Consider the following 72,089-nt stretch of genomic DNA (forward strand, 5'->3'; position numbering starts at 1 on the left):
AGACCAGAGATGGAGCCCCAGGGAGCCTGGGCACAACTCAAGGTGAGTCCAGAATAGTGAGACGGTGGGATTTGTTTTTGCTTTGAATAAGTAAAATTTGATTTTCCTCTCTATCAAACATACACCGGACATCTAAAGATTACAGAGATTATTGATTCTATAGATTCTCATCACATAATTACTCATATTTCACATTTTTCTTAATACCTCAATTGACTATTTACTTCTGTAATGATACATATTCTTACAGAGGAATGTTGCCTGGTACACTTTAAATTATTTAGTTTTTATTTTGTTCATCAACCCAACTCTTTAGAAACACATTTTAGAAACACCTCCGTTGTACCTCCATTGTACCCATGTTGCTCATTGTAATGAACTTGACTCTATTCTACAGGTGCATTTTATGGGTGATAAACCATAGTATAACCAAACTTTACAGTAAACCTTTTATTAGAATAGACTTTTAGTAATAAACCATAGCCATGCACAGTCTGCAACCCACCTTCTAGCCTGCTCATCACTGGTCAGTTCCTGACCTCAGGACAACTGCTAACTGGATATTATTTGAATGACAGAGATTGTCAACACAATGTTGACATGGCAGAGGCGGTATGAGTATATCACAACAACGCTGCTGGAGTTTTCCCGTACTTTGATATTAGTAGTGGGATTGGTGGTCTTTCACCCAAACATTTCCAGACAGCAGCAGTCCTGTGACCATAAACTGACCACTGTGATTGCCAATAGATGAACTGTAGTCTCTAAATGGACACCTAAAATTTACTTACAATAAATACACATTCCTGAAAAGGTGGGTGTAGGATTTTAAAGCTGTGGGTTGAGATTCTGGAATCCATGCAGAGATACTCATAAAGCTCAGTGGTATTTCAGTGTGCAACACAAGGACCTGAAGTGCTTTATGTCTCCATTTCCTGGATTGATAAAAAAAAAAAAATTCAATAGAAAATTAAGAAAAGAATTATGAACAGTCTAATCGTAATCTATTTTCTATTAAATTAACTACAGCAACAATTAAATATATATTTCCATTGTCAGTATATACTGTTAACAGTCCAGATGAACAAAACAAAATGAAGTGCTGCAAAAGCCTGCTCAGATGCTATATATGTATGACATTAGCAGTTAGATGGTCAAGGCTAGATGTATGATTGACAATAGCAGTTAGATGGTCAAGGCTAGGTGTATAGTTAATACTAACACTAATAGCATTTCTTCAGTTTGCAATACACCTAGACTAATACAGACAAATAAATGATTTTATAATGTAAATGTTTCATTACAACAATTATTTACTATAATAGATGACAACTTATTTTACGCTGTAGATGTTTCTCTAGAGCAGTTCTTCATTACAATACACGACAAATAATTTTAGGTAAATATAAAGCAAATAAATTTGCTTTTCCCAGCTCTGTGCTCACCCAGTAATGAAGGGCACTATTAATACTGAGGCTAAAGGGGCGTATATGCAAGAGCACACCAGTGAATCACCCCATGAAAACATTCCTTTGGCTGTATGGCCCTTTGTTTTGTTCAACTGTGATGTAGTTTGGAGTTCCCATGAGGTCAGTTCCACTTGTCCATGCTCTCCATCAGGTGTGCTCAAATTAGAAAATGCACTGAGCGCAGGCACCCACAGCCTCCTGCTGTGACACATGCATCATGCTGTGCAGCTCTGGATCCAAGAGAAACTTGACTGAGATCATGAACAGACCTCACAGAGGCACTGTAGTGGCACTGGAGACCAAACTTACCAAGGGAAGGTGTGATCGAAGAGCCATGCAATGCTAGAGGGCGATGAACACTGAGGGATGAGTTTTGCTTACCTGACTGAGCTATGCTGGTATTATCTCCTTAAAGCCTGTGATTCCATTCAAGGCTTTCATGTTAAATGGGAGTAGGAGAACAGGTGCACAAACTTAAACATGTTCACTTGAACATGTTTGTAGCAGTCTGCAAAATCAGATGTTAAGTTCTGATGCGCTCATCTCTCCTCTCTCCTCTACTTGTCTGCTTTCTCCCCTCTCTCTCTCTCTGCTCTCTCCCCTCTCCAATCTCTCTCTTTTCTCCCCTCGCTCTGCTCTCTGTCTTCTCCCCTCTCTTCCCTGTCTCTCCTGTCTTCCCCTTCACTCCTCTTTCCTCTCGCTGCTTTCTCCACTCTCTCCCCTGTGTCTCCTCTCTCTCCGATCTCTCTGTTCTCTCTCTGCTCTCTCTCCTCTCTCTCCGATCTCTCTGTTCTCTCTCTGCTCTCTCTCCTCTCTCTCCGATCTCTCTGTTCTCTCTCTGCTCTCTCTCCTCTCTCTCCGATCTCTCTGTTCTCACCCTCTCTCTCCTCTCTTCCCTCTCTCTCCTCTCTCTCCTCTCTTCCCTCTCTCTCCTCTCTCTCCGATCTCTCTGTTCTCACCCTCTCTCTCCTCTCTTCCCTCTCTCTGCTCTCTCTCCTCTCTTCCCTCTCTCTCCTCTCTCTCCGATCTCTCTGTTCTCACCCTCTCTCTGCTCTCTCTCCTCTCTTCCCTCTCTCTCCTCTCTCTCCGATCTCTCTGTTCTCACCCTCTCTCTCCTCTCTTTGCTCTCTCCCCTGTCTCTGCTCTCTCTTCTCTCCCCTCTCTTCCCCTCGCTTTCTCTCCTCTTTGCTGGTGGCAACCCTCCATTCTCAAATCACAGCCTCGGAGCTGGTGGGCTGGAATCCCACTCCCGCTGTATGAAAACCTGCTTCTGTGGGCCCTCCCTATGCTTGGGAGAAAGGATCTGCCGAGGATAAACCAGAGCTGCTTAACTGGATTCCTGTCTGGGTATGGCCCAGTGTGGAGAAGCTGGTGTAGTTTAATTGTGCTCTTTCATTATACACAATCAAAAGTGGAGTTTGCGTGTGTGTGTGTGTACATGTATGCATGTAAAGGTTATTGCTTTTTCCTCAATAAGGGCACTGTCTTACATTCTGGTAGCTTCCATATAGACAAACAAGCAAACCTAAACAGTGTGTAGGTTACACTCTAAGTATGTGAAATCTGATTTTTTCACTGTTCGCAAGGCTCAGCATGTACACAGAGTTACAAGAGAAAATAATTAGGTGTAGATCCTTTATTGTCTCTCTCTCTCTCTCTCTGTGTATATGTGTGTGTGTGTGTGTGTGTGTGTGTGTGTGTGTGTGTGTGTGTGTTATTCTACTTTATTTTAAATTCAATCAGTCAGTGGTGGCAGCAAATACACAGAATATTTAATAATAAATAAATGTTTATTCCATCTAATTATATATGATGTTCACTAAAATCAGCATAACTTTATTTTAGGGTGACGTTACCCATTTACTAATTCACAGGCTCATTGTATGAGCTATTGCTTGTTTTACATCTGAAGATATTTTATGTAGAATGTCGTCACAATACAGCATAATTATGAGACACAATCAGGAGTCCAGAGTGGGTTGTTTTTGACTGAGAGACTGAGAAATATGGTGAAAATGTGACAGATAAAATGCTGCTAGCAAGACATTTCACCCCTCCATGTGCTTCCATTAGTGCTCCAAAAATTAACTGGGGCCCGTAATTATACACAGCGTTTTTCCGATCTAATTCTTTATTTAACCTCTTACCTAACACACATCTTTTTGTGTTATTATATGGGTGCAAAAAGGATATCTTTTTTTCTAAAGTTTTGGTTAAACATGTTTTGTGAAACAATTATAAAATAATTGTCAATATGTTGCTTTACATCCAAGGCTTGGTGTGAGTATGCTAGTTATGAAAGCAGTTTCATCTGAATCACACTTAAATTCACTTAATATTGCTTTGCATTTGTTTAATTAATTAGAGTGGTGTTTTAAACATTAATGGATAAGTGAAGGTAGGCTGTTTTGTGTAAAGACAACTTCATATTTCTCTTGTACAGGAAAGCCAATATGAAAGCCAAACTTACAAACCCACTGCTTGTATTCACATTGAATATGACACTTTGGAGCCTATTCTGAGTGATCAAGCACAAAACCCTGTTGTTTCTATAGAAAGGCTAGCAGTACTGTATACATTTTTATAAGTTTGGACGAGCAAAATTGGTCAAGTGTTTTACATCTACGGCTGCTGACAAGAGAAATATTAATTAATATGATGGTTGACTGTGTGACGTGTGCTTATGAAATAATATGAAAGGGGACTGTTTTTCCATATGTGACACATACTATAAAGTACAAAGAGAGGATGTGAAGTTATTACAAGCAGTATGCTTGTTCCCTTGCTGAGTGAATAATACATATCCTCAAAGAGGTCTAAGCAATGTCAGAAGGACTGATACATGTGAATTGTTTATTGGACTGACTGTCACTATTCAGCTTCAGTGACATGAATCTCTTTATCCATTCAGCTTCAGTAACATGGGCCTTTTTTTACCCATTCTGCATCACTGGCTTCATCTGTCTTATTTCCTTTGTTTTTACTAATGTGAATAGGGTGTGGCTAAAAAAAAATAAAATAAATTTATAATTCTTGAGCGCACTTTTCCCCTGTCATGGCAGTATGTTACTTTCTAGACTTAAATCCTTTTTACTCAGAGATGTTTGGTCAACAGCAAAAAAATGCTTTGCAGTGCAGTTCTTATATTTGCTATTTGCACCTAAGACCTTTTTAAAGAAAAGACATACTACCCCAATCTTTTACAATTTTCAACTATGCAAAACACAGTTGTAACCACCCAGCCTGAGGCTGCCAACAGAAACCATTAGCCTGAAATTCTTGTAGATGGCCTTGTTTTTGCTAGGCAGGGGTTGACAGTGTAGTAGCATCTCATTACCATGGTAATATAGGGTTTGAAGTAATTACCCTGTGCAGATGAATAGGCGATGTATCGAAGCAGACTTTGCTGTGGCCTTTCCATGACAAGGTGGAACACTTGCCTTATATTCCTTTTGTGATCAGCAGCTAACTGGCTAAGAACACCTTAATGTGCGGGTTAGTGTAAATCCTGTTATTTAAGAGCAAGAGATCCATTCTTTCAATCTAGTCAATTATCCCTCTTCATGTGTCCCTGTTGAAGAGTGATGAGTGAGGTCTCTGGTTAACTCTACTCCTCTGCCATTTAGGAGCTTGTTTTTTTTAAGTATCATGGAGAGAAACAGAGCCAGTACTGCTAGAAACGTTGTTTACACTTCTCTCTTTTTTTCAGGCTGATGTTTTAATTTATAGCTGTCATAGTTAGATTCGAAAGAGGCAGACAGAAACTTAGACAATTTGTCTTCTCTTTTATGCGAGTGAGAGTAAAATACATGTAAGGGCTGACACTAACATGAAAGATCTATGAGACCACGATAGATTAATTGCAAGATATATGACATTGCTATGACACTAATCAAAATCCCTGGATTGTTAATTACACTGGAATAGTTCATGTAATGTTACAGTTATTTAATTCCTTATATTAATTCCTTATATTATATGCTTTCAGCATAACAATTTTAGTTAATAGCTGCCCTTTTATTGTTTTCAGAAATTCAGGACATCTTGAAAAACAAGTAGTCTAAGTAATGTAAGAAACTGATAAAGGGGTTTTAAGAAAATACATAAACAGCATTAAGAACCTCTTTTCTTCTCTGTTGACAAAGCACAATAGATTACTAGTAAGACGGCATCAAGATGATGTGGAGTTTCAGTGCTGGCCTCCTCCATCATCCATGTGTGTAGGATTATGTTTTGCTAACATCATTCAGTCAGATGCTAATAATATCGTAGCCCCCTACAGAGTACACTGCAGCTACTAATACTAATACCTTTAGAGAAAAAGCACATCAAATTGCCTCAAAACACATAGAATTGTGCAGGGAGAGAGAACCTTATTACATGTCATTTGTGCCTGAAAGTTTCTTACATGGATAACCCCAATTTGTCTGGACTGACCTTCTCTCCATACTGCTATGTTTTAGTACACACACACACACACACACACACACACACACACACACACACACACACACACACACACACACACACACACTCATATACACACCCCCCACAGACACACATACATACACACTCTCTCTCTTTCTGTGCATAGCCACACAATTGAACTATCCTGAGAATGTGTTGACGGCTTTAATGATGTCCCATTTTGGAGTCCTTCACATCCATTAGTGCCAATTACCTTACCTGAGTTTGCATTAGTGTTAATACCACATTCTTGCAGACAGGAATAATGAAAATAATATGACAGTTATGATCTGAAATGATGGATCAATTTTCATCATGCTGAAAAAAAGTCGGTGACTGGCATGTTTTACAAACCATCTTCTTTAGCTTCATATGATAAAGCCAGGTGTTTGAGGAGATGTATAAAGACACCATGTATGTATTATTCTACTTTAATCATTTTTACTTGAAATCATACATTATTTGAACCCTTATTTCCACTTGATTTTTATTACTAACTTTTTAAAACAAGATTTGTGAAATGGTAAAATTGTGAGAACATTCTTATCAAATGATAACGAATGCATAAGAGAATAAATTTCATAGCACAAATCTACATGGCTTCTTTTGATGACAAACGCAGTGAGAGTTTTCATGAACTTATATATATATATATATATATATATATATATATATATATATATATATATATATATATATATATATATATAAGACAGAGAGACATAGAACTGCAGTGTAGCACACAAGGTTTCCAGAGAAACAGGATGTTTTAGACAGAGGTCCTTAATCAGCAAAGTACAATGTGAAGCACTTTGCTTGCACAGCTGATGAAGGACCTCTGTTCTGTTTCTCTGGGAAACATTTTTTACTACCTTCTTACACTACATTTTTACTACAGTATACAGTACACTGCAGTTAAACAAGAATATATAAACAAGAATGTACCTTACAGTACACTGCAGTTACTTGCCTGGAGATGTATATATCATGACTAGTGGCAAGGGGAGCATTCCTTGACTCTCTCTATATATATATAATTATAATTATTTTTATTATTATTACTAGTTGTAGCACCTTTTTCAAACTCAGGGACATATATATATATATATATATATATATATATATATATATATATATATATATATATATATGAAAATGATGCCAAAATGACCATAAATTGTGTATTATTTATTAGACATAAAACTATAAATTATGGTCTTGCAAATACTGCTAAAGTATTTTCTTGCTGCAAGATCTGAGAAGAACCCTCTCACAGATATTCAATTAAGACTGTTGGACTAATAATAATAATATTTGAGGTACAAATGTAATTACACAGATTACCGTAAATGAATTTGCCTGCCTCATGCTGGTTCTTGAGAAGCGCAATTGTCCTTGGCTATGAAATCAACTTGTTTATTCTGAGCTAAGAGCATGTACTATTGCAGATTATTATTAACTAAAATGTATTGATTTATATTTTATATAAATATATAAAAGTTATATAATATCATATATATATATATATATATAAAATCAGAAGAGGGCCATAATGATAGTTGTGGTAATCCTGAGTGATAGCAACATCAAGATAAAGGAAAACAAAAAGTTCAAGAAATACCAAGGGCTGAAGGAAGAGCTAGAACAGATGTGGGAGGAGTGAAGGCAACTGTGGTTTCTCTGGTAATTGGAGCATCAGGGACTGTGACCCACAAACTGGGAAAATGGCTCCAACAGATCCCAGGAACAATATCTAAGATATCGGACCAAAAGAGTGCAGTCCTGGGACCAGCTAAGATACTACACAGAACTCTCAGGCTTCCAGACCTCTGGTAGAGGACCCGAGCTTGAAGGAAAAAGACCCAATGAGTCCATGCACCAAGCTCAACACCAGAGCTGCTGACCTGAAATTGAAGATCATGGCTAAAATGAACAAACTACCAAGACCAATGAAGATGTGAGTGCAGCACTACAGACAATCACTACTGTGACCATCATGTTACACAAAAAGCTTGAGAAATACCAAGGGCTGAGTGAAGAGCTGGAAAAGAGCTGGATTTTGGTCTGGAAGAGTGCAGCTAACATAATATTCACAGGTCTTGGTACAGGACCCGAGCTTGAAGGAATATATATATATATATATATATATATATATATATATATATATATATATATATATAAAACTTGTCCCCAATGCACTTTGCTTGCACAGCTGATGAAGGACCTCTGTCTGTTCTTCTTCTCTGGAAACTCTGTGTACTTTACTTTGTATTTTGAATCTCTCTCTCTCTCTCTCTCTCTCTCTCTCATTCTCTCTTTTCTTATTACTATAGTAAGTTTTTTTTAACTTAATATACTAAAGTACTTTAGCATTTTATTTTTTTTTTACTTTTTCTTGCAATTATATACATTCTCAATATTATCTAAAAGATATTTAGTACCAACACCTTTAGTATTAACACATTTCTAAAGTACAATTTAGAAAGTACAATTTAATGTACAATTTACTGCAGCAAACATGTTACATATATGCATGTTTCTCTTTTTTTTCCCTTATATTGTGACCTAAGGTCTGTCATCTTCACAGGTAATTGGTTGCTTAAAGTTGGGTAAAAGGGGTAAAAGAACAAGGTAAATGGGCAAAAGAACAATAATAATGCGTTACAAAAATGGCATGGATAATTTGATTTAGAATATTTCTTTAGATTAGAGATCCTGAATCACTCACACATGGCTACAATCCTATAGTGAGCTTGTTTCACAAATCTATGTAGCATAGTGCAAATTCTTGAACCTATATATTTTAATTAATGCTAAGGCACACCTAGTATTTTCATTTGGAAAATACTGTAAATTCATTACTGGATAATCCAATTAATGTACACAAATTAATTAAACTAAAGTTTTTAAATTATTATTTTTAAATAATTAAAAGGTACATGCATTGGATGTGTCAGATTAGTTAACTCTTTCATGTAGAAAAAAAAAAACACACTTAGCTATATAAATATGAATTAACAGTTATATTAAAATAATAATGACCAATAAGCACATGCACACACACACACACACACACACACACACACACACACACACACACACACACACACACACACACACACACACACACACACACACACACAGAGCTGGAGCAATCAAATAAAGCACATTTCACAGGCCTCAACTGCAACAAGATCTTTTTATGAGGAGATTAGCAAGCATGCAGGGTGACTGTTTCCTGAGAGACTACACCATTCCAAACGGTGGTCTTAAAATCACAAAAATTCAGGAGAATGTATTGAACATTTAATAACCTTGGTTTTTAAAAAAACATCAGTCAAAGATTTGGAATGCATGTGTCCTCCAGTGAGCTGGATAATTCCAATCTACATCAAGTGTTCAGGTGTCTACAGAACACAGAATCGCTAAACGCTGGCAGTAAACAAATTAACTGGCTGAGGTGGCAGAAGACCAGGCTCTTCACTGTGCCCCTGTACCCCTGGTGTGTCGAGCAGCACTGCTTCTCTGAGAGTCAGCCTACTGCACACAACAGCAGCAAGACACAGACACATTTATCTGCTTATTGTTGAGACTGATACTGAAATAGTTCTCCTGTATATTATCAAACATATTATATAACAGAAGTATACTAACTGACAGAAGTATTACTAATTGACATGTAACAAAAAAAACTTTAAAACATACACAGTTAATCCTAGATTAAATGACAATCTTACTTAGCCACAAAGTTAAAACCTATATACAGAAACACGCAGAGAACCCATTTAAATTGTGTGTGCTAACCTGCACGTATTTATGTGTGCTAACATGCACACGTGTGGTTGCTGTGCTCCCTGCTCTCCACCTGCTCGCAGCCACTCAGTGTGGATTCTGTCTCTCTGAAACACACCCACATCCATGTACTGCTCTTAGCTGCATCTCTGTCACAGATTCAGGTTATATATACTAGCCTGGGAGAAGATTCATGTAAGCATGTTTAATACTAATGGGAACCTACAGAAACATATCCCATGAAGGATGATTTTTTAAAACTGAAAATCACTGATATTTAACTTAATGGTGTGAAATTATTGTATCCTTCTTTTTATTATTTACATTTCATGATAACAACCAATTAGAGATCATAAATAATCATAATAAGTTTAATTATAAATAAGCCATTCTACTGTTTTCAAATAACTGATGCTTTATATTCTTTAGAGTCATCTTAACCTGAGGAAGTTGTACTATTAATATTTAATTCTGAATGCAACTAGTTTAAAAGTTTGCAATTATCACTTACCTACTTTAACAAACATCACACATTCAATTGCATCAGTCTCCTGTAGAATGGCCTTCTGGAGAATAGCTGACATTTGCCACAATGCTGCTGTCTTTGTGTACATGCATTTGGTACCCTCTGCAAGAGTCTTATCAGTCTTCATATGAATAGTGTATGCCATGCTGAAATGACAAAGATCAAAGGACAATAGAGTCACTTATTTTGTGCTGACCCTTCAACGTTTTGTCTTCTGTGAATAAAAAAAATATCCACTTCTGGAAATTTAAGGTAGATATGTCAGCACTTTCAAATTTTGTAGATCTATTTCCTTTATAGTCTATAAATTGAACAATATGCATTAATAAACTTTTTTTTTTTAAATGGATTTGCCAAAAAATACGTGCTGTTATGGCAGCATGACTAAATAATAAAGAAATAAATCTAGTCATTTAAATATTCAAACCATCTTTTTTCATTATTTTCTTCTTTTCTTTTTTATTCTATTCTTTTCTTAGTGTTGCGAGTTTTGGAAGTTCACCCGTGGGAAACGATAGAATCAGACTAACAGAGCTAGGCAAGAAAATGGCAAGTGTATATTCAAACCAGGAAAACAGGGAGGTTCTTCTGTGTTTGTCAACAAGAGCAAAACAAATATGACAAGGAGGGGTGGCTACCTCAGTCCACTGCGCAGCATTCAAAGGCAATCAAATTTGTTTCCAATTAAAGTGAAACATAAAAATGCAACTGCAACAAAAGGCACTTCCGCATAGAATCAATAAACGCTTTTTCTCCCCTCCCTACATAAATTTAGAAAAAGACAGATCTGAATCTTGCATGATGAAGACATTATGTGTCATAATAATTAGGAACACAGACAAAAGAACAACTAATCAGCATGCAAATGTATGCAGACTCCAGTGTTTCAGATGAGGCAGATTTGCTACCTTTTTTTCTTTTCTTTTTTTTCCACAATTCATCTTCATTGCTAATCATTTGAGGGCTGCCAAATGTTCACTGACACTAATGCGTTACAGGTCAAGAGAGGCAGGTCTTCACCTATTACCCCCAAAACAATGTGCTTCCATTCCGTCCCCACTTCAAGCTTCACTGCAATTACTGCCAGATGCAATCACGAGTCTTGAATAGAAGCAACTGGGGCTTGTTTGTGGCTTGGATTCATTAAAAAGGAGGGTGAAGAAAGGAATAAATTACTTAATTGTACCAGGGAAAAAAATGCCAGCCAAGAGATGGGCAGTATAGGGCTCAGTGTGTGAATAGGAGACTAGTGCACTCCTGGAATGGAATAGTAGGATAACTAAGTATGGCCCATACAGAAGATTTTGGGTGTCCTCCAAAACAGATGGCTCCACATACCATTCGCTCTTGCCTTTGTCAGATGGCTGGCCACTTTTGTTCATCTGGGCTTTGAAGCAAAGTTCACAAAGGGGACTTGTAAAGAAATGGAAGGGGGAAAAAAGATTTAGCTTTGTTTCTGTCTTTGGTTTTGATCCGTGGATATTTCTGTCTTTACCTATATTTCCAGAATGAAGAGTGCGAGAGGGAGAGAATGTTGAGGTCTGAAAGACTACTATAGCTAAGACAAATCTGAGCTGTAATTGGAGGGTTCAAGGCCCTGCCCACTTAGGAGAGAGTTGTCAGGGACATTCCACATCTTATCCATTCAGGATCTATGAGATCACGCCTTGCTCTAAAGCCTGCAGGTCAACCCCTTTAAGTGATACACTGTGGATGTTAATTTCACTGCCCAAGAAAATTGATCAATTCTGTACTTGTGTGCCATAATGCCAATTGCACTGGAAAAGTTATAATGATATTATTAAAATAACTTGGAATCCCAACATGTAACTGTCTAAAAATTGGATTAAATATTGGATTGGTCAGTACTGAAATAATTATGTTAGTAGTATATGTTTACTGCACCCCATCATAAAGATTAGAGTCTGGCAGTGACATTTTTGTGCTTTTAAAATGAAATGACCATGCGTAAAGAAAATAATCAGAAGAACCATGTAGTAAAAACTTTCAGTGTAGTACACATTTTCAAAGAAACGCGACATTTTGTGCATACATCCTTCATCCGCTTTGCGCACTGACATTTTTACTACAATCTTCAACTGCGGTTGTGAACGATGTAAAACAAATTTACAGGAAGGTAAAAAAGTATTTTCTTTACGAATCTAAATAGGAAGTTTAGGTAAAAAAAATAGTTGCTTAACTATTGGTGAAAAATGTCTTGGAATTGCACATGTCTTTAACTTGAATGCTGGGTGAGGGATAATCAATTCAACCTATTAAGATCTCTGTCTGAAAATGAAAGCGTATAAACAGCACTCAAAGCCCATAATGACAGGTGAGGATGTGAGAAAGCTCTTGGAAAGGGAATAATGGGTGTAACAACAGAGTACTCCACACAAGAAAGGAAATGAGGGGGTATTATAAAATCAGCAGAGCACAGCTCGCTAAGATAGGCGGCCCTGTGTACACAAAGTACCTGCATATGTGAAGTATGCATGCATCTACAGTACTTGTGTGCTCATTGTTAGCATTTTTTACTGTCCCCATCCTTTTATCATTTTCTCCACAACGTCTCCCTCCGCCTTTCCTCTCTCTCCCCTTAGAGCCACTTGTCTGCCACTCTTGGTAAACAGAAGAAAGCACTCAGATAAGCAAATGATGGGGATGGAGCAGAATGGTTGTGTCTTATGGGGAAGCTTTCAGATGGGTATGATGGGAAAGGGTGAATGGGGTCTGCCTTGGGATGTAGAGGTGGAAGGAAGCTGGGAGGAGGCCCATCATAGGAAAAGGGAAACAGGGAGGGGTTTGCTGTTGCAGGAGCTGAAGAAAAGAATGGTGTGAGGCTTGGGAAGATGCTTTTGGCTCCTGCTCCTCGAGGGTCACTCCTCCAGTGTATTTCATTCAGTGAATATGGAACACTCATTTACATATGTGTGCAGTGTCTCTCCCACCTTTAGTCCTTTGTGCTACAGTGATTTGTGAGGGTGTCTCTGCTTCGATCCAAGAACCTTTGGACATAAATGGGATGAAGATGAAGTTGTGCGTGCAACTTAAAGGTGCGGGGTGCTTAAAGATTCATTCTTGTCTGCACAAATCCAAGAAACAGTTTCTTTGTTGCTGTGGCAACAAATGGAGCACAAGAGATTCAACACAAAGGCACTGAGTGGACAGTCTGAAGTTGTGAGTACTTCAAATTGTCATGGTGCCCCAATGGATCAGTAACATTACAACAATTCTGTCAGAGTGAAAAACTGCTACTCTGTCAAGATAATGTGCATTATTGGATTTGTATTAATGAGATAAGGAACCAAGAGCAGAAAAATCTTGGGGCCTCTTCCACTTGATGACCACTGCAATAAATACAACAAACCAAGATCCAGAGACATATATACCTTTAATGCAGCTACAGTGTCCAGTTTTCTATATGCATACAATGCATAAATGGCACATAGGCATGGGTCAGTGCAAACACGATGGGTGGATCACACCTGACGCACAGACACTGCTTTGCCTTCCGAGACCAATTATTTCCTAGCTCTAAGTAATTTCTAAGCAAAGAGATGCTCTTGGTGCTGCATTTGTAAGGATGACAGTTTGTCTCTTTGATGGGCATGTGTTTGTGAATGAGGTTGAAGGGACACTAGAGGATTGGACAGACAGCTCCAGTAGGTCGTGGAGAAAATTCTTGAATCATGTAGTGGCTATTAGTACGACTGTCACTCTTTGTGCGGTTGTCATGGGAGGGTTGTTGACCCTCTGGTGCTGAGCCCAGGGCCTGTGAAGCCTCAGGCAGGGCCTTTAGGACATGGTCTCAGCATCAAGATGTTCAGTGCTGTTCTGTCAGCTCTAATATTCAACACATTACAAATGGGTCCAAAAAAGTAGTAGGCTGGCAAATAAAACAGACAATGGTATTGAAGAGTTATTTGTAAAATAATAATGCTTTTTTGTTACAAATGCAATGTGAAATTTTAGGTTGTAAACTTACAAACAGAATGATGGATTTATTGAAAGCTTTGAAATATTCTTATTTATACCATTGGCTATTTTATGTAGGCAACCAAAACATTTTCCTTCAGTTTCTTAGAATATTCAATGACAAAGTTGTAACTTTTTAATTTGGTAGTCCCTAATTATGACTTATAAGTGAGTTTAGTGACACTCAAGACTGGGCACTGCATATCAATGGACTTTATGGTCCCCTTATCTAAAAATGACATAGGAACTCAGTACTTATCTTAAAACTAAATAGGAGCTCTACACTTATCTTAAAATGATATAAGAACTCTACACTTATCTTAAAATGACAAATGAACTCTACACTTATCATGACATAGGAACTCTATATTTATCTTAAATAACATAAGAACTCTTCACTTATCTTAAGTCACATAGAAACTCTACACTTATCTTAAAATGACAAATGAACTCTACACTTATCATGACATAGGAACTCTATATTTATCTTAAATAACATAAGAACTCTTCACTTATCTTAAGTCACATAGAAACTCTACACTAATCTTAAATTACATGACATAGGAACTCTACTTGGCTTGAGAGGCTGCACGTCATACCTACTAAATTGGTCTTAGGTCTCCTGTGCTACTGGTTAATTAAAGAATATTTGCTTACATTCTGGATTTTAATAATTAGAAAACATTTTTGCTACTTTAAAAGAACTCACTATGCCTTTTCTGTCACAAGTGACAAGGACACCACTTTTTAATTTGAGCACGCCCCCCCCACCCCCTCCCATATTTGTCTTTTTCCCTACCCTAGAATTTCCACCAATTACAGTAGCTTTGCAATTTCCAGCTGAATGGAAGGAGAAACAAGAGACATGGCAAAGCGCTCCATCTTTAACTGGGGTTGCACTTATGATGGAAGGAGCTTTTGTGAAGGCCATCTTTTGAATGTGCAGAGTCGAGGTCATTCATTAATTCACTGCCTGGCATTTAATAAGTACATCACAAGAAACTGAAAGAATGCAAATAATAACATTTCATAATGCAGCTGCACAAAGGATGCAGAGTAACTTCATTAATTAAGCAAGCCCCCTTGTAAATATGGCACATAATTATACATTGCTGGCCCTTAATTATCATGCCTGTTGCAGATTTCATTGCATGTTAATGTAAATGACAACAAATGAAATGGCCATTAAGAGCGCCTAATGAAATTATTAAATCAACATAATGAGACCAATATATAATTATTATAACAATGAGGTAGTTCTTTCTTGGTCTGATGTACCAATAATTTACATCAAGCTACATGCCCCCTTTCTGCTACACAAAGAAACCTTGGGACAGATCCAGACTTGTAATCACACAATCTTTTGAAAACAAAACCTTGATGGGCCAGATGTAAACCTACAAGTGTACAATGAATGCAATTTTACATAATTAACTTACTTATTACGTACCTAAAAAAGTATATAAGTAAGAAAGTAAAAGTTTTTTTTTATGTTTATATACATTACTTGTTAAAACATGCCACTGTGAAAGACTTGGTTTGTGTTCATTGCCCTCAAAGTATCACTTTATTACCCCACAAAAACGCTAATGATCATTAACTTAGCATAATGGCATGGAGGAGAACCACTCAAAGTGTATCACGTGTTAAGACTCTTTGGTCGAGCGTGTCACCACAGCCATAAGGTCCTATCCGATGGCAGTCATTAACAGTCTGAGGCAACGTGATAGCCTGCGGCAGCCTCTGCAAGGTGAGGCCGAGATGAAGGTCGCTTGAAGCCCCCCCCCCCCCCCCCCCCCCTGCCAGCCACTAACATAAGCCAGCCCATGGCAGGAGGAGCAATGGAGAGTGGGGAGGGAGGGCTAACACAATACCGTACTACTAAGGCAGCCTGGTGAATTTCACTCAGAATATAGGATATGAATTAAACAGGTTCTATCTATTAAAGGTACGTTATTGCTTGTGCACATTTTTTTCCCCCCATAATGGTTGATATAAACTGAAATGTCTTGTGCTACATTTCACAAGTTTATCTGAAGTGAAATCATTTTATTATTCTGTAATATTACATATATGCACATTCCACCTATGCATTATTTTATTATAGTCACCAAATCCATTATAGGAGCCATGCTAATTTCTCCTAAGTGCTTATATACCAAATCAATACTAACAATCCAGGTGCTTACAAGAAGTGGATAAGATGTTGGATTCACTGACATGGAGTGGCCCTGTGTTCACTACACTACTTTGCCAAAGGGTACAATAGTGTTTATTGATTTTCTGCCTTACAGGTTGACCTCAAGTTGTTTACATGGGATTTACAACATGGAAAGGTAAACCTAGATATACTGATAATATTAATTATATTCTTCAGATTTTATTGAATATATTTCTTAGAGCATCTTCTTTTATTTAACACAACCACTTAAACTCTGTTGTGAGCACAGCATGGAAAACTTTTTAACACTTTTCTCTCCAACATGACCCTTATTGAAGCCATGGGCATATTAATGAACTGTAAAACATGGCTGCATAGCACACAAAAAAAGTTCTCTTTTTATGGGCATCTATTATATCTGTAACATGGCCTTTGTGTTTCATAATACCAGCTTTTTTTTCTGACAAGAAGGAATATGTCCCTTTTGCCATCTCGCCAGTGGAGATTACACGCATAATTGTTCTTTAGGCTGCACTCAGTGTCCTGGAATAAAACACACATATGTTTCAAAGTGTGAATGTTGACATTTGGATGGTGAGGAGCCACTCACGGTCATTGTTTAGTAACAATATTCAAGTGCACCCTCAGGTTTTTTCCCCCTCTTTTGTGGTGAACCATTTTCCACGAAGGCCATTCGACCACATAATGACACCTTCAATGCACTTTCTATCTCTAATAACTTTTTTTATGCACTTGAAGTCTCAGCTACACCTCTTTCGTGTCTGAGAGCATGATAATTTATAATGAGAAAATATGAGTGATGTTTGATTACAAGACCACTGCTGTACACAGTCTGGTATGTACAGTTACTGATTCAGATTTAATGTTGCCCATATGAATTTGACATGAAGTATGGTGTATGAAGTTCAACCATATGTGTGGGTTAGACATTTATGTTGCTGACTTAGTACTAATTCACTCTGCATCTATATAAGCATTTGATCATTTCTTACTTACATATAGTGAACACAGTAGGAACACATTGTCTATATTAGCATGTAGAAAGCATTCACATCTCATAATTACTATATGTTACTTCTATAAGCAGTGTTTCTTTCTGTCTTCTGTGAGAGGTGAATGAAGGGCATGAACACTTTCTCTAATGATCACACATTCACTGTGCTATTTTGCTAATAGCTGGGCAGAGTCCTCCCTGCTCTGCAGATCCAGGCGTGACTGGTGTTGAATCTATATGATGCATGTGGAACTTGCTGTCATCGTCTATAGATAATCAGAATAAAAAAAACCTGCTTGAGTTGATTTCTCCCATGTCTACATAATATAGGAGAATTTTTTTAAATAGTTTTAGATGTTCCTAAAACTGCATAGTGTACACACCACCGTATATCACCTACTGCGACATTGTTCTTCTAAAGTTGGCACAATAATGCAGTGAGGTTTGTAAATGGTGTTTCAGTGACTGGAGAGAAAGCAAAAAAGCTCTCTGTATTCATGTGTTGATTCTGAAAAGCTGTCAGGCAGCATCAACAGGAGGGGCGTTGAGGACAGAAGTGCAAATAGTCAGGCAACATGAACAATGGCAGCAATGAGGGCTCTTCAGAAATATGGCGAGAAAGAGTTGGCTGCACTGGCGAGCGTGAGTAGACAGATGTGCTCTAATGTGTTTTGGCTGTCGCTCAACACCACAGCAACACCCAGAGAGGAGCTCAAACAAAGATAAAGACGTGGTAATTCTTCTGCAAGCATCATTCAGAGACTCTAATAACTCCTGGCGCAAAAGAATGACTTGAGTACATAATGATGTTTTGGACACTGAAGCTCTACACAATATGGCATACTGTATGTGGGACTAGACTTGTATTGTGCTGTATATGCCTGTTGAAGGTTGGTGTATGTGCCCATATCTCAAAATCACATGCATATGTGTGTGTGAGCATCCATACTCGTGTGTATGCATTTGGTCAGATGTCCTTCTTTGTAACGTATTCAACAGACTTTAATCCAAATTCATACTCTCACACTTACAGGCATCTAGTCCCTAACTCTCAATTACAAAATAACAGAACTCTTTAGTTATCCTAAACAACAACTGCACTCACCCCACAAAAGAACACAATTATTACAATTACAGTGTCTTTCTCATTAGCTCCAGTGTATTCCATCCTGTGTAATTGATGTTGTAGGCTGACACATCAGACATGAATATCCTCCTCAGCCCTTCTCTGCTTCTTTTGTTTGGGAGAGGGGACCGATTTGCATTCTGTAGGCTTTTTGGGTGATGAAGACTTCACACTCTTAGTCCATTAGCAAAATAGAGAAGAGAAAGAGAGAGTGAGCGAGAAAGAGTGAAAGAGAGAGAGAGGGGAGCACTACAATCTGAAACTCAGAGCTTGTTTGAGACTCTGACCCTCTCAGAAATGCCACTTTGCTTCACACATTAGCTGCTTACAAAGAAAGAAAGCTAATGTATCATCTAATTGGGTGAGCCACTGCATCTGATTCCTCTCAATCAGACTATTAGTTCGGTAATTACCCATCTGCCTCGGGTGGGAAATGGCAAGGCGAACACCAAGCTAATAACATTCTCAAGGGCTCTCCAGAGCCGACAAGATGAGGCTGATGTTGGGCGATGCAGTCTCAAACTATTTCAGCACCAGGGTGAAAACATTAACCAGACCCCGTTTGCCAACTTCCCCAAATTGAGTTTATTCAATTATTTACTTAAACACAGATTGTTCCATTTTCCATCCATTCTGGAGGGGTTTTTTCACCACCATAAAACACATGTCTGTGATAACAAGCACAGTACATAGAAAAGAAAGGGTTTTAAAGAGCTTTAAGGGAGGGGATGGTGGGGGGAACAAAAACGAGCTAATATTTAGACTTGGCAGTTTGGATTTTTGTGGCCATCTTTGCAGTTTTGCAGTTGCCAGTGTGGAAGGACGACCTTTTCAGTAATTTCTTTGCCAACCATTTGCCAATTCAGTAATTACTTTGCCAATTGCTTATTTATAATGAACTTCAGATACTGGAAGGATCTTAGCTGTAGAACAAATATCGACAGCCTGATATTTTCAGCCTTGTAGATGTACACTGATGCACAATAATTTACTTTTTAAAAATTATAGATCGTACGTTATAGATTAATCATATTGGGCTGCTCTCCCCCTGCTTACTCTGAGATTTTATAATCTTATAATATTTACAAAACAATTGAATTTCAAAAATGACATTTAGTTTTAAATCAAGATTCCTCCACAACATTGCTTAGTAACCATATAATATGCTAGTGACTGTTTTGTTTGTCCATCATTAGCAATCAGAATAAAATCGTTTTGTCCATAATTAACAAACAGGATTAGATCATTTTAGATGCAATCTCTTATCAAGAGGCATACAATGTCATTTGCTTATCATTGACGATCTTATCTATTTTCCTTACTCTTCAGAACCAGCATAGATTTTCTTAAGAATGCAGCATTAGAAATAGTTTAGATATTAATGAAATCATAACAAAATGTTTACAAAACACACACACACACACACACACACACACACACACACACACACACACACACACGTGTATATATATATATATATATATATATTTTTTTTTTTTTTTTTTTAACTCCCTGTATGTGTCTGTACATGTCATCTTGACAACCTTTAGTAACTATTGCTTAATAACTACTAGCATTAAGTCACTGAGGAAAATATATGCCTACTGTGCATGTTTTTAACACAAAAGATAGAGTGCAATGTAGAGCTAATTAGTGTCTGTATGTATAACAGTATAGCAAAGGATTGCAGAAGACCTAACATCAAATTTCTAGAATCATTGAAAGAAGGGTTTAGTCCATGTGGTAGGTATTAAATATCTGTGCATTTAGCATTTATTAACATTAAAAAAAATAAAAGGATAATCCTGAGCAGTCCTTGATTCCTTTCGAACTAGGCCATATTCTGAGTCCTATGGGTCCTCTATCACTGTCCTTCTTATGGGTCCTTTATTTATTCACATACAATTATTTCACAAGACATGAAAATGAAAAATAATATTGGCTAGAATTGACAATGCATTTTACACACAGTTACCCTCATGTTGGGTTTTCTATAACAAAAAGTCCTACAACAAACAATGGAAATAAATTATGAGTAATTACTAAAGCAAAGTTGGTCAAGGACACATACTAACTAACACTCATGAGGTGGAGAAATTGAAGCAATGAGCTTTGAAGGGTGAACGAACAAGCTGAACTTGTAATTCCTACAAAAAGGGTGCTGAGGACAATTGAGGAATGAGAGGAGACTTATGAGATTACAGTGTGGATTAGTAAATGACACTTGATTCATATAAGGATCTTATTGAGTGGCCTAGAGCTAAGCTCTCTGTTGCTTAATCCTTTCTAGTAAAAGCCCCTTCGAGATGGTAAATAATGAGACTTTTAATGTCATTAGGGAGATGGTGAGAACATTACTTGCAGAAAGCTTCTGAGCCATTTAAATGGGACAAAGCATTTTGCTGGCGAAAGGCGAAGGACTTTCCTCAGAATGTCTTGGAGATGTTTACACAAGCAACTATTGTAATTATTTCAAATGAAGACTAGAGACTGGCCTTCTTACCAATTTGTAGTAAAATGTTTTTTAATACATTGTTACAAAAAATATAGGCTCTTCAGTTATTCGCAACAAATGAATCTATTTTTACAAACAGGCACAATGCCTTGCTGTACATTTTGTAGGATAAGCACATGAATAATCACAAGTGTCAAAGCACTTTACTGCAGGTCATCAAAATGGTTTATGGGGAAACCAAAAAGAGTAGAACTGGATTAAGATGACAGAAGCATTATGTCACATATGCTGGGAAGAAAGTGAGTTTGTTAATTTGTAAAGGAGCGCAGTAATTAAGGAGCAGCTGTTTAAGTGAAGTAATTGAGGGACTGAGGAAAAGCAATACACCATGCCTCATGCCCTTGCATTACAGATCATAAATGACAGATCACAAGGCCAGAGAAGCTTCTGAACTTAAATATCCTAAATGACAATGTGCCATGACTAGTCAAAACATTTTCCAGATAATGTGCACATTATTACATCACTGCTTCCTGGGACAGCATTCCTTGCTATCACAGCTGAAATGTGGAACATACCATTTTTGACACCTGTGCTGTGGAAATGGCATTAACATTTGCAAACCAAAAAAAAAAAAAAAGTCTAGCTAAAATGTTCTTGATCATACCAAGTGTGACGTTCTTTAAAAACATCATAATTTGCAATACAAGTTAAGGAGGTAGTCACAAAAGTCAAGGCGCTTCTGTTTGGTGATGCAGATGCTGGGTTTGTCTCTCAGGGTTTACAGACTCCTACACAGAAGCCATGGCCTTTGTGGAGTGTCATTCATCCTATCTGTTATTTACTTGTTGTTCAGTGAGAAGCTCCTCCTGGCATTCACTGCCCTCAGGCTAGCCACAGGCATCTAATCCAGGCAGATCAACAAGCTACAGCCAGTATGATCACACCTTCGGTCTGATACAGCACTCCACTTCTCCCTGATCCAACAGTAGGTATTCATATCACAGCTGAGGTCTCAAGATAATGATACTTAAAACACATGTCACACTCAATTATCATCAGACATCCAGGGCATGAACCTCTGTGACTACACTATCTCACTCATTTGTTTATCTTACCCTTTTAAATTATTCATTTTCGGATCAATGTCCTTCCAGAAAACTAAATGGTTTATGATGTGTTGCATCACTACTCATAACTACATTGTCTATTTGTTCGGACCCTGACAGAGATCCAGATCAGAGTATTGCATTGGTATCTATACCCTGTAATCAGGATGGCATAACAGGGCTATATTAGGCCACAACCAATGAAGACACTAGAAGGGGAGGAGGTGTGGAGTGAGTTAGCTTGAACGATTCAGTCCAATTGTTAACAATTCATTCCTGTCCAAAGTCTGACCTGCTATTGAGACCACCTATTAGCTATGATGATATCTACAACTACTACAGCTGCTGCTCCCACTACTATTGTTATTATTATTATTATTATTATTATTATTATTATTATTATTATTATTATTAATAGTAATTATTAATATAATAACAAAAATATAAATGTTGAATTTTTATTGTACAGCTGTATGGTATATTTGACTTGATTTCTCAGTCAGTGCAGTCTTGAACAACAGATCCTGAGGTTTGAGCAACAGCCAACTGAACTCCATAATGGACTGCTGCTATAAACTGTTTTCTAAGCAGAAACTAACTAATAACATTTATGTTAAAACAACTTACTATGAAGGTATTGATCTTTGTTAAGCAGCTCTGTAATAAGTGGGATAATACATAGCCAGCAGATCAATACTGCAAAAAACCCATGCCATGTCAGGCCCTGCACACCCTATCAGGGTTTATTTTGCAATGATGTTCTGCTGGCTGTAGTGTCGCCTCTATATGTTACACTTGGGTGCAACCATATCTTGTGATGCTCACTGCCATCCTGACCTACAAAAAGGACTCTACATAGGACAGTAAAGAATGAGTGTCAGCATTTTTGTTTTGAAAGTATTCTAACTTAAGCATCACTTTATAAAACTACATTATTTTTAAAAAAAATTTTTGTTAAAAGTGTTACTTTTAATAAAGGACTCAAGAACCTTTTAGAAGTACTTTGGATGTTGAAGTTTAGAAATAATATTTTATGTACTGTCTGTATCTATATCTATGTGGTTCTATACAGAAAAAATATAAACTACTCTCGCATTGACTTGACAATCTTTACAAAGAGGTGACTCAGTCATTAAAGTAAGTACAAGGGAACTAAAATAGAACAAAGCTTTATGTTCTCAGCTTTAAACCATTCAAGCCAAACCACTGTCAATTTGGCAAGTTTATTAAATAATTAGCCTCAATGAGACCTGAAGTGTCAATCAGCTGTGTTATTTTTTACAGTTTGTTGACAGACAGAATGCCAACTAAAACCAGACTTAAGTTGAAATAGTTACATTACTTAAAACCAGATTTAAGTTTTGAGTTAATTAATAATTAATTAATGGGTTTTACTAGGTGTGGTTGAGGAGAAAAACATCACCAAAAGAGGACACTCTCTGGCCTCATTCAAAGGGCAACAACAACTTAATGATAAACACTTGCAACAAAGCTATAATTTGGTATTTTATTGCATATTCTTTGTAGACAAAAGAAAAGTCTCTTTGCCAGTAAATCTCTGAAGAGAAGCCTCTGCATGTCTGGGGTAAAGTCACCTGCCGTGATGTCAGCAATACCAAGAGAAATATCTTAAAACCACTGAAATATGTATGGATAGAATTACTATGCAACACTACAGAAATCAAAGTACTAGCGGCTTTTTGTAATGGTTGTTATCTTGGCTAGTTAGCTAGCTAAATTACTTAGATACAAGGTAAATATATTTTCTACTGATTTCACAGAAACAATTTCCATATCCGGTTCTTTCACATATATGTTGGACGCTCGCTCATAGATATATAGATGAATAATTCCAATAAATCATAGCTGTCACTGTCAGCCGCGGTGCCGCAAACTGATTGTTACTTAGCTGCTAGCCATGGCACTGACGTGTCTGGCAAATTTCAATAGCTGGCCCGCCCATGTCTGCTTCATGATCACCAGCAGAACTTGGAACCCAAAAAGAGTGTCGAGAAGGACGGTTGGGCTAAAAAGCTGTTGGTCTTTCTTTTTAAGCATTATAGGCTTTTTAAAGCTTTTTAAGGTTATAGTCCCTTAATTTTACCCAGTGCTGTGGAGAAAATTAGGGCAATATGTCATAGTCTGAAAAGTGCTGTGTGGTTGTTTTGCGTCTGTACAATACTTCGAAATCAGATTGATCATTTTAACTCTAGTTTTGCATGATAAAGCTATCTGGGGGTCAGTGTACCGCCAACAGTTAACCAGTATGTCCAACACTATCATATAAAACTGAGATGTTTATCTTTTCCATCAAAAGTAGTCCAGTCGTGCACAACTGAATTAAAAAAATAATCCTTAATTTTTTTTCATAAACGCACAGTTGTCTTTAAAAAAAGTATGGTCTTCTTTAATACACACACTGGCTTAGAATTTAGGTGGGTAAATAAATGTTATTCATATTCTTAAATGTGTCGATGCCCCAGCACTAAAAAAAATGATTAATGATCTCAGCAATAGATGTGACCTTGTCAAAGGCAGCGCCTAAAAACTTTGATGAATGGAAGGAGTCGGTAAAGAATGCAGGTGAACATAGGGTGACAGTGATGAAGCAGAGGCTTGTGCTCACACTGCCGTCTGGAGTGACAGGTGTTTCGAAAGATCCCTCTGAAGCATGGAACCAACCTGAGGAGGAGCCCCTGGAGCTACTAGGGTTTTGTTTTGTTTTTTGTCATTTTATTGTGTCACTGATATTCTCAGCCACTGTCATACAGCTAATTTAGCAGAATTTCCTGTTTTAGACTTTACATTACTAAGATTTGACCTGCTAGCTTAAACTGAACTGCAGTCAAAGCAAGGACTCTAGGAATATCCGTCACATAGAACGTGTAGTCTGGCATGCGACGAAAATAAATCACTTAGCTTGTGTAAACTATCAGCAGGCCAGGAAGTTTATGAACTTTGAGTTACGTTAGGCCATCAGTCACAGCTGTTGGGCTATGGGACTTGAAAGGGTATTAAACCCAACCGCACACACTTTTTTCCCTTCTCCTTCTGAATCTTTTTTGTTATATGTCCTGTGCAGCCTGTACAACTGAGTTTAAAATATCATGTCAAAAGATGGTCAATCATGGAGAGAATGGGGTCAGATAGGATTGATTGGCCAGTTATCTAGAGGCTTTGTGTTAATCTAGGCTAGCTCTAAATCTTTAGCCTCTCTTTTTCTGTATGAGTGTGTTCAGGTTACAGGGGTCAGTTTTCAAAAAAGAGACAATGGCTGGCCAAGGATGCACAGCTGCAGCGAAATGATTTAGTATTGCCTCCCCAGGACAAATCTGACAGCAGAAATAATTAACCCATCTCCCATGTTAACATTGACTGAAGACTTGACTGAAGTATCAAGAAAACTGGGTTTTAGAACTCGGAAATAGAATTCTAGAAAATATTAGGAATGTAAGCTCTGTGTTTTTAAATACCATTAGTAAACTTATTGTTTAGGCTGGTTGGTATATAGTTTACTGACTTCATAATTTGATGTAATATGCTATTTCATTAATGTCATATCATTATATCAACTTTGTTTAATCTTTCCCATGTAAAGCAATTTGATATTCGAAAATGTACATCCCCTTTTATTATTAACATTTATGGCATTTAGCTGACATTTTCATCCAAAGTGACAATTATGACTAAATACAATCCTGGCAACCTTCTCATTACTACTCATTACTACTACTAAGTACCTTAACCACTTAGCTACCACTGCCCACTACATTACTACTACATGCTTTATGTTATGATACATGAGTGCATTTATTCTTGCTTGGCTGTAATATCAAACCAACTGACATTATTTGACAGTTCAGATTGTGAGTATTATTCCAACAGTGTAATATCACAAATTCCACTACAATATTCATGTATGCCAGAATGTTTTGGACATGGATACAGCAACACATACCTAAGAATATGTGTGGACAAAGTCACTAAATTACACATCTCACATGTTTAATGACACGTGTGTGCTTTCTCTCAGGAAACAAGTTAACACCACTTTCACAAGTATGTCTGTTTGCTCCATCAGAGCTAGAAGACTTAATTATTATTCTTTTTTCCCTACCAAGTATGTACCCTAACATCTGTTAGGTGCATGGAGACTCTTGTTTGAACTGTGATGTTGAGCTGCTATGACAGTGTGAAGCTGACAAGAATGTGATATTTAGTCCTCTCATTGCCTCCTGTACCCTGTTCTACACATGCCCAAGATGACCACAAAATGAGCACAGCAGCCACATCCTTAAAATATAGCTGATGTAAAATGCATTGGTCTCTATAGGACAGGAGTAAGGAAAATACAAATGTAACCATTATCTACCTAATTATGGATGAACACCACAGCAGTTTGTTACATTTAATGTGTGATTTTGTGACTTTATTTGTATGGAGTCAGGTACACCTTTCAGGTATGACATTTATCTATACTGAAAGCATCACACTATTAACTAGCATTGTTTGGTAACTTCACAAACTTCAGGCAATACAGATGTCTAATTCATCACATAATTTTTTATTAATCTTTTGGTTGCGCCACAATATTTTGATTAACACAAATTCATGAAATGTACTTGGTAACACAATTAATGATAAAATCTTAAAAATATCCTTAGCCTGCCAAATTCATATCTCCATTGTAAACTCCACCAAACCAATCTGATAAATTGGTCATATCAAGATGTCATATATATATATATATATATATATATATATATATATATATATATATATATATATATATATATATATATATAAAATGCCAAACTGAAGATCCATTTGAAAAATAATAGGGTCAGTCTACATACACGCAGCAAAATGTCCATTGTCAAACTTTGCATGTTTTACAATCATTATGGGATATTTTGTCCCTATAAATACTACAATAGACTACATACACATAAATCGTCATATGTTTGTAGGAATGAGGGGGTTTAATTAAATATGCTCAACAGTCAGAGTTCAAAGAGCCTTGGCTCCTTAGTGAAGGCAGTCCATCTGTCCATCGATGTCTCCAATTCCCACTCACTAACTTTAATTAGGTGTGGATGCCTGTACCCTCATAGCTGATCTCCCACATGTGCAAAGAAAAGTGAGAGTAAAAGAATCCATCTGTCTCTTGTCTTTGGTAAAGGATCACAGATTAACACACTCCTACCCAAGGAATTTGTCCTTTGAATGAACTAAATGATCAACAAGATATGAATAATTTGGATGGAGTAAAGTCATTAAGTGGTGTGAAGTCTAAATAGAAGTGTGTCAATGATTAAAGAGGTGTCAGTGCCTTAAGAAATTGAGAAAAGAAGCATGTAAACCAAATCACAAAGTGAGTAAAAGCAGCCATCTTTGTTGGGGGCATCCTAAACTTGGGCATTCTATTAGAGGTGCACGACGTAGACTAAAGGTCATCCTGGATAAAGTTATATGATGTAGCCAAAGTAGATATCTCTGTAGCACGAGGGGAGAGGTCGACTTGCCACTAACCTTTCAATAAGTCTATCTTCCTGACTAATGAAACTGACCTTATCCTATTTACAGAATCCTCCATATAAGAAAGTGGAAATAAAGTGGGTTTTATAACTGCATTAACCTTTCTGTGCCATCAGGGCTCAGCACTAATATACAGGGTGAACACCATGTACTAAAACTACTCCAAGACTATTCTGAGCCAAAATTGCTGTTCACTGTTTAAAGATGGAGCAACATTTTTTAAATTCACTCAATATTGGTGTTGTTGGATAGGATGCATGATCTATGCTACAGAGTTTGTCTGTTCCTGTTTCTCCACTGTTCTACACTGTCTGGGCTGATGGACTCTTCAGTGCTATCCAGCCCTGTTGCTGCATCTTCCCTATGCTTCTCCACTCTTCTTCCAAACCTGTAAGAGTATAAATAGTGGGAGAGCCAATGAGGAGCAGGTGTCTCCTATCAGAAGACAGGTGATTGCAAGCGTGGCAGGTAAGTAGTACGGTCCTTGTCTGGAGTGGGCATGTCCCTCCCGGTAGGGGACCGGCCTACTGTGACAATATAGAAAACTAAATTACAGTTATTAAGCAATATTACATTAAAAATAATTAAACTACAAAGCTAAAAATTGCTTGGGACAAGCAGGATGTTATCTACTTTTTTTTTGTACAGTGTAGTTTATATGATGTTTAAACTTATTAGTTGTTTTGGGTCTTTTTGCATGATATGGGATGTAGCTGTGCAACTGTTAATGATTATTAGCTTTTATACACACAAACACACACACACACACACACACACACATACATACATTATATATATATATATATATATATATATAATGTATGTATGTGTGTGTGTGTGTGTGTGTGTGTAGACCAGCCAGAGTCTCAACATATGAGAGAGAGAGGAGGTCTGAGACCCATCGCATACTCCCGAAAGCCCAGTCTGACAGAATGGAACTATGGCGTTGGGGACCATGAGCTGCTATCCATGAAACTCGCTTTGAAGGAGAAGAGGCTTTGGCTCGAGGGGGCATGACACCCCTTCACCATTTTTACCACAACCACAAGAACCTGGAATACCACCAGACCACCAAGAGACTGAATGCCAGCTAGGTGGTCGATCTTTTTCCCTAGGTTCCAGTTTCGGGTCACCTATAGGCCTAGGGAGGAAAACATCCAAGCGGACGTGCTCTCCCGGCAACATGGCGCAGAGGCCCTGTCGACGAGTTCGGAACCTGTTCTCTCCCCCTTGTGCTTTCTGGCGCCTCTGGAGTGGGAGCTAGACCAACAGATAAAGGCAGCCAAGCCTCATTCACAATGCCCACCCAATCGCCTCTACGTGCCACCTAAACATTGGGGTCCACTCATCACGTGGGTGCATACATCAGTGGGGATGGGACACCCTGGTGCTATTCACACTGCACAGCTGATAGGGGAGTGCTATTGGTGGCCTGCGATGAATAAAGACATGGTAAGGTATGTGGCTTCTTGCACAGACTGCACCCGCAGCAAAATGCCACGTGCTCCCCACCTCGCAGATAAGCTTCTACCCTTGCCTACTCCCATCTGACCATGGTCCCACCTGGCTGTGGACTTTGTTACAGACTGACCTGTCTCAGATGGCCACACCATCATCCTGAGCCTAGTCAATAGATTCTCAAACATGGTTCGATTGATCCCTTTAGCAGCCCTGCCAACCACACTGGAGACAGCCACCATACTGTTCTGCCAATTCTTCAGGCAGTTTGGTCTACCTTTGTACATCGTTTTGGGCTGAGGCCCTCAGTTCATGTCCTGGGTGTGGAAGGAACTGCTGGGTAAGCTCAATATCACGGTCAGCCTAACGTCCAGCTACCACCCTCAGGCCAATGGGCAAGTAGAACGAGTCAACCAGGTACTAGGTAAGCTCCTACATCTCTACAGCCAACAACACCCCGAGACGTGGAACACGTACCTCCCATGGGTGGAGTACGCCCAGAACTCTCCGGCCCCATGGGAACCGGTCTCACCCCTTTTGAGTGCATTTGAGGGTACCAACCACCCTTGTACCCGTGGAACGCCCCCCCCAGTCAGACCAGCTGGCAGTGGAGAGAAGGTGCAAGGAGAGTGAGTGAACCTGGGAGGAGACACACCAGCGACTTTGTAAGGTGATCGCTGCCTATAAAAAGAAAGCGGATCAGAAAACGTGGAGAGACTCCACAATATGCACTAGGACAGAAGGTCTCAACCAGGGACGGCCATGCTGGCGCCACATGCAAGCTTGATGCCAGGTATGAGGGCCTATACACCATCATAGACAAGGTCAATGAGGTGATCTACAGGGTTGGCCTAACGGGGAGCAGTCGAGCATCGCGGGCCTTTCATGTGTCAGCACTAAAGCCCGTGAGGTAGGGTTCTCTCGCTGAGGAGGAGGGTCCCTCAGGTGACCCACCCCCACCCTGACCTCGTTGCCTCCTTCCATAGGCTACACCCGCTTAAGCCTGCGGCAAGTTGGCGGGGCTGGCTGCGTTCCAGGAGTCTTTGGGGGGTGGGGGGTGGGTGTGTTCTGTCACAGTAGGGTGGTTCCCTACCAGGAGGGACACGCCCACTCCAGACAAGGACCATACCACTTACCTGCCCCACTTGCAATTACCCGTCTTCTGATAGGAGACACCTGCTCCTCATTCGACTTCTCACTATTTATACTCCTACGGGTTCGGAAGGAGAGTGCTGTGTATTAGCGGAAGAGACCAAGATGTGATGTGTCCGTCCTTCCCTGCTGGATTTATCAGGCACTCTTATCAGCAGTTACTGTAGCACCAGTATTACTAACACAGTTATTCAGTAATATTGTCACTTTTTTATACATATTTTTGCTACTCTTTGTAAAATTGTAATACTAATTGTAATTAGTAAATGTAGTAAACAGATCTAAGCATATCCATTAAATTGCCAATCAAAGACATTAAAAACCATTAACCATTGCAGGTAAATTAGGCACAAACAGGCAGTCATATGGTGCATGGGGAGAGCAAACATGACAGATTATTTCTATCTGGGAAGGCTACTGCCTAGGCCTGTAAGTATACAAGTTAGTGAATTATTTTTGGACAAAAGTCCTTCTTTTTTTTTCAAATCTCTTAGCTAGCTATGTCTTTAGGCAGGCAGTGAATAGCATAAATAAGAATACTGTAAATTCTCCAAGATTATAAACTACGCTATGGTGTTTTACTGACTACACACTTCTCATTGCTGGGTATCATAGCTATTATGCTTAAAGAAACAAAGAAATGTGCCAAAAGGCATATCTCATCTGTGCCAGGTGAAAATCCTCAGTTACATCATCAGCGAGGTCTGCTTATGTATACAATCTAGTAAGATGGAGGCAGTGATGTAGTTGCCCAGACCCCTGATGCACCTTGAACTCAAGCATTTGCTGAGGTTTGCCAATTTCTACAGGTGGTTTATGCTCTCTTTTGGCCCAGTCTCTTTTTAACCTCCTCTGAGGACAACCAAACCAGTTGGCCTGGTTCCCTGCACCAAAAGCAGCATTCATTCCAACAATGAGGTCACCTATGGGGTCATTCTACCTGCGGGTAGTCTCATATAGCCTTGCTTTCATGTGCCTGTTTCTGAAGGTAGTGATCCCAGTGATTCAGGGTGGCCCTGCGTACACCGTCATCACCCTGCAAAATTCCCAAATGTGTGGAGATCCTCTACAATATTTGGAGAACTGGGAGGGGTACAGACCCAAGGAACAGAAAATGTTCTTTACATTTTCAGTATTTACTGTTCTAGTAGCTTGTCTGGTGTTCTTTTCGCATACTCAGTTGAGTAAAAACACTTGCGAGTGTTAACTGTTGAGGTTGTGGGTGTACTAGACTTCACAGTACTAACTTTGGCTTTTGAAGATGAGTCACGCACAGACAGATCCCTACAGATCTGTTCTGGGAAAAAACTCATCTGCCAACATGGCAGCTATAAACAGAATGTTCACTATCCATTCATTTAAATATAAACTATATGGCCAAAAAAGTTTGGGCATTCCTCCTAATAACTGAGTTCAGGGGTGTCAACCATATCCATTGCTAACAGGGTTATAAAAACAAGTGTATAAAATTTAGCACATACCATGTAATTTCCATAACTGGCAGTGTAATCATAGTGAGGAGCTCAGTGACTTTAAACACTGTGACTTTAAATCACCTGTTTTAACATATAGCTTGACAATTTGTGCATTTGTATATACTATAAGGACCAAAATAAAGTGTCAATGGCACTGCAGCCTTGTGCTTCAGTCCATAGCAGATCACATTAGTGGCTAGTGTTGCTATTTAGATTTCCATGGGAATAGCAAAGTAAAAAGTCAAATAACAGAAAACATAATAATCACATCATGATTATACATAAAATATATGTATAAATACATTTTCTGAACCTAATGAAAAACATACAATTCATTAGTCCATATAAGATGCTTTCCCTTGGAGCCGTGCCTGCTATAGGTCAGAACAACTAATGAATTTGGTTTGTGCTTCAATGAAATGACTATTTACAAGAAAATCAGTGAATGCAGTAATAATCTCTTAACTCTCCACATATGAAATTTAAGAATGAATCTTCATATGAATGGTTCTTGCATGAGATAAAATGCATTTTGCTGATTAGGTAAAAATAATTTTTAAGAATAAGAATGTAATTTAAAAAGTCTGTTTGTCCTCCACTATGCCATCATTGACAAAGAGCAGAAGTAATAATGAAGCTATAATGTGGAATCCTTCATATGTGGTAAAATGTGCACAGAAGTCAGATTTCAAATTTAGCAGTAAACTCTAGTTTGGTTGTCAAGAAATAAGGTCAAATATTTGGTGCATTAAGCTCCTGCACCTCAGTCAGTTAGTTTGTTATGACTGCTTAATATTATCCTTGGAGTCAAATGGCTGATGTGGTTTTCCAAAACTTTGTACCAATTACATTTACTGTGGAAACCTACTGTCACGATCAGTCCCTTCCATCTTCCGTGTTCCATGTTTTCCCTGTCTTGTGTTTAGTTACATTCCATACCTTCGTTTTCTCCTCACCTTGTTTGATTGCTTACACCTGTCCCTCGTTTCTAGTTTTTAAACCCTGTTGTGTGCCTTGGTCGGAGTTGTTCATTTGAATGATTTGTGAATGTGTTTCGTTGTGGTTCAGTGAATTTTTGAATGTGTTTAGTTTATTGATGGTTGTATGTATATTTGAAACATTTTGTTTGTTTGTTCCCTTAGCCTTAGTTATAGCCTGTTTCCCCGTTTGCCTTCGCGTGTGTGTTTATTTTTTTATCATGTATTTCCGTGCTCTCCGTGTTGGCTCTTTGACCCTGGACTACTACAACGACACTGATTTTGGATTTGCCCAAAATAAATCTTGCTCCTCTCCACACATGCATCCGCCTCCTTACTGCTCACCTTTACACAAAGAACAGTGCCCCTCAAAAATGATGTTAGCGTACCTTGTCTTTTTTTTTTTTTTTGCTTGCTGTATACAGCTTTTGTCAAATTAAAGATGGTAGGCTATTTTGAGGAAAAAGATTCAATTTAAACTTTATTGCATAAATGCAAGTCTAGTGTCTGCTACTCTAGCCCTGCTCTAGTCTGCTACTCTAGCCCTGCTCTTACACCTACTATATGGCTGAGGCCTTTATGATCAAATAGGATAACCTCGCTAATATATTTAGCAGTTATTATCTGACATATCAATGACAATTTCAAAAATGTACATCTCTTTAAGCCTTCCTCTACTTACAAAAAAAGCTATATTTGAAACTAAATAGTTCTTTAAGGTTTGAAGAGATTTATACATCCAGATTTTATTTACAATTTTAGTTTTATTATTAACAGATTTGTTAAAAATATTGTATTTAATTTTTTAACCATATTACAGTATAACTTATTAATGAAACACCTCTAAAAATGATGTCACTGATGTACAACAATTTTGTAAAAATCTGAGAAAAAAAATCTTACATATTAAGATTGCAAGGTGCTCAGTAAAAATGGAAATCAGCGCTAGTGCTAACAGCGCCAATGCTAACGGCACTAGTGCAAATGGCACTATCGGCGCAGCCAATGGCACATGCGCGGGGCCCACCATAGAACAGCGCCCTCTCATCATCACGGAGAGTGACGTGAGGAGAGTGTTTAAAAGGGTGAATACCAAGAAGGCGATGGGACCAGACGGTATCTGCGGGAGGGTCCTCAAAGCCTGCGCAGATCAGCTAGCCCCGGTATTCACCGACATCTTCAATCTCTCCCTGACGCTCGGTATTGTCCCGTCCAGCTTCAAGCGGTCCACCATCGTCCCCGTCCCGAAGAAACCTCGACCCTCCGACCACAATGACTACCGCCCTGTCGCCCTCACATCAGTCGTGATGAAGTGCTTTGAAAAGCTAGTTAGAGACTTCATCACATCTTCACTGCCAGCCTCCACGGACCCACTGCAGTTTGCATACCGCCACAACCGCTCCACTGACGATGCGATTGCACATCTGCTCCACACTACACTGACTCACCTGGACGAAGGGAGGGGAAATTATGTTAAAATGCTATTTGTCGACTACAGTTCAGCATTTAACACTATCATTCCCTCCCTACTCACTACTAAGTTGGGAGATCTAGGACTGCATACATCCCTGTGCGACTGGATCTCCAACTTCCTAACAGACAGACCACAATCAGTACGGGTGGGCAACTGCGCCTCATCCACCCTCACCCTTAGCACTGGAGCTCCTCAGGGTTGTGTCCTAAGCCCCCTGCTCTACTCACTGTACACCTACGACTGCACAGCCACTTCCAGCTCTAACACCATTGTCAAGTTTGCTGATGACACCGTTGTCGTGGGTCTGATCTCGGACAACGACGAGAGGGCCTACCTGGAGGAGATTAAACACCTGGAAAACTGGTGCCAGGAAAATAATCTCCTCCTAAACGTCAGTAAGACAAAGGAGCTGATCGTGGATTGCAGCAAGAAGCAGGAGCGGCACTACCAACCTGTGAGGATCAGTGGAACCACGGTGGAGAGAGTAGATAGTTTCAGGTACCTTGGTGTTCACATCTCGCAGGACCTGTCCTGGTCCCGCCATACCAGCTCCCTGGCAAAGAAGGCTCGTCAGCGTCTTTACCACCTCAGACGCCTAAGGGACTTCAGACTGCCCTCCAAGGTACTGCGGAACTTCTACACCTGCACTATCGAGAGCATCCTCACGGGGAACATCACAGTCTGGTTTGGAAATAGCACCAAGCAGGACAGACAAGCACTCCAAAGGGTAGTGTGTTCAGCAGAGCGCATCACTCACTCGGAACTTCCTGACCTGCAGACCACCTACTACAAGCGGTGCCAAACCAAGGCCAGGAAAATTGTGAAGGACCCCACCCATCCCAACAATAGACTCTTCTCTCTGTTGAGGTCAGGGAGGCGCTTCCGCTCCCTGAAGGCCAAGACAGAGAGGCTGAAGAGGAGCTTCTTCCCACAGGCCATTCGGGCCCTGAATCAGGGAAACTGATAAACTGTGGGGACCACCACCACCACCACGTAACATGACTGTATATCTGTACATCTGTATATATAGATTTAGATTTATACTCAATTAACCTGTTACAACAACTGTAGATATGGTACTATACAATGGATCTGTACATTCTGTAGATTGTGTACATATATACTCAACCATATACATTGTACATTGTGTATATAATCATAATATACATATATTGTACATACATTGTTAATATATTTTTGTACATACATAGAATATATATATTTATCTGTATATATTTTTTTTTCTCTATGCACCCCTGGTTCTCTTCCTCAGTTTGGACAGAGCACTCTCCACCATTTCACTGCGTGTTGTACTGTGTATGAATATGTATGTGACAAATAAACCAAACTTGAAACTTGAAACTTGAAACTTGAAATCAATAGAGTTGACAAGGGTCATCCCTGTGTGGTTATTCAACCCAATGGAAATAAGTGGGCTATAAAGCCATTTGTAATAAAGGGAACTGAAGATAAGTAGATTGATTCCATATGATTAAACTTTACCAAACCCAAAATGTTTTAAAGTTGAGAACAGGGAAAGCCAGTGTACTTTTCCAAAGGTTATTGCTGCATTATAGTGGATGGAATAGCATTCTAATTTGTTGAATTGTTCAAGGTATACAAGTGTAGGGTGCTCAGTGTTTTTCTTATTGCAGGCCAAACTATGGTCTGTGAAGTCTTGTGCTCATTTACCCTCACTACTGTGCACATCTGTGGTCTCTCACAGAGATAAGGGTGATCAAATCACAATAGACACTTTGGCTGTGCCCCACCACAAATGGTCAGTCATTATTCAGAACACTAAATTACTATTGTACCAGATGTGAGTTCATATGGCTGTGATTTCTTATTGTTGTCATGACGTAGGGTATGTATTCTCTTTTAATGGGTCAGTAGTGGCAAATGTCAGGATAACACTAAAATGACAGTTGAGAGTTGCAGTGGATCTTGTGGTCTGCAGAGTTAGGTTTGGAGAAATCTCTCCCTAGTGTTTTGTAGTAATGTCTGTGCATAATAGTGTCAATTTGCACCAATTACATGTGATTAGCACGAACCAGCAAGATGCAGTATAAGAAATGATTAGCATGATCCACCAAGATGCAATGTAAGAAATGTAGTAATTGTGCAAAATACATTCAGGGAACCAGAATAATATGAGGAGATTGTGGTTATAAACTGGCTCACAGTAATGAATAATATGAGGGTGTGGTTATGAACTGGCTCACAATAATGAATAATATGAGGATGTGGTTATGAACTGGCTCACAATCATGAACTCTTGCTTTGTAGAAGCATGTTAAAATGAATTCAGAGATATGGCACACCTGAATGCTGTTGAAGGAATGCCTTTATTTTTTATTTTGTTAACATTCAACATTTTTGATCCTTTGTGTGGCTTGAGTAGTATCAAATGAGAAATAGAAAACTTCACCACTAAGAGAGTTGTGAAAGTATAACACAGAGAACACATCTTGAAGAATCTAACAAATTATCAAAAGAATGATTTAATTGAAGCTTAAACCTCAAAAGCAAGATTTCTGATTGTTACATTCTCATGGGTGTTGCAACCATGGGAAATGGCAGTCTGTTAACAACCACTACTTTCACTGCCACTAACCCCCCCCCCCCCCCACACACACACACACACACACACACACACATACATAAACAGAAATTAAAAACTACTCCAGAGTATGAGTTCTGTATCTGAGAACTTGGCATAGGTCAAGTCAGATTGATGGAATGGCCATCCAATCAATCACAGAGAGACCATCAGTGTCAGAGAAGAGAGAACAAATTCAGATGTTACATTACATGCATGAAATAAGTTCTTAAACTGTCAAATCTGAGATGTGAAGCGATACTGCAGTAGGTTATGTAGAGAGTAATATAGAATTTACTGTCACAGTGTTCTCTTGCTTAGTGATTCCAGCTAACATTACCCACTGAAGGTATAGCGTAAAAAATATCCTAGATGAAGTGGTAAAATAGGTCACCTAGCCAGCTAATGTTAATGCAAGTTAGTGGTATTTGGATTTTAGTTAGATAGCATTGTTACAAGTAGCTGGCAAGTTAACTGGCAAGTGTAACATATGAAAAAAGACTCTGTGAAGCTGAACAGTCCCTGGACAGTGCTGGTGGTCCTGGCAAAGAAAAATGTTAACAGCTGGTGCTTCTGCATGGACTATCTATGGACTCAACACTGGTACAAAGCCTGACTAGTACTCACTCCCATGCACTGATGATGCCTTGGATTGGCTCACCGGCTCTGCAAGGTTTAGCTTGCTGGATCTATGGAGTGGTAATTGGCAATTGGTACCAACTCCAGATGCCACAGAGAAGAGGGCGTTCATGCTGGCCAGTGCCAGTTTACAATGATGGCTTTGTAGTGCATCGGCCATGTACGAGAGCTTGATGGAGTGAGTTCTCACCAGTGTCCCCAAGGATCAGTGCCAACCTGGAGGATATACTGGTTGTGGACACGAGTCTGAACCTGGAGCATTATTTCAAGCTATAATGTAAGGCTATCAAGTGGTGAGGGACTGAAACAGTTGATAGGTCTCACAGGCACAGGATGGGACTGAAACAGTAATGTTGATGCTCATGCAGCTAACTGTGTACAACCACAGAATGCTGGTACTGTGTGCACCTCAAGAAGAGAACAGAAGCAGCTGAGTAGAGCACTGGCTCTGCTGCCATTGCCCTCAGTAACATTGGACTAGAAGGATGATACAGAACCCTCTTGGGCATGTGGAGCTCCAAGTGGGACAAAAACTGCTATGGCACTTTGTGTTACTTGGGACTGCCTTTCATTTTCCGAAATGAGAAAACCCCAGGTTTCTCTGAACTCCCACTTAACAAATCAGGGATTTCTGATTTCTGGAATACACCCCAATAAATGAAAAGAATGGTAAATAAAAGATAGATGAGACAGGTCATGATGATGGGACATGTCACAATGGGATAACTCATGCAGCTCAGTCAGATGTTGCAATGGAGGATGTTCCCCTGGAAAGCAACTTTCAATATTACCAACACTTATGTAAATAAATAAATAGTGTAAACACGTTTTAAATGAATACATTTATCAATATCATTTTATTTCCTTGGGGAACAGCTATACATAAATTATATAAACTAGTCTTTTTACATTTTAAATATAAGAATATTGGTGAATGAAGTCATCTAGAATTACTCAGGGTAATTTTTTTCACAGGAGTGGTCCTTGCATAAGGCTCACTTCTCAGATCACCATTACTGCTCCCAGACCCTCCTGTACATAACTTCGCAGATCACCATTACTGGTCCTAGAGCCTCCTGTACATAAATTTCTGTTCTTTTTGGTTTTGCAAATGTACCAATATTAGAACTGATTAAGTTATATATAACAGTTTATATGAGTTTTCAGTTTTCTGTAATAAGTTCACTTTTAGGTTCAATTCCACATTTGGAAGTGTTTCAACTGATATTACAGCATAAAAATGCATATTGATTGCTTTGTAGAGACAAAGCTTTATCCATCTGAAGTTTACAAAAAATATTTTCCATTTTTGACAATAGTATGAATAAATTTAACCTTACGGTAAAACAGGGTTATTGTATCAAAATATGCACTGGCTAGAAAGCTGACCCTAAATCAAGTCTTATAAAATTAATGTGAATGTTTAGGGCTTGTGTCCTTTCTTTGTCTGACTCGCTCTCTGTCTGTTCTAATGATCCCAAGAGACAGTTTGTTGACCTATGCTTACATTGCGATACATGGCCACTGAGCCACGTGGCACTTGCGGTCTTTTCATGCCCACGAGAGAGAGATAGAGAGAGCGCATGTGAGAGAGAGAGGACAGAGAGAGAGAAGGGCGATAGAGAGATGAGAGAGATATAGATGGATGAAGGGGGTGGGTGCATTGGCAGTGTTTATAAGCAACTTGCCACAAAAATTTGTTAATAAAATATTAGCACAGACGTGTGCTCTGGGCAGGGTAGATAACCTATCTGTATTTGACTTTAGCTTCCCATGCTCTAAATACTCATCTTCTGCCTGTTTGGCTTATTGATTGCTTTGGCAAAAAACTAGGACTCTCCAGCAATGACCAAGGTCAAATGACACACATGCTCATTCACTAATTCTGTTCAAACACACACATGGAAACAACAAGATTTTATGCTTTACAATGACGTTTTAAATATATTTTTGTCAATGAGATGTTTCTGACATGATTGTTATACACTTTTTGAGCCTCATCATAAAGTTGAACCTTATGCCATAATTTAGAAACACAGTTCACTGCGGACTACTCTATATTATATATATATGGTAGGAACTGTTCACTGATGCCTACGTTATATTATAAGGGGCAGCCCCTTATATTTTACTCTAAAACTCAAAAACAAGTCACAAATCAGATGAAATTCTTTTTTCCAACTACTTCTATTTGCATATTTGCGTTCTCATGGACTATTCACAAAATTCATCTTAAACAAGAACTTTACATGACAATTATTACCATTGTTGGATAAGATCTCTGCAGCAATGTTTAGTTATAATAATTAATAAACTGCAAGAATCCACATGAAATATTTTGAGGCATAATGCATAATAGCTTAAAATGAGAACATTTAAGAATTTTAAATTTGATGTTCATATATTATAATGTAATCTTGGGACCCTTCAGGAAAGATGTTGAAATGATCAATGTTATTAAAAGCATTCAGGAAACACCCTGCTGTTAAAGATTTTGCATGCATTTCTGTAGGTTTCTAATACTAAGTATGTAAAAATGAACAGATCAGAAAATTGTGGACAAATATATGAAAAATGGTGCTTTAAAAGCTATTAACACTTTTATTTTTATCTTCTATTTTAAACTTTCTTGAACATTTTCATTAAACCTAATCCTACACTCTTTTCTAACTAGTGGTCTACCATTTCTCCTTTTCTATGGCTATGACCCTCTTTTCTCATATTGATCATTAGCATCTTTCAGCAATGGCCCTGGCATCGACTACACTACCCCAAACCAAACACCAGTTCCTTGGCTCCTGAATGAAAACAAAGCAACATCCCAACATTTAACCACACAGCCAGTCACTCCAGGCAAACTGTGGATGGACAGGCCTCTTGTGTTGGAGCTGTGTATTTGGCCTGGACTCCTAATTGAATAGAGTGGGGATCAGGGCACAAGGCACCAAGTCCTCCCTCTGATCAATGATATTGAAAATAGAAGGTTGTTTTAGGGACACTGGGCTTCAAACAGTCAATCCCATTCTCCATCACATGTGTATTACCCCCAAGCCTTGTTTTGGAAGTGTCAGTGAACAGGCCTGGACTAAACTGGAAAAAAAAAAAAAGGCCTAAATTCTAAGCTCTTTGATTAACCTCTGGCAGCAAGGACTTGTCCGACTCTATGGCCCACGTGATGTCCTATTATTAGCCAGCATTGAGCTGTACTTCCCCTGCCACTAAACTACTGCTGTCATCCCAACCCCCCCCCCCCCCTCCCTAAGACACACATACACTCTCCTAGTGTGTCCTTATGTGGATGCTTACATATCTGCCCTCTTGCAGTAGGGGAGCGGGCGCATGACCTCCCATTGTGAGGCATACTTGGCACGCAGCCCTGCTCCTCAGTTAGAAGCATTGTTCTGCTGGAAAGGAGAGTGACACTGCTGGAGAAGACACTTGCTGACATTTTCGACTTTTTAAGCACAGTTGGGCCCATTAATCAATAGGCAGCATCTGTTTCTGAGGGGAAAGAGAAAAGAGAGAGATGCTAGAGCAAACATGGCCATGCTAATCGTGCCAGAAAAAAAGGTGGATATGAGGACTGAGGTTTGACATTGACGTGTGGAGAGAGGGGCCCATGTCAGTTCCACTTCTGCTTTATCTCATCACCTCAGTATTAGCACACTGCATTTGCCATCCAAGAGTTCAGCACATATGTAAATTTTAAACCAGCCACATGTGTTTGTCCTCGCCAATTGCCAGCAAAAGTGTTTGAGTGTGCGTACAAGAGAAGCAGAAAGAGAGAGTGATCCAAATGCATGCTATACAGTGTGCGTGTGTGTGTATTTGTGTGTGTGTCTCTCTATCTGTAGCAGTATGTCTACACACTGCAGTGTGTGTTTCCGTATGTGTTCTGATGATAAGAGAATGAACAGTCCCCACAATAGGATACCTGAGTACTTGAAGGATACAAGGGAATTGTACAGAAGACAAGGTGGTGGTAACAAAAATCTGAAGACACCTTCTTTTACTTTGAAAGGAATATGCATTCATTCAATGGTTTCTTTTTTCTTCAGATACAATGGTTGCTAGAAATTTCCTGAGCAAGGAACCCTAAGCCTTACTGTTCACTGCCAAAAATAAGAGCACTTTGAAGGTGTGTGAAACAGGTGACCTTTTCTTTGATTGTGGATGGGTTATACGATGGACATAAAAGAATAGTCTGTCCCATGTTTTACATTCAGTTGGCATGGGAGCCTTTTTTCCTGCTGCAAAAGCCACCTCATTTTTTTTTAAATTCTATTCTAAAGCCATTATGGCATTCTATTTAGGCTTTCAGGACTCTGCTATGCATGCTCATTCCTCTTACTGAAAGAGTGAACATTACTGAAACAGGGAATTGTAAACATTGCAACATTTCACCCCATAGAGAGAAACTGCATTATGGACCAGGTTTTGTGCTGGTGTTGAAATTTGTATCTCTTATTACCAGCATAAAAAGTTACCTGATATTATTTTTAAACTTTCATCGATGGGATGGAATACAGTGACACCATCAGAAGATTTAACTGTTCTCATGTCAAAAAACTCATTCACTTTTCTTGTACAGCTGACCTCTTTCTGAAACACTGTTTCTCTGAAAACCTCCTGTAGCACAGAGCAATTTTTAGTACATATTTAACTACAATGCACAATATACAATACAGTACTCCTTGGAATCTTCTTTACATGTAATTGCAAGTGAATAGTGAAGTGGACAAGTCAACCGCCCTGCACTCAAATGACTGGTTTGGGATCCATGGTTCTGGCAAGTGCAATCACTACTAACAGTAATAAATGTCCTTGCGCAAAATTCCTAATGCTAGCTGGACAAGGTTGGATAACATGGAGCTAATGGAATGCTCCTACAGCAGCAAGAGCTATGACAGAGGCTACATAAATGGAAGGGAACTATGGATAAGCAGAATGCCTTCATCCATCGTATTGTTTTCTACTGCTTTAGGCAAGCTACCATCAGCCAGTACGCTAAAAGATATGAATAAGATATGAATAACAAACCCAACAAATAGTTTAACAAATTGGTATATGCTGCTCATGCTGAGACACCAAGCTACAAAATACAAGCCACAGGCCACCCTCAATGTCACCCTTGAAAAAAATGAGGTTCCAGCCACAACTCAGATGGAGGTCAGCAAATAAACACAGCTTCAGAAGGACATACAGATTAAAGACAGGGCCTGGCTACCACAGAAATGCAATGGGCCCATATGCAGCACTATCATCCAGACTGCAGAGATACAGAAAAGAAGCAGTGGCTGAAATAGTAGTAAAAGAGTTCCTTGGTTCCTTCCACAAGGAACCATCCAAAGTATACTTTCAGTTATACTGAAACCCAAAATAACTGTGACTGGATGCATGCAGAGGCTGACACAGAACAGCACAGGGAGAGCATATGGGGGAATGCAGCATAACACTGGTGCTCAGTGGTTAAGAGATCTCAAAGCAAAGCACCTCAATCTCCCAGAACAGGAACCAGTCAACATTACAACAGTAGCAGTCATAAACATGAAGTAAAGGACCTTCTATGGACCTGACATGACTCATGCCTACTGGCTAAAGAGACGAATGGCTCTACATGCCTGGATAGCAGACTAAAAGAATCACCTGCTAAATACCAGCTACCATTCAGGCTGGCTAAGAGACTGGACAGTACTGGTCATAAAGGGCCATAACAAAGCACAAACACCATCCTACTACAGACCAATATCCTGCCTGTCCACAACATGGAATCTCCTGTCAGGAATACTAGCCACCAAGTGTAATAAGAGCAAGTAAATAAGTACTGCTCAAAAGGAGATTGTAAACAGCACCAGAGGCTCAAAGCTCCACCAATGGAAAGACAGAACTGTCCACCAAGATTTCAAGACCAGATAAACCAACCTAAGTATTGCCAGGATCAATTGCAAGCTGCTGACATCAAGACAAGAAAACTTTACAGTGTATGGGGAAATTTGACCATCTCAGTTCAGTATGACAAAACCAGAAAGGAGAATGCTTGAAGCTTCTTCTCCATGCATCAATATTTAAATCTGCATCATGGATACTCTGCCTACTGCAAAGTTCTCGCAGGTGCTCATATACAAGGTTTACACAGCACCAGTTCATGTTTTTCATTGTATATAACTCAGTTTTACATTTTTATAGGATACATTGAAAACACTTGACTATTCTTACAGGAGCAAATTGTTACTGTAACCAACAGATTTTCTCTTTTTAGTGATTTTTCTTTTTTTTTCCTTTTTAGTTATTTTTTAACCTGCTTTTAGTAACCATATGGTTTTCATAAAAGAAGTAATCAATGAATAAATGAATGGATCTGGTAGTAAATAAAGGCTAGCAAAGTTTGACTGGATTAGGTTTGGTTCGGGTTTCTCTGCCTTTAGGCTGTTCCCATTTTAGTCAGCTCCTCTGGCATCTTGCTGATTGTGAATTAATGTTATGAAGTTTGGTCTGGCATAGAAGGTATTTGCATTATTATTCTTGGGTAGGGTGGCTTAATAGCTAACCATTGGGGTTTTTGGGGGGGGCGGGGGGGGGGTTGTCATTTGGTGGATTCTGGTGGCTGGGTTATGAAATCAGATGAATAAATCTGGCAGAAAAGGTGCTTCCTCTATCTCACTGTCTAGCATGTTTTATTAAGTGGAATTTTTAATTTCATTCTCTTTATAACAAATAAGGCTAACTTCCTGACAGAAGTTGATCAGATTAGCACCAAATGACTGCTGCTGTTTTGTCTCATTTCCTTTTTTATGTCTTTGCTTTTGTTTTGGTTAGTGGCATCTTGTTTGATTTCCTCTTCTTGTATGTTGTATGGACTTTCTATGTCAAGAGGAGAGTCATTAGAATTATACCACTCCATCTGAGAATCTCTACCCACAGCTTGAGAACCACCTTTCCAAACATGTGCGTTTTCGCATGTGCAGAAGTATAAAAATGTGTTTCTTTGGCCTTTAGCACTAGCTAACTAACAGCTGAGGTAATATATTGGATGTAATTTTCTAAAATATCGTTGCCGTTACATGTGTTACTTTCTGCAGGGTCATCACTGATGTTAATGCTATTAGTTTGTTAGGATAGTTGTTTGTAAAATGAACATCATCATCAGCACAGGAGTAACCTAAGACTAAAGGTTACAAAATTACAGCTGTGTTCCACACAGGTAATCAGGGGTTAGTAACATTATCAAGTTCTGCTAGGGGAAAATGTATGTTTTATCCATCTGTAATTTGGTAAGTGGGCACTCCTTGCAGTGCACAGATATGTATTTTAAGCGTTTCTTGGGTAGAATGAAGAAAACTAACAAACTCTAGCAAAACATACCTAGCAAATGCAGAATCTGTCTCCAGTTCAAACATATATGGTTACAGCGCTGTTTTCTCTGGCAGCCATGACTGTGCCTGCAGTCACGCAGAAGAGGGGCTGGGGTGGGTTCAGCAGTGTTTCATTATCATTTAAAGAAACAGGCACAGGAATGGGCTGTTTTAACAGGATGAGAAGGGTGCTGTAGTGCCTGATCCTTGTAATATTTTGATGAACGCATGTCATAGACATTCATTAAGGCCCCAGGAAACTGTTACTTCTGTAAAGGGGCTATAATAGGTCTCCTTTAAAGTAATTATCAATAAGAGACATCATTGCTTGTTTGCCGGCTATAGGAAAAGGCTTTAGAGCATGGCCAACTCTCTGTGAACAGCTACCAGGGTTTCAGAGTCATCCAATTTTGTTGGTTGTGTATCCCTTTCTGTCAATTTTGAAAAATCAAGTGCAATACCTCACAGACAAATGCATAGCTGTGCTTTAGTAGAAAAAGTGATGCTGTTGATATTGATGTTGCATCTGGGTAATCGTATTCAGAACTTCCAAATTTTTTGTGGGCACTAAAAAGTGGAGAAAAGTGCTACAGACCTACATTTACTGTGAATGCATTTCCAGCTGTACTTTTTGGTGTTACATGTAGATACAGGGCTTTCCGCATCCCACTGAGCCAGTATTTCAGTTTTTTTCCAAGGGACTGATTACGTTGTCACTGTCCTTCTTTAGTCATGAAAAAATAGCAGGCTTGTGATTGTTCATTTTGCGTGTCAAATTTCCTTTTCCTGCAAAAGTAGGCAGTTCATATCCATGTTAAGAGGCAAAAGGCACCAGATTCTTCCTCTGGCAAATCAAGACTAATGGTGAGGTTGAACTTGGCACAGATGCTGAAGTAGATCCTGGTGTAGTAGTAGCCTGATTAAATCCTGCAGTTCAGTGAGGAATCTTTTTTTCAATGTTTCTATGTTATCCCTGTCATGGAATGCAAGGTTTGTAAATCTTATGTCTAAGAAGGTGCTGGCATAAAGACTGTTAAAGGTTTCAATCCCACAGACTCTGCACTGACATTGAAGCACTAGTTCTGTAACATCTGAGTTACAGAAGCTGAGCAGCTGCAGATGTTCTAAGAAGTAATGACACAAGAGGAACCACTTTTGACATAATAATATGCATTTTGGCTGAAGCTTCATGTGTGGCCTCTTCATAAGGTCTCAGGGCCTCTATGGTTAAGTGGATCATCAAAAGCTCTTCATCAGTAAAGCAGAGCTCTTTCAAAGTAGACAGAGGGTGTGGTAACAGCTCCTTCTGTTTGTGGAGTCTCTCCAACATGTAGATTATTTAATTCCACCTTATTTCTACTGATTGAATCCATTTATACTCTGCCATCTTTAGCTGCTTTTACATCTGTTTTATCCCTCTGCTGCTTTGGTGCTGTGGTAGAAAAATGGATACACAGCTATGTCACATGTTCAGGTGCTAAACATCTTCTCTTTCATCTTTAAGTGCCATGTTTATGGTATGTTTCAAACATGGGTACTGCATCCCTCCAACCTTGTCCACTGCAAAAAGTATATTGGCACCATTGCCTGAGACCAACCACCTGCATTCATCGATTTAGCTCTAAACTAATGTTGTCTACTGCATGCTGTCCACAGAAATTACAATCAGGGTTCAATGTTAACTTTTTTCCCAACTTGCCTGATCAGGCAAGCAAGCAGACATTTCACTGTCCCAAAGCAAATTTCTACTGCTATTTACATATATATATCTGCACATGAAATCAGTGACCTCTATTAATGCACATTATCAATATCAAAGTAAAGTGCTAAAAGGATATTTTGATAGAAAAACAATGGCCAGCTAGCTATATATTAATTATAAGCTATTACAAATCAAATAGCTGAACTTAGTCTTGGCAATGCATGCTCTTAAGCATTCTTTCAAGAGAAAACCATTTCTGCTGGTATAAAAATTAAGGTTTGTTATTGATTTTGACATTTCTTTCAATCACCTACATGCGTGGTTGTTTAGGTAAGCAGGTTAGGTAGGCAGCTAGCTGGCTAATAATGACCCATATATGTAGCATTATCAGTCACCCATGTTCACTGTAAATATAAAAAAGAAAAGAAAAATGTACCTTGGGCAAGAGCACCACAGCATTTCTACAAATTATGCTAATCACAAAATGATCACTATATATGCTCTGCTACTTGTTACAGCCATATGCGCAATATATAACTGATGATAAAAGCCTTATGTAGCTATAACAAATGGCATAGTAAGTTAGCTAGCTGGCTATCTAGTTCTACATCTCATTACAACCTCCGTTCAGGTGGCAAGGCCATAAAAGCGATACTGGGTGCAGCAATAACTGGGCCAGGTGGAATGTGGAATAAATGGACCAAAACAAAGGTTTGGTCCTGTTTTGGCAATTGTCATGGATGGCCTCTCCCTAGTGTATGTTTCCATGTCCTTGTCCCATGTCCTTGTTTCATTTTCTACATTCCTGTTCTTGTTTCATTAGTTTCAACTGTTTCTCAATTTTACCTTGTAAGCTTGTGTTTTTAAGCCCTGCGTTTACCTTGTCTTGTTACTGTTCATTGCTAGATGTACGCTGTGGTTTGCTTGCCTGTTTTTGTTTCATTCTCTGGTTTCTTTGTGTTTGTCTGTTTATCTCTTTTGGATCCTCTGGGTTTTTGACATGGACAAAAACTACGGTTCTGGATTTTCCCTCAATAAACATTGCTCCTCTCAGCGCATGTGTCCTGCCTCCTACCTTGCAGCATTACATCAGTATAACACAAACCGGTGAAACATCAGGAGTGGTTGAAATGCCAAAACAATAAACAAAGGCCACACTGCAAAATAATAATCTGACCTATCTTCCCTTAAACAAAAACTATACAGTTCTACCCTAACTCCCTAACCCAAAAAAAACCCCAAAAGTTGAAAGAAGCAAGGCCAAAAAATACCACCACCAACAAGTACAAAGCAAGAGTCTGCACTAAAGAATCTGAGCCATAAGAAGTCCTCTTCAGTCTTCCAGCCAGGTCCATATATAGGCCATCTTGATTGGCAGGGAGGAACCAGTAATGAGACAGCAGCAGAATGCAAATCCTAAACCAGAGCACAGTCATTGGGAAGGGAGCACAGCATCCTTAGGAGCCAGGGGCTTAACAATCTTCCTATTGATGGAATACTGACCACACCATAGCTGCTCTCAGGTTATAAGCATTCAGAAAAATTAGCACCACCCCAGTTTATCTTGGAAAAAATCCAGAGCAATGAGCAAATCCTCCTTAAACAGCACTGTGCCCATCAGGGAAGTTATTTATGTGGTGTTACATGAATTTAAAGTACTTTAAATAAGGAAATGGTACATCATTTAAAATGGCAGCAACACAAAGTATCTTAACAGTTCATTTGATGAGATTTATGTTTTGGACATATTTGATTTGGTGTTTTATATACTGCCTAAATCAGGCTGTGATTTTACAGTTCTATTTTAATTATTAAATAAGGTCCAATGAAGCAAATCACTATTTGAGTAGTCTTTATTGGATACTTTTTAAATAATTTGTTGATTTTAATTGATTACTTGTAATTTATTTGAGAAATTATTACTTTAGTTATAATACTTTGTTGAGTACAGTTTTTGTCTACTCTTCCCACCTCTGATCTGAAAAAGAGATTATAGCAAATTTTACCAGAGCCAAAAAATGTGAGCCAACTCCTGTCTCTTCTTGCATCAAATACAAAGATTTTTGAATATGTAATTGGTTCTGTCACCAGTTTATTTACAGATTTTTGGAGTGTCCGTTTCACTTTATGGAGTATAGAAGTAGGGGATACCTGGAAAAGGAGCACAGGTAACAGGTTCTCTCACATAATGAGAATGTGAAGGAACTAATTACTTATATAATTTCTAAGCAAGTACTGTTGCCAAACAAGAACATATTGGGGGGGGGGGGGGGGGTGGACAGAGAGCAAGAGAAAGAGAGAGAGAATCTGGGTGTGGTGTTCTTGGGTGTGCTAGGCTCAGGATAAGAAGCCCAAATATGTACATATAGCAACCGTCATTTTGATTAAACTCTAGCAATTCTTGTCATAAGATTACAGTAATGCTGTCAAACACCAGTTAATGAAGTCAGAGGCTACAGGCCCGTTTAGTATTATCCTCTTATTGAACAATCACACAGTTTAAATTTTGAGAGTAAACATTAAATTCCTATTAACTGAAAGGAAGCATATTATTTGTACCAACATTTTTGACATTTCCATCTTCATCCATCAGTGTATGACACTTTACACTGATGACCTATGTTGAACCTGTGTTGATTTTTTTAAACACCAAATGAGCTGTGGTATCCTTGCCACTTACATTAAGACCCCTGAGAGATACAGCATCACATTTTAAATAGTTGTCTGTTGGTGATATCAGTTAAAGTGGACCTAGCACCTACTGTCTAATGTTGAGTAGGCTGTTTACTCACTGTACTCGCTGTTACTAAATAAAGTTTTGTGATACCCAATCAATATATCTCATCCAGGTTGACCTGTTTACACCACTGTTTTAATTTCTTTTTAAGCCTGTTCAAAAACAACAGATCATAGAGAAATACTTCTGATAGGAGCACTTATGGCTGTGACAAGCTGGAAGAGACTTCAACAGATTTCAGGAATGACAACACTGACCCAAGTTCAAAGTAGCAAAAATACTGTGCTCTGGGAGGATGAGTGTGAGGACACAGGATCACAATATAAACACACATACATATTTAGAGGTAATAAAAACTGCAGTGTAATGCACAAGTTTTTCAGAGAAATAGTACATTTTGTGTCAAGTCCTTCATTGATGTTTAATTTTGTGTAGTAGTATCAGTAAACACTACACAATACTGACTTGAGTCAAATTAAAGCATACAGGCATAATATTCAGCCTTTATAATTAAAAGAAAAATGCCATGTAATGCAAAGGTTTCTCAGTTGATAAAGAGTTAAGAGGTCTGTTTGGCTGGGTTAACCATTCTGGAGCCATGGTTTCTACGACACAAACATTAAGGAGCAGATGCCCACCTGACCTGCAGAGAAGCCTTTTGGACAAATGGTCTCCCATATGCTAGAGGATATATGTCCTGCTGTGGGTCGAGTACCTCACTATCTTACAGAGACAGACAGACTCACAGAGAGAGAGAGAGAGAGAGAGAGAGAGAGAGAGAGAGAGAGAGAGAGAGAGAGAGAGAGAGAGAGAGAGAGAGAAGAAATCTGAATAAATATGAGCTAAATATGTGTTAGAGTTTGTACAAAGGACCTATTAAAGGTGCATTGGGCAAAACTCAAGAAACATCACGTCTAGTAGTAAAGCAAACTCATGGTGCTACCCACTACCACAGTGGACTGTGTGTTTGAGAGGCACATATGCTGTTATGTATATGTATTTATATGCATGGAAATTAACACACAGGAATTGTTTGGTCAAACTTTATTGATGTGATTTATTAACGTGATTAACATGCATGGAAAAAGTGTTATGTTGTGAGGATCTCCAGGGAAAGAGAAATTTATTGTAAGTATGTGCAATTAAATATTGTTCTTATAATATATTTCTAGAGTTCAAGTTTAATATTTATCTGGCCAGGAAAGTTTGTAGATTTTAACTATATAGGAAAAAGAAAAATAGATTAAGAGAAAAATAAACTTACTTGTGATTATTATTGCTTCTGAGCGAAAATTCAAGAATAGGTGATGTTTTTGAAGTTGATTGATATGGGAGGATTTGTGAATGCTTGTGAATGTTTGATTTCCCTTTTATGAATACTGTGGTTTGTTTTTGATTGTATATGGTTTTTCTTTTGTACTGGAGCACTGGGAGCCAATAAAAATCTTTTATTTTGTATCCTACTTGAAATTTTCCACCAGACCATTACATAGGTGAACAAAACAACATTGCAATGATTTTTAAAACTCTTTGGATCTGCCTTCTCTTCATGCTTCCCATGAATTTTAGTTACTGTGTTAGCTAGTTTGATGACCCACGATAAGGTTTTCTTAAACAGTCCAGAGTCAGGGCACCAAGATGAACAGATCTAGAGCATGTTATGAACAAACAGAAAGCAAAAAACATACAAACTATGAATAAGAAAACTGAAAGCCACACAATGGAAAAACAGGCTAGGTTCAAGCAGAGGCTGTGTGAACACAACATGAGCTAGGACAAATGATCAGCCAATAGACTACGGAAACACAGGGTATAAATACACAGCCTGTTTAGCACAAAACAAGAAACTGCAGATAACAGTGACTAGCATGAAAATCAAACGAGGGTTGGAACTAAAATAACAAGGAAGCAAAGCAAAACAAGAATACGAGACTGGGTCACCATGGAAACAGATGCCAGGGAATTGCTAGCTGTGACAGGTTGGATGTATTTGGATGGTTTGTCAATGGGATAGCTAGTGTTGCCTGCTTATGATAATTCATTCATTGTTGGGTAAAGCTAAGTCAGGGTAGCCAACCTGTCAGACACAAAGAGCCAGAAAAAAATATATATTACTACAAGAAGCCACAAAGTATGTGTTTACATAAATTGCATGTACGCATCTACCAGTACTATAGCAATTGCAAATGTCAGATATTCTACGTTCAACTGTATGTTGTGAGAGTTGGAGGTCTAATACCATTTGTTTCATTTTATGGAGACAAAATTGCAATGGCATTACTTTTCACAAATGGTTTCCCTTTCCACATTTTCCCACTCTGGTAAAAATGTTCTGTGTTCATATTTCATGGACTCTGCCATGTTTCAGCAGTTGGTTGGCATTCACTTTCTAGTGAAACGTCACAGCATCTCCATGGCAACAAACTTTGATTAGTTTCTACCAGCCTCAGGTCATTTACATAACATGGCAAAGATGCAATCAACAATGACTCACATATACTATTATAAAGAAAAAATCATAATAGTAGTAATAATAATTTTAAAATTCTAATAAAAAGTTAGGAATTGAACAGTCGCACTTATACAGGCAAAAAGACGTGGGTTGGCCAGCCCTGGTCTAAATCATCCCATCAAAAAGGGCAAATTGTCATGGTTAGTTCCTCCCATCTTCCTTTGTTCCATGTTTTCCCTGTCTTGTGTATTTTAGTTCCATGTCATAGTTTCGTTTTCTCCGCCCCTCGTTTGATTGCTTACTCCTGTCCCTCCTTTCTACCTTGTTAAGTGCGTGTATTTAAACCCTGGTATGGGGCTTGTGTCTTGGCTGTTCATTGTTTACTTCATTGTGTTTATATGAATGGTTGTGTTTAGCGAATGTTTTTGAAAGCCCGTCTCTGTATACCTGTGAGTTTGTACACCATGTATCCTTGGCTCGTGTTTCTTAGCTCCGAATTTTCCCGTCTTTGTCATAACTTGCTTCCCTTGTTTGCCTTTGTGTACTTTTGCTTTGTTTCCTAGCTTTCATTTTTCCAAACACTTGTCTTGTTTATCAAGTATCCCCGTGATCTGTTTCCACACAGTCTGAATTTGTTACGTCTGAGACAGTAAATCCGTCCTTCCAACATCTTGTCGTTCCTGTAAAAGGTAGGATCACGTTTATTTTAATGACAAGATCCCAGATAAGGGCCAAGAGAATGCCCATCACGACCAATGTTGCAGGGGGGAGTGGCCTGCAGCGCAAGACATGAGTAAGTGGCATGAATGCAGACAATTCATGTCTAGGCACTCGATGTGCACTAAAGAGCAACCGAGAGCTCCCTATCGCTCGCATGAGCCTTGGGAGCCACCGTGAGGGTTCTGTGACTGTGTTCCTCCAGGGTTACCCAACCTGTACCTGTGGCCATCCTGCTAGCCACCCAGTCTGTACCCAATCAAGTTCCCGGTCTGAGAGATGCCGCCTGTCCTGAGCTTGTTCCTGGCGTGAGACGCCGCCTTTCCTGATTCCATGACTAAGCATTTGTCAGACCTGCCTCTGCTGATCACTCCGGAATTCACAGACCAGCTATGGGCCATAGCTACTGCACTGCAGGACCCCCAGCCAGGCTCTGTTCCCAGCGTAGGGGATGCTGTTCTGCCTGTCCCTGTCTCCAGCGCAGAGGCCATCACTCTGCCAGTTCTTCCTGGTGCAAAGGACACCACCCAGCCTGATCCTGTTCCTGGCATGGAAGACACTGCATGTCCTGTTCCAGGTCTGTTCCTGTGGCTCAAAGTTGGACCTGCTTCCAGACCCGCTGCGGCTGAATGCCGCAGCCTTGTCCCCGGACCCACCAGCTCTTGTTCCTGGAGTGGAAGAAGCCACTCCACAAGTCCCCATGCCTTGTGCCAGGCTTTTCCCCGTGTCTTATGCCAGGCCTGTCCCAGTAGTCGCTCCTCAAAGCTCTCCTGTGCCTCAGAAGGCTGCCACTGCTCTTTTGCCAGTCTTCTATGTGTCCACAGACCTGCCTCCTGTTTCACAGGTTTCATGTTCCCTGCCCATCCTGCCTTGGCCTGTGTCTCCTGTTCCCCGTATGCCTCCTGTCTCCAAGGTTGCCTGTTCCTGGTTTTGTCCATGTTCCTGTCCATACATCATGTTACCCTGCCTTGTGGCATCCGTGTTCCGTTACTTGTTCCAGTACCCGTACCCATGCTCTGGGTTTTCTTTTGTTCCTGTGCCTGTCTGTCTGCTCCAACTCCTATGCCTGTCTATAGTTCTGCCCTTGTACCTACTTTGTTTACTCCTTGTGTCCCTCAACCAGGAATCGACAGAAATCTGATGTCCTGTTCTGTCTGAGCCTGTTACCCTGGTTTCTGTTCCTGTGTCTTGTGTGGGTCCTGTCCCTCCTTTGCGCCTTGCCTGTTCTGTTTGTGTCTTATCCTAGTCTTGTGTGGGTGGGATTGTGGTTTTTGTGCACCCCAGTGTTGCACAGTTTAGGGGTGGGTACTATCATGGTTAGTCCCTCTCAACTTCCTTGTTTGTTTGTTTTTTTTCTCTGACCTTCATTTGATTGCATACACCTGTCCCTCGTTTCTACCTTAAGTTAATGTATTTAAACACTGGTGTGCTCCCTGTGTCTTGGCTGTTCATTGTTTTACTTTATTGCGTTTGTGTTTTAGTGAATGTTTTTGAAAGCTTGTCTCTGTATACCTGTAAGTTTGTATTCCATGTATGCTAGCCTTCGTGTTCTTAGCCCCTGAGTTTTTCCTAGTCTTGAACATAGCCTGCTTTTGTTTATCCTAGTCCTTGTTTTGTTTCATAGAGCCAACCTAGAGATCACCAGGCTACATGACAACGACTCTTTGTCGTTTTGCCCATAAAGAACATCTCGCTTTTTTTCCACACGTGTCCACCACTTTACTGCTCACTGTTACACAAAGAAGGTTTAAGATGATCTCTGCCCCTCAAAAATGATGTTAGGGTACCTTTTTTGTATTTTTAATTTTTTTTTGCTCCCTGTATACAACTCTTGTCAAACTAAAGAGTGTAGGCTATATTGAGGAAAAATATTAAATTTAAACTTTATTGCATAAATGCAAGCCTAGTGTCTGCTACTCAAGCCCTGCTCTAATTTCCTCAAGTATCAATAAGGATCAACAAACTCCATATTACAAATGATGTACCGATAAGCTTATATGTTAATTTTTCATATCAATTTAATATGGATCTGTATGAGAGCCTGTTTAAGTTATTATTCAGACTTGCCTCTTGCGCACACACACACAGACAGACTATTACACTAAATATCAAACTCCCTCACACATACCATTATATTCTAACACAGATTATCATACTCACACATACTGGCATACTCTTAGACATTCTTCATAGTGAATGATAGAGATTGATAGTGAGAGTTTGATAGTGAATATGGGTTTGATGGTTATATATATATATATTTTATTTTTTATTTTTTTATTTTTTTTGATTGGCCTAGACACTTGCCATTTAAATGACCAGTTTGTTATTTGCTTATGGTCAAATATGCTCCTGCACCAGATGTGCTTAATTTCTTAACAAGTAGAAATTCCTTTATGCATTAAATGGAACCAAGAGCTCATACCAGTTTAATGAGGTTATTGGCCACTTATACAGAGTTCACACTACATGATTTTTGACCTGATTTTCTGCTCGTCAACAGGTTTTGGAGGTCGCTGAGAAAAGTTCTGGATCAGAGGCAAATTGGCATTCGCTCGTGGGTTGAAAATAGTGAATGATTTTAAAATTTTGATTCTGCCATCTTCCAAGTGGAAAATGTAGTGAAACTTGTAGTACTGCTACTGCCCAGTATGTTGGCCCATATATCCAGAAGTCTAATTTTACAGAACTTCAAGTCTGTCCGCTGGCAAACTTTGTGCTGTTGTTTAGCCAACTTAGAACCAAAAGCATATTTAGATTACTTGCTGCAGTTGGGTCAAAGCATATTCTCCCTGTAGTCAAGCTACACTTGGAAGCAGCCTGAAACCACCTCTCACAAGAAGTCTTGGACTGTTTTTTTTGGTCCCTGTCCAAGTGCTGTGTTGACACCTGTTCAAACAAACTGCAACAAGAGGCTAAACGCAACAGGAGTTTAATTGAAATGGACTGTATATAAGTATAACAATCATGCATATATACACACAATATTACCTGTTATATGTACACATTTGTTGACTACAGCTGGCCTCAGACCAGGTTCCTCTGTTGGCAAACATGCAGCTCTCTGATATGGCAGCCAGAACCCACCTTTACCCTCCTGAGTGTGGTTTTTGTCACACTGCCCCCTCTCTCAGGGGGTGACAGTCACCATCACACTACCCTCTTCTTCAGGGAGCACATCCGTGCACTTCACACATCTCATGTGTTCCTCACTCATTCACTGCTCAGTGAGGGTCACACCCAGACCCCTCACCAAAGATTTACACCATCCTCTCATAGCAGTGCAGGTTCCTCTGACCATCGATATGGTCCCGATGGCCTCGTCATATAATCCCACTTCTGACACCATTTGTGACAAAGGCACACTCGGTCTCAAAGCTGGGTCTTCCAGGTGGCAAACATGTGCTCTGACCACCAGACTACGGAGCCTGGTCTCTGACATGGCAGCCAAAACATACTTTGTCCTCCTGAGTAGTGCTGGGTGATAAGACAATCTCAAAACAGAATCATGATAAATTTTATGTCAATAACGATGATAAGCTTTTGACGTTTTTACTCTAAGTATAGATGTAACTCTCTATCACTGCAGAAATAAACACGACAACAGCCAGTCAGTCAGTTTTGGGTTGGATATCAAAGCAATTTTTGCAGCATTGAAGAAACTTCAAAAACTAGGAAAAAATAAGTGAAACGAATGGCATTCTCCAAAGCTGATGAAAGTGTTGTCAAAAAATTGTTGACAATATCAGTTAAATGGAAGTGGATATCTGAAAAGTGATGAAGCAAGCACAAATTATGATGGCCTGCAAAATATGTCATTGGTCAGTGCAAACCATGATGGGTGAAAAACAAATCTTTTACAGAACAACCACACCCACAGTGTGAAAATGCAGCCCATGTTAGACTGTCAATACTTTATCTGTACTTACTGTACCAAAACTATTATAAATCGTGTTGTCTTTTGTGGCCATTAACCCATATGAAAAGCAATTAAAAAGAAGGATATAACAAACACAGTTGCAATAATAAAACATGCACACGTAATAATTACTGGTTAATAGTGATTTCATTTTGCACTTTTTACACAGAAATCTATCTTTGAAATATTTGAGCGATGTGCAACCAGTACATAATATATATTACTTTATTTTGTTAAAATAAAGGTAGATAAAGCATGTTTGCACAGATAAATGTTTACATTATATTATTTCATGAAGCTGGCAGCATTATGACATGATATATCATTATAAATATTGATATTGATCAATATGGGAAAAAATATTGTGATCATATTTTTGCCATATCGCACATCTCTACTCCTGAGTGATGATATTTGTCACAATGGGTTCATGGTCTACATCGCAATACTACAATTGTTCATCCTCTTATTAATATATATATTTTTTAATGTGACTATAAAAACAGAGCCCAACAATCATAATTATATAAATGTTTTGAATTTTTCATGCTCAATCATTGCCTTTGTCTTTTGAAATGTCTGTAAAATCTAGCAAAGATTTCAAGAGCACCATATATAATCTGTATAATATATAGACTATATAATCACTGCAAAATAGTATGGTCAGAATGTGCGTGCGTGTGTGTGTGTGTGTGTGTGTGTGTGTGTGTGTGTGTGTGTGTGTGTGTGTGTGTGTCCCAAACAGGGGTGTTCCGGGCTCTCGGTTATCCTACAGGATGTCAGCTGGTGAGGAACCACGTCCTCCATTGATGAAATCAACGACATGCAAAAGGTGAAAAAGCCTCTGTTTCCTGTGCCTGCTTCTTCCTCCACGGTCCACATATCTTATGAGCAGGTTATTCTTTAGCATATCTTCTGTAAAAGGTCATTTGGAAGGGGATATGCTGAGGACAAAATATCAAAAAAAAAATTTCTGTCCTTTTTCCTTTCTGTCTTCTCTTACTTAACACAGGCAGCTTCTAATGTGTCAAGACTATTGCCACAGAAGAAACAGAACATATAAAAATTAAGATCAATACAGTAGGTGTGTCTTTATCCTTATGACCCACAGTTTTATTTTAAATCTTTTAAACTGACCATCATGCAATTACATTTATTTAAAAATGTTACTATTCTGATGCACACCCCTTTATGCTTCATTTACTGGTGTTTGCTTCTTTTTTATTTTGCATTTCTCAGAATATGTTGATGTTAAAACATTGCTTTGTCATATTTCAGCTTGTGACCAACTGAATCACCACCAATGTAAACAAAAGAGCAAAAAACATCCCCCTTCATGCTTGTGCAGGAGGGAGATAGAGACCCGTTATAAGCTCTTTACATTGTGGTATTAATTTCAGGGATCAGGGGAGAAGAGATTTGGAAGCATCCTTGTCTACAGCAGACAAACTTGATATGGATGGCTGGAGCGATCAAAAGCCATTTGAGCTAAGATGGTTGTTGTCCTGCCATTTTCATAGTCAAGAACCAATCACCCAACAGCAACCCCCCCACCCACCCCTTGCATATTCTTCCACAATGTAGAGAGCATTGTCCAGTGTTCAGCTGGGGGACAAATGCATCCAAAGACAAGTTCCATTTTCTCTTGTTGGAGTCGATATAAAGAAGGAAAGAAAGAGAAAGCAGACACACAGAAAGAAAAAAGAGGGAGTTGGTTGAGAGGACAGAGGGCCTCACTGACTCTAGATTAAAAGGTCTGGGGTGTCATACAGCCCTCCTCTCATATCCATAATTCCTCACTAATTAATTTTTCGCTGGGTTGTCATGTAAAAGTACCCAGGCAGGATTCAACCCTGTAAGTTTCATGATAGCATGCACTGATGAGGATTTAAAAAACAGCGTTTGGTGTCATTCTCCCAAACCTGCAAACTGTCTCAGATTATTAATGTACTCAAGTTTCTGTTCCTTATTTCAGCAAACATCTGCCAAGATATTTGTAGTATGAAGTCTGCAACAATAGAACAAACATATAAATCAAATCAAATTTATTTATATAGTGCGTTTTACAACAGATGTTGTCACAAAGAAGCTTTTCAAATGTGCAAGTCCAAGCCCCCAGTGAGAAAGCCAAGGGTGATAGTGGCAAAGAAATGCTTCCTAGAGCATGAGGGTGCCTATCCTCCTCTGGCGACAACAGTCACCACAATAGCAACAATTTTAAGAGAAAATAAATAAATAAATAATAAAATGGAAAAAAAAAAAAAAAAAAAAAAAAAAAACAATTAATGTTTTATCAAAGTCCTAGTCTTATCTCGATGGTATGCACATGTCCAAAACCCATCCAGCAAGAGAATGTCTTTTAAGGGCAATGGAGAAGTAGTTGGCTGGGGTAGAGCAGGGGGCATTAGGGGGTGGTGGGAGTAGCCACGGCAGCTGAGGTGGGCTAAGGCTCAGTAACATCGTGATATCAGGGGTAGGTGTACCTCAGCAGAAAGAGAGAATAAATTATTAGGCATGTCCAGGTAACATTCCAGTTGAGCATAACTCTCAGTACCCATGGACCTCCAGATCTATACTTTTACCCAAGATGGGAAGTAATTAATAAAATGCCTGACTGTACATATAGATTTTCATCCTAGCCTTAAATATTGGGACTGAGACTATGAGTAAAGATCCTGCACCTTTTGATCTAAGCAGACATAGTGAATTGCAAGGCACTGGGCTTTCTCTAAGGTACTGTGGGGCAAGACCATTCGGTGCTATATAATTGACAAAAAAGTATCAGAGCAGTTACTCCAAAGGTGTCTTAAGTAAAACCTTCTTTGCTTCATCATAGGGAAAAAGGGAGAAGTCCATCAGAGTCACAGTGATAAGAAAATATTTACTTAGGATCAGGTTTGGACAGACTGTGTTTTATCTCTGGTCTTAAGACAGAGGACGTTGCCACAGGCATGTGTTTCTTCTTACCATGCTTGATTTGTGGTCAGCTACTGTGTCTTAACAAAGATAACTGCAGCAAGTCAAACCATCCTTTTTTGCAGTGTGTGTTTTGATGTCAGTATTCATTTAACATAACACTAAATCCAGAAACTATAGAGATATAGCATATGCAATGCTCTTATAATTTAGATTATTTTCCCAGAACTAACTTGCTACTTCCCTCCTCTAATGTATCAGTATTGTAGAGTTTTGGAAGAATTTTGGTCACAATAAAGACCTGGCCGGATTATATTCTTTCAACTAATATCATATCACATATATTATATCATAGATGTACAATACTATTGGAGCTATAAGATTTTTACACAGTGGAAATGACAGTGGCAGTGTGTTGAAAGCTCCAGGACATGGCATCTCTGCAAGTGTGTAACGAAACAACATCTCTGTTCAGGTGTGTTAAAGGTTGGTATCTCTGTGCAGGTATTTTAAAGGATTCAAGGGCATGGCATTTCTGTGCAGGTGTGTTAAAGGATTCAAAGGCATAGCATCTCTGTGCAGGTTTGTTAAATGTTCCAAGGGCATGGCATCTCTGTGTAAGTATGTTGAAGATATCTGGTGGATCCATGCTTTGGTCAGCCACAGCAAAAACATTTATGATTTCACTTTTCTTGTCTGTGTGTGTTTGTGTGTGCATGTGCACTTTAGACACATGCAGGTTTGTCACTGGACCCCTTTCAAAGATCAATCATCCTGCCAGCTGAATAACCATATGAAAACTATAGCATTTTTCTGCCTCAACAAATGTTGTTTTTTTCTTGTGCAAGGAAACAGGCAAGTTCCTTCAGTTCATCCCTCAAATCAAATCAAATCCTATCAAATGTGCTTTATTGAGAAGATAAAATACCTATATTGCCAAAGCAATACGTAGATATATGTAGATATTATAGTATTAATAATTCTCACCTCTCTCTCTATCTATCTATCTATCTATCTATCTATCTATCTATCTATCTATCTATCTATCTATCTATCTATCTATCTATCTATCTATCTATCTATCTATCTATCTATCTATCTACCCAGGTCCTCCTCCCATCTTTCTTACTGGACTTTGCTCTGTCTTCCAATCAGGACATATAGCCCATTTCCAAGATCCCTTTCTCCTGAAACCAAAAAGCAGCTAAAGTGGTTATTGCACTCAAGTAAGGAACACATTCAGAAGCCACAAGGCGTGGTAGTGGGTAGCTTATTGTTTGCTTTAGTTAAAAAAAAAAAAAAAAATATATATATATATATATATATATATATATATATATATATATATATATATATATATATATATATATATATATATATATAATATAATGTATTATTAACCTGTGATTATCAAAAGAAATTATTGCTTTGTAATGTTGTTGGTCTCTTCTTGCTGTCACAATATCACATCAGCTTAAATATCAAATTCAGTGTAGCAACAGGTTGTTTTTCTGCTGAAGAAGTCATGGAAAACAACACTTGGATGCAGCTGTGTGCCATTTCAGCACCTGCCCTTGACCTGCAAATCCGAGTGGGGTTTTTTTATCTTTCATGTAATTCCAAACAGGAAATTTTAGGAAGGAGGTAAAAGTTGTGGAAAAACTTGACATAATATTTTACATGTAGTTTTTTTTCTTCTTCTGGAGCATTATGACTGTGAAGAATCGTAAGCACGAGCTGTGTATCTATAAGGTGTCATATGTATTTATACCTCAACACTGTCTCCCTAGTATAGAGAGTATATACTCCCTTTAGTATAGGTTTAGTACAAGTTCTAACCTTTTTTAATATTGGACAACCAAATCCTTCTGGACTAAGTTTACAAAATGTGTTTAGTACAGAGCAAATAGGTGCAAAGATCTTTTAATATTCTTACCATGAGATAACCGATGAAAAGACATGGTGGATGTGAAACCAGTAAAAAAAAAATCCTTGTGGAGACCATGCCATCTGATACCATGATATGATATGTAATGTCCATGACCATGAAGCTACTTGGTATTTCCAGGCCTAAATTAGGGTTTTTCTGCAACTATTTCCCTGAAAGCCTTTGAAAATATTGAAGGAGAAAGGTTGGAAGAGATAATAGTAATGAGGGGAACAACCTAGACCGCGACTGTGTTGACATGACAACCTCAACTGCAACTGTGTTGACATGACAATGAGAGGAACAACCTAGCCTGTGATTGTGTTGACATGACAATGAGAGGAATAACCTAGCCTGTGACTGTGTTGACATGAAAATAGTTCAAGATTGCATACATCTAAAATTGTTTCTGATTCAAATGTGTATACAATCTACAACACCTATTATTGTGTAGAAAAACACACATCCACATAGCCAGTAAGAAAGATTAATTGTAATGAAGCACAACCAAGTCTTAAAACAATCTTTTAATTTCTGTAGTTCATTTCTGTAGTTAATATTCAAAACAAACAAGCAAATAAACAACAACAAAAATATAACCAAATAAAGATATTGCCTATACTAGTACAACAACAAAAACATAACAAAATAAAGACATCGGCTATATTGGTACAACAAAATCATAACCAAATAATGATATTGGCTATACTGGCACAAAGGAGACAATTTATTTTTTCATCATTATAACAGTTAACATATATACAGGACAAAATATCGGCCTCTTTACCTAGTTTTTAAACATTTTATTCTTTAAGGGGTTGCTTTGGCATTTATGCAAATCTAACTGATTTGGTTGGTACTGGAAGGTTACAGAGGTCATTTCATTGGCTGGTCGTCTCTATGGGGACTGAAACAGCAGAGAGAACATGTCTTGTGCCAGAGGAGAGAGGTGAAGAGGTGGGTTCAGGGATTTAAGAGGTGTGTCAGAAACATTGGCAGCACATTTGAGCCAGGTGGACCACAAAACCCCAATCACCTAACACCTCTGTTCTTCCTTTTCTGTTCCTGTGGCTTTAACACAGCACGCTATGTGCTAATGACAAAGAATGACAGTGTGATTAACAAAATGCAAAGAGAAGTATCTTTAGAGAAACAAACAAATAAAACAACAACATACTTTTCTTTGTTAATTTGTTCATTCTCAGGCAATGTAGCCTTTCTCCCAACAAACAAAGAGAGGGTATTTGTGATGTCTGTGCACTGTTTAGGGTTAAGACAAGGCACTTGATATGTGGTGTTGGGTGAAGAATGGAATCGTTATGCCACAACCTTCACCATTCTTGGCCATGGAACAAAAGCCAGCATGTGATTTTTCTGAAGACATCGCTCATGTGACCCTGAAAAAGGCAACACTGTTGTTAGACAATGACAGACATGAATATCCCCCTTTTCCCTCTAACTGTTTCTCTGCTTCATGCTTTTTCTCTCTTTGCTCTTTTCTTCTATCTTTCTACTTTTTTTTTCAGTCAAGCCAATATTTTTGACCAATTAAAGCAAAACAAAAAGGAAAGATTTGCTTGAAGCAGTTTGAACACAAAGCAGGAAACTTGGTGACACATGCAGCATCAGAGAAAGCAGTGATGGGGAGGATGTTACTAAGCGCAGTGATTGCGTCAACACTGCTGGCCAGAACATTTCCTTACAGGTGAACTTTTAAATGGAGACTGACAGATATATGCTTCCTGCTATTTTATGAAATGGCTAAACCCACAGCAGCCCTAAGATCCTTTGTATCACTGCTAGGGAGAATCAGATTTGTTTGAGGAAGGTGACATGACAACTCCCCGTTATGCCTTCACCCTTGGGACTATTTTCATGTGTTTGGGCAGCATGGCATAGTTCAGATGGGGTTCAAGATCTTCCATTTAGACTTTCAAGGACACAAATAACTTACAGTTACATTACAAAGAGCGAATTATCAACTCACTAATGATTGTGCTTGTACAATAAACACAGAATTGGTTTAGATTATAAATAGTTCATACTACAGGATGACTTACAAAGTAAAAAGGACATCACCAAATGTGCCAAATAACATTATCTTTAGCCACTCCTATTTGGAAAAAGCATTGTCCTTCTCACTGAGTATAAACAGATGAAGTCAAATTGGTGCTGCAATCTTTTTGAAAAAAACAAACAAACAAACCCAGATTTACAATACAAACATATAACACTGTATCTTACACTTGTGTCTTGAGACATATAAAAATATTATTTTTTAGGCCTCTTTAATCAAAATGCAAACATTTGATCATGAGATTATTTATGTGTGTTTTAGCTACTTACACATTTATTTTAGTATTTCTAAATATTGAATTTGTTGTGTGTGTGTGTGTGTGTGTGTGTGTGTGTGTGGGTGTGTGTGTGTGTGTGCACATGCACATGTGCACATTCTAGATTCATCGATTTAAATGCTGTCATTTTCTTTTCTGCATCTTCTCACTCATGCTGAAATAAGTAGTGTCAATAGTCCCCTGGCAAGAGAACAAGCCTGTGGGTCATTATGATCCACAGTGTTTCCAACCTACTGACACAGTCACAATGTGATTATTGTTCTCATCTTTTATATATATATATATATATATATATATATATATATATATATAATGATGTTTTGGTCATATAAATGTAATTTTAGATGGAAAAAATACAAAAAAAACAAAGAAAAGGTCTCATGACCCCTTTACCCATAAAAGCCAAATCAATTAGCTAAACTGACATATCAGTTTAAGAAATAAATAAATAAATATGCATAAATCAAATTGAGTGCATTAATTATATGAAACAGAACTTTTTTTTTCTTTTTTTTAGAATAATTGTATCAAGTCTGCACTCTTATTCTTTCCCCTTAAGATTTGAGATGTTTGAACGTTGTTTATTTTATTAAAAATATAAAATGGTTTATAAAAAATCTGTCAAAAGGGTAACAAGTACAGTGCAACTTCACCTTTTAGGAACATTAGCTTGTTTTTAACGGGTAGATTGAACAGCCTCCTGAAGCAGTTCTTCCCAAAGTAAAGCTGCTGAAAGATTTTATTGCAGATGTTGTTCATAATGACTATGACTGCTTTATATTTAGGATGTTCTGTGGTGACTGACGTCACCACCTGCACGAAGGCTCCTTGTCTGCTTGCCTCACAATAAGAACAAGAGGTTGAGAGAGGGAGACACGCAAAGGCAAAACAGCACAGCTACGGTCCTATTTGCTGCTATTTTCTGGTTGTACAGTATGTAGAAATGTTGCAGAAATGGATGGTGCCATCTGTTAAAGAAAAATGAGAAATAGGACAAACATCTCAATCTAAATACAATCTGCTGATTTTTTTGTTTTTATTTTTGAGAAAAATACTGGGAACTGTTCTATGTTTACAACACCGAAGCAAAAAGTGATTTTAGAAAGCTGTTGTGGCTTAGACTGCACATCGTGTGGATCAATCCTCACCTCTCCCTTTGCTCTAAAAACTACACAAGCACTGCTTTTAACAGCAGTGAATAAATCTATTTTGAGGCATTTGCTTGGATTAAGTGTGACCATTCACATATTTTTGCTTGATGTCCCATTCAGCAGTAGCATCAAACAATCACTCACTGAAATCTCAGCAGGCAATGACCAAGCCTGAGAAGTTTCTGTTTAACTTTTCTGAGGCGCTTGAGTGCTAAACATGTTTAAAGAACCCTGAACAATGCTTCTTCCCACGAGGCATTTTAAGGCTAAACGAGGTTAAAAGCAAGTGTTTGTTGTGCCAGACAATGGCAGTGTATGTCACAATACATGACTCCCCCTTCATATTTGTGTGTTCGCTATGATACAACAGCTTTCTTCCTCCTTTTTATAGTTTTTTGCTGCTCAGATCTGCTCTAGAAGGCTATGTGACAGTCAAATCAAGGACCCAGTAGTGCAAAGCCACTGCTCAGAAACATAACCTTGCCAAAGGGTCTCTGCCTCCTCTACACACACACATACAGACACTCACAAAACTGGCTCTTTGTGTATCGAGTGAATCAAATCAATGCAAAATGTTGGCACTTTTAACAGGACACTGACCAGGAAGCAGGCTGCGTCCTATAGCTCTTCGTGCATGATTGGCACTTGAAACGTGCTCGCGGACGGAGCCAGGGGCGCTGCTCGACGCTTGAAGTCTCTGCTGGGGATAACAACTGGTGACATCTGCAGAAGACTCCGACACAAAGACAGTTGAAAGCCATGTTTGTTGCCTTAGCCTGCTCAGATCTTCCTGCTTTTATGGAGCCGCCCCTCCCCCACTCTACTTTAATATTATGATTCAGCACCTGGCTCTTTTGAACCTTGCTTGAAAACTTCAAACAGGGGGTGGCAATAGGCAACATGAAATAGATGTGGAGGATTGGTAGGGGGTGGGCACTAGGCAGTAGGGTGTTGGTGGACTGTAGGCGTGCATAGGTCCGAGGTGCAGCAGTTAATTTGCCAGTTCTTTTTGGTCAAGTCTTTATTAGTTCTGTGATAACCATTAGGGCAGGTATATAATACAAGCTTTGGTTAATACACTCAAAGCTTTAGTGGGGAGAAAGCAAGAGAATGCAAAGAAGAACAAAATTCAGCCATTTTCAGAAATAACTATTTTCAGTAGCAGAGGTTAGAATGGCTATAAACATGTTTTTTTTTGCACATATATGTTATAGACTATGCTGTTGATTCAATCAGATAAGCGCCAAGTGACAATATATGTACAATATACCAAAAGCATTTTCAACTGAAACCTTTTACATTTTCAGATGGATAAGGAGAAAAAACTAAGTTTTAGTGAAAATATCCCTTCTGTTGGAAGGCCTGATTATGGGCCTTGTATATTTGTGGTGACTGGCACCCAGCGCTGACTTTAAAGGTTTGGTCTAACATTGAGTCAAGGACACTTAATGGATGGTAAAGCGCAAATGAGAACTGTGAGCATGCCAGAGCAGACCTAACCCGGAGCCCAGACATCAAAATGCAGGTTGGAGATTTGACATTCCTGCAGGCACTAAATGCCTCGCCAGTGATTTGGGGGTTTGTGGGGGGAGGGGATGGGACAAAAGTCAATATCCCCCTCCTGTTTCTAAATGCTTGCTATCTGATGTGCAGGGGTAATGCAGATCTGATTCTGTGGTGACAAAAGAGCCGTTACAATGACAGCTTCAAATTTCTCTCTCTCTCTCTCTCTCTCTCTCTCTCTCTCTCTCTCTCTCTCTCTCTCTCTCTCTCTCTCTCTCTCTCTCTCTCTTCATTTCCAGTCATTCTCATAAACTCTCTCTCTCTTCTCACTGTGTAGTATGTGTGTGTGTGTGTGTTTGCGTACGCATGCATGTGCACCAGTGTTCAAGCCCTGTGATGATAATAACGACAGTCGGAAAGATTATCACAGTCGGTCGCTCTTGAACTTCAAGGTTAAAGGAGCATAGCAATTGTGCTTTTGTGTTTACCAAAGAAAGGCTAATGATGAATTAATTAGCTGTGGACCATGCTTGCTCTTCCTGCCCCTATCTAGAGACCTTTCACATGCACAGAAAAATGCTTTCCGCCAAAAGAAACATACGGTACTTGCGCTATATAAAATGTGCTTAATTTATAGACTCTTATAAATATGTAATATATAATAAATATTAATGTTTAGGAATCATAGCTTTTAATTTACAAACAAGCTTTTAATTTTTAATTTTCAGAAGGTTTAATTACAGTATACTAGTATTACAAAAGTCTAACATTGCAATATGACTTTTTTTTTTGCAAGCATAATAGCTGAGGCTTTACATTTATTGTGATTATTTAATAATATCTAAACTTGAGAAGCTGGAGATAAGAGTCAATGAATATAAGAGTGTGTGCGTGATCAAGCACATTCTGACATTTCTCTGTTCTGTTAATGAAAGAGCTAATGTTACCCAGGCCACAGTGTCCAAAGCTGTACCTCAACTTCACTTTCTCCAAGGCAACATAATGTGAATTATTAAAACCTTTTGTGTGATACCAAACTTGAGTAGTATATTAAACATCTAGCAAAGTATGAATGAAAAAGATAATAAGATAATTATCTACCAAAACAGCTTATTTAAGACCTATTTAACAATTGAGTTTGTGCGGTTCTAATATTTGAAAAATCAAGCATGGTTGACTTGCAAAACAATAAATAATAAAATTTAAAAGTTTTACTATTTTTAATAATATACTGGACCCAACAGACTAGTATTTCTTAACCCAGTCTTAACCTGTGCTTGGGAACAGACTTTGCTTTAACCTAGCTTTAGAGGGGCCCCAAGTTAAATTGAGAAACACAGAGACCACAGCTAGTTAATATAAATAGCACATGCATACAAGATCCTCTTCTTTTCTGTGAAACATCAATGGCATTGTCTCAAGTGTTGCTGAGTATCAGATCCTTTTCTTTATATTTCACTTCATCAAACCCTTTTTGACAGAGTGGTTATGGGTAAACTGGCATAAGAATGGCAAATGGGTTTGAACACACCTTTCTGATTTTATGCTGGTGTTGTATAAAATTCCCATTGTGAAAACAGAGCCCCAGGCCTTTTCTCCTCTATGTGGTTGCCAGATGTTACCCCCCCCCATCCCCCCATCTCCCCCCCCCCACACACACACACACTTCTTTTTTTTTATCATTTTCTTATTTTTCTAATTGTATCTACTCCATATGTGTATTGTCAGAAGACTTGGAAACAGAGAGCATCATCACCTGAGCTTAGAAAAGAGAGAGCATCATCACCTGATCTTAGAAAACAGAGTAAAGTGTTTATGAGCTAATGAGAACTCATATAAGTTCATTACAGCATTACCTATTTAATATTTACTCAAAGTCTTTGAATTATTAGTTTACATTCTGTCTGCTCTGCCATAACAAGTGACAAATGTTTTCATTATGTTTTAATTCTTTCTTGAATATAGAACTTTGTGTAATTTTATCTTATAGTAAGGAACTTGTCTAAACAAGAATTTTGAGTTAGATGTGGTGAGGTATGGGTATCTTTATATTATTATTTTAATCAACTTCAAAGGTTTTTTAAGTTTACCTGATTTTTCATTTTGTAAAGTGTGGATACATAAATTTCAGTAAATTGCATTCACCTTTTTTTAGTAACGTCAACCTTTTAAATAAATTTGAACATTTTAAGTAATATACACTGGGCCCAATAGACTAGTTTTTCTTGACCCCGACTTAAGGTTGCACTTGTGACCATGCCAGTACATTTTGCTCTAACTTAGCTCTCAGTTCATGTGTTAGGTTCTCACATTTGTTAGGTATCTTACATGGCTTAATTCAGTTTTGCAACTTGCAACTTAAATTACCTTGTTTAACTAAGATGCAAAATAAACATTTGGGTAAGGAATATTTTTGCCAAAACTAAAAGGTTTGACTTAAGTGAACTTTAGTGTATTCAAGTTGAGTTAGCACACACAGAGACGTACAAACCTACTGGTGACATACAAAGTCATACATGTGGAGACCCTGCATATATGAACCTACTGATAATACACAATGGCACACGTGGAGACCTTGCATGCATGAACTTACTGATAATACAAAATGGCACATACAGAGACCCAACACGTACAAACCTACTGATGATACATGGAGACCCTGCATGTACAAATCTACTGATGTTGGTTTTAGGAATGATCACAGTAGCTACACCTGCAAGTTTTCTTTACCTGTGAGGTTACTCAGATTCGAAGACTGTAACGGCACAAGTGCTGCAGGGCGAGGTGCAGGACGCACAGACTCCTTCGACGTAAACAGACGTTTATTAATAAACAATGAATACAACGATGGCACACACATAACATAAACGGTGAACATGAATATACATCTAACTAGCGTGAACATTAACAACAGCAACAAGAACAAGGGCAAACATGAACAATGACCGACAATACTGCAGACACCAACAGGGGTTTAAATACATACAGACAAACACTAAACCATGTGCAGGTGTGTGCTAACAAGGAGGGTGTGGTTACCAATAAGACAATAACAATTTACTCCCACTGCACGTGGTGGGCCGAACCACATGACCAGTGGGGAGAGGAGCAGTCCATGACACTAACCCCTCCCAAGGGGCGCGACTCCCGATGCGTCCATCCAGGGAATATGTACCACAGGCTGCCATGTATAGATACACACAAACACATACATCAAATGGCAAAGCCTGGTGCCCACACAACACAAGGCAAGCTAGGAACCACCAACAAGGGAGACCTCCCAGTATGAGGGAGAAAGGCAGAGTCCATGCCTCTCTTAGGGCAGTCCGGTCATGCCCCTTGGCGGGTCCTTCTGCTCCGAAGGTTCGGCTACGATGTTTAGTAGCATGACCAAAGGCATGGCCAAGTTGTTCAGCGGCAGGTACAGAGGCACTGCTACGTCGTTCAGTGGCAACCACTTTCTCAGAGAGACCCAGCCTAAACATGCAACATATAGTACATACCTGCACCGAGGGGCGCACACAACAAGCTAACATGTGCTACATGTGCTCCGAATGCGCTACTCCCCTCAATGGTCCTCCTATTTTCAGTCAACCTAGAAGCGCCCCAGAGGCATACCACCCCCTGGGCTTTTTGTGGACCCTTCCAGTTTTCCTGGTCTGTCTGAGGGAGAGGGAGAACACAGGCTATATCCATGCTAGCCAGGGACCTAGCTGGCTCCACCAGACTGCCCCCAGACGGTCCCCGTGTAGCCCCTCGGCTCTCAGTGGTCCCGGCTCAGTAGCCACAGGCCCCACCAAGAAATTCCAGGGGGAATCTCCCTCCTCTTCCTCTGATGTGACCATAAACTATGTTCAGGGTCCTCTCTCCACCATCCGGGAACCCAGGCAGCAGCTTGGGATGTACCTAAGCACATCCCCATAGGAAGTCTGTTTACTGTCAAAGGAGCTGGCGTCCTGTGGTGGTCGGTCATTCTGTAATGGCCCGAGTGCTTCAGGGCGAGGTGCAGGACGCACAGACTCCTTCGACATAAACAGACGTTTATTAACAAACAACAAATACAACGATGGCACACACATAACATAAACGGTGAACATGAATATACATCTAACTAGCATGAACATTAACAACAGCAACAAGAACAAGGGCAAACATGAACAATGACCGACAATACTGCAGACACCAACAGGGGTTTAAATACATACAGACAAACACTAAACCATGTGCAGGTGTGTGCTAACAAGGAGGGTGTGGTTACAAATAAGACAATAACAATTAACTCCCACTGCACGTGGCTGGCCGAACCGCGTGACTAGTGAGGAGAGCAGCAGTCCGTGACAAAGACACTGTTCAAGATACTTGTGTGTAGTTGTGATAAAAGCAGTGTGTGAAGAAATAGTGACATTGTCCTGGTGACTGTGCAGTTTTTAAAAATTACATTGTTTTTATTCATGTGAGATGACTACCTTAGTTTGCTGACTTTCATTTATAAAACAAACTTTAAGTACGTAACTCGTGTTTGCTTTAAACTAGATGCACTAAATATAAAGAAACAGTAAAAAACAAACATTGGCCTTCTTCCAGGAACTATAATTTCAGTTGTTGAAAAGAAGGGTATAGGAACACAATGTTTTGATGAATAAAGTAATGAAGAGGAGAAACCTGAACTGGAAAAGAACTGACATTAAAGTTTCACTCTCTCTCACACACCCACTCATCGTTAGTTCAGCCATCGGCCAGTGCTAACCTTCATTTACCCTTGCCTTAAGGGGCTCTGAACAGTGTTGCAAAATAGTAAATGGTAATAGTAATAGTAAAAGTAAAAAAGAGAAATAAAATAAAATAAAATACCTCATTTGGTTTAACAGCATCTGCTGCTTTTTTTAAATAAGTCAGATTTGCTCAGATCTTTGTTTGAGGAAAGCAATGATAATTAGTGACTGGAGATCTCAAAGTAAGTCATCAAAATAGGCTAAAATGATAATATGAAAAGAAAGGCTATAATTCTGCAAAATTCCATTTTCTATTTTGATGTGGCAGGTATTACTTGGAATTCTTCTACTTACAAGTGAAGTCCCTTCATCTCTGCAAATGTTTATAAAAGTCTTATGTTTACTTTTAATAGTATTTGTATGCTTCCACTTCTCAGTGCCAACATTTTTAATATGCCCTGTTTAAATTTTAGATTTTCATAATAAATGTGAATTTTTCCTAACTAAAAATGACACATTTCATAAAACAAAGAAAATGGCTACATTGTTCACTGCTGTCCCCTCTTATTTAAAAGGGTCATAGGGCCAAATTGATAGCAGTGCCCTTTTGGCATAAACATTTAATTCAGTTCTTAGAAGTGAACATTTCTTTGGGCTGAAGCTACCATTTAACAGACATGCACAAAAATCCAGTGAAGAGCCAAGTAAGTTTAGCAGAACCACCCAGCAAAGAAGAGTCAAGTAAATTTAGTAGAACCACCCAGCAAACAAGAGCCAAGTAAGTTTAATAGAACCACCCAGCAAACAAGAGCCAAGTAAGTTTAATAGAACCACCCAGCAAACAAGAGCCAAGTAAGTTTAGCAGAAAAACCCAGCAAACAAGAGCCAAGTAAGTTTAGCAGAACCACCCAGCAAACAAGAGCCAAGTAACTTTAATAGAACCACCCAGCAAACAAGAGCCAAGTAAGTTTAGCAGAACCACCCAGCAAATAAGAGGCACGTAACTTGAGTAGAACCATCAAGCAAACAAGAGCCAAGTAAGTTTAGCAGAACCACCCAGCAAATAAGAGGCACGTAACTTGAGTAGAACCATCAAGCAAACAAGAGCCAAGTAAGTTTAGCATAACCACCCAACAAACAAGAATCAAGCAAGTTTAGTAGAACAAAAACCCAGCAATCCAGAGTAAAGTAACACAGAAAGTTAGAGACAGTTTATATATATATATACTGCCTG

General features: G+C 38.9%; 1 protein-coding gene across 2 annotated transcripts; it reads right to left on the reverse strand.

Annotated features, from left to right (window-relative positions):
• Positions 1 to 9,169: 9,169 nt before the first annotated feature.
• On the reverse strand, positions 9,170 to 44,847 carry LOC145659331 (uncharacterized). 2 transcript variants are annotated; one of them, XR_014125446.1, is made up of 4 exons: positions 44,776 to 44,847; positions 10,240 to 10,400; positions 9,741 to 9,835; positions 9,170 to 9,476 (listed from the first exon to the last, which is right to left on the reverse strand). XR_014125446.1 is itself a non-coding variant. In XM_081721072.1 (4 exons), exons 1-4 carry the CDS (start codon positions 44,808 to 44,810, stop codon positions 9,362 to 9,364), a joined length of 402 nt encoding a protein of 133 aa, XP_081577198.1. In that variant the 5' UTR covers positions 44,811 to 44,847; the 3' UTR covers positions 9,170 to 9,361. The 2 variants fall into 2 exon arrangements, 1 of the variants encoding a protein (XP_081577198.1); XM_081721072.1 differs by having other exon boundaries at positions 10,244 to 10,400.
• Positions 44,848 to 72,089: the final 27,242 nt, after the last annotated feature.

The sequence above is a fragment of the Electrophorus electricus genome, chromosome 10 (genome assembly GCF_041902795.1).
Source record: "Electrophorus electricus isolate QZ-2024a chromosome 10, ASM4190279v1, whole genome shotgun sequence".
NCBI lineage: Eukaryota > Metazoa > Chordata > Actinopteri > Gymnotiformes > Gymnotidae > Electrophorus > Electrophorus electricus.

Excerpts from the sequence above, each read along its gene's own strand:
- LOC145659331 (XM_081721072.1), bottom strand. The coding sequence starts at position 44,810 with ATGTTTGAACTGGAGACAGATTCTGCATTTGCTAG. Across the intron at positions 10,401-44,775 it reads ACAGATTCTGCATTTGCTAG|CATGGCATACACTATTCATA; the intron begins GTATGTTTTGCT and ends TTGTCATTTCAG. Across the intron at positions 9,477-9,740 it reads GCACACATAAATACGTGCAG|TAGGCTGACTCTCAGAGAAG; the intron begins GTTAGCACACAC and ends TGTTGTGTGCAG.